At 43.6% G+C, this 57,890-nt stretch overlaps 1 protein-coding gene across 1 annotated transcript; it reads left to right on the top strand.

The window, feature by feature from the left end:
* Nucleotides 1–5,527: 5,527 nt before the first annotated feature.
* tmem165 (transmembrane protein 165) lies at nt 5,528–38,919 on the top strand. The gene is made up of 6 exons (XM_055636006.1): nt 5,528–5,736; nt 22,497–22,722; nt 26,219–26,394; nt 34,173–34,355; nt 38,135–38,240; nt 38,405–38,919. The coding sequence occupies exons 1-6, from the start codon at nt 5,617–5,619 to the stop codon at nt 38,479–38,481; spliced, it is 888 nt and encodes a 295-aa protein (XP_055491981.1). The 5' UTR covers nt 5,528–5,616; the 3' UTR covers nt 38,482–38,919.
* The last annotated feature ends 18,971 nt before the right edge of the window (nt 38,920–57,890 follow it).

The raw sequence follows: 57,890 nt of genomic DNA, 5'->3' as shown, positions 1-57,890 counted from the left end.
ATAATAACTGAAAATTTAATTCAGTTCTCTTAATTTTTAAGAAAGTTATGGGCTTTTGACTGCCCTTGATCACAGCTTTTGAGTTAAGTCAATGGAAAAGCAATAGGGAACAAGATGCTAATTTCCGAGTATGAAAATGGCCATAACGTTTTTAATACTGAAGATATGAAAGTGAATTTAGGTGTCAAATTAAAACTTTTTTTTTTTTTTTAATTTTTATTAGAAGCAATGTACATACATCTTAATCATAATATGCAACATATTACATTTCTTGTACAACTTTTTTTTTTTAAACTTTAAATAGAAAAATAAAATAAAAAAGAGAAAGAAGATAAGATTGTGGATAGTGGTGGAGAGTAGTCTGCAGTAGTTGGCGTTAAGTGAATGATAATGGTTAAGTAGACTGCGTGCTTGAAAATGAGAAAAGAAAAGAAGAAGAAAAAAGGTCCCACAGAAAAGGACGGCTTTAAGAAAAGGAAAAGAAAATAAGTAAGGAATCTAAAAAAGGTAAGGCTAAGCAAGAAGGAAAGGAAATGTGTCTAATTCATGACGATTCACACCCATCACCTAGTTCTAAAATAATTATTTTCCAGGGTTGTGTTGCACCATATTACACCTGTAACAAATCAATGAAAGGTGACCATATTCTTAAGAATTGCTCTTGTTTTCCTGCTAGAACAAGTCCCATTTCCTCAAGATGTAGTGTTTCCGACATATTTGTTATCCACATTTTAAACGTTGGGATAGGAGCGTCTTTCCAGAATTTAAGTGTTTTTTTGCCTTTATCAAACCGTAGTTTAATAAACATCTTTGAAATGTAGTTAGTTCGGAACAGGCTTTCATTGTTCCGAAAATAATTAATTCTGTATTTGGGTCCAGTCTTAATTTAAATATTTTTGAAAAGCTTTCAACATTTTCCTTCCAAAAATATCTGAAGTTTTGCACAGGAAACAAATGAATGTGCTATTGTTGCCTCTTTAGTTAGGCACATTTGGAATTTTTTTAATTTAATTTTGTTTTTGAGTAATATAATCTGTGTACAATTTTAAATTGGTTCAATATGTGTCTAACGTTGATCGAACATTCATGTATATATAACAAATAATTTTCCCATCTGTCCTTGGAGATTTCTATAGACAATTCTTGTTCCCATTCTTTCTTATACCTTCTGTCGAAGGTATGTCTATATTTAAAATAGTATTATAAAAATACGATGTTAAGTGATCCAATTCTGCCTGTCTATTCATGCTTTGTCCTAAAGTGTCCAGCTTCACATTTTGATAATCTTTTGAATGTTTTGTCAAATAATCTTGAGTTTGTAAATATCTAAAATATTGGTTACTTTCCAAATTGTATTTAAGCTGTAAATCTTGGAATGGTAAAACATTTCTAACCTTCCGCAGTAGGCTACCATGCAGAACCTTGTCGAATGCCTTACTGAAATCTATGTATACAACATCTGCAGTTCTGCCCTCATCGACCTTTTTGGTCATGTCTTCAAAAAATTCAATCAGATTTGTGAGACACGATGCTGACTATCCCTAATCAGCCCTTGCCCATCCAAATGCCCGCATAACCTATCCCTCAGAATACTTTCCAACTACAGATGTTAAGCTCACCAGCCTATAGTTCCCAGCATTTTCCCTGTAGCCCTTCTTGAATAGAGGCACAACATTTGCCAACCGCCAGTCTTCGGGCACCTCTCCTGTATTTAAGGACGACTCGTAAATTTCCTCTCTAGTCTCCCTCAATGTCGGATATATCTGATCAGGCCCTGGAGATTTCTCTACCTTCATACACGATATTACCTTCAGTACTTCTTTGACGGTAACACTGACTGCTCTCAAGACACTTCCATTGACTGCCCCAACTTCTTCTGTTCTTGTCTTTCTCCTCGGTAAATACAGCAGAGAAATACTCATTGGTGACCTTGCCCATCTCCTGTGGCTGCGCTCAGAGGTGACCACTTTGATTCTTGAGAGGTCCCACTCTCTCTCTAGTTACCCTTTTCCCCCTTATGTATTTACTAAACTAAGTGGGACCCATTGGGTCCCATGTTCAAACGGGAGAGCTGGTCCCCCTAACGCAATATTCCACCTCTCCACCAATTCCAATATTGGTGGCCAGTGGGAAGGGAGGGGGGGGGGGCTTTCTGGAGCGCTAGTATGGGTGTTATGGGCTGAAGGGACTGGTTTCCAGAGGGCGAGTATGGACATTGTGGGCCGAATGGATTCTTGGGCTGGCAGCTCAGTCATTCAAGCCTGGTGTGCTGGCAGCTCACTCACACACGGCTGGTGGGCTGACAGTTGACTCACGGCTATTCCTTAAAATTCCATTTCAAGCAGAGTGCAGGCCACCAAATCCAAATGCAGTTTCCTGCCATTTCAAGCAGGGAGCAAGGCCACCAAATTCAAATGCAGTTTCCTGCCATTTCAAGCAGGGTGCAAGACCACCAAATTCAAAAGCAGTTTCCTACCATTTCAAGCGGGGTGCAAGGCCACCAAATTCAAAAGCAGTTTCCTACCATTTCAAGCAGGGTGCAAGGCCACCAAGGTCTCCCTCCCTCATCTTGCAGAGACTGAGCCACGCCCACACTTTCAGGTTTTATAGTCCCTCCACCAGGGGCATGGCCTTCATGGCGGTGATTGACAGGAGAATCTCAAAAGATTTTAAACACTAGTAACTCTTTTATTTTTCATCGATGGGAAAAATCCTCTTGTCCTGCACAGCAGAGGGGGACTCTGAGTAAGATGGCCAAAAATCACAGCCGTAAGTGGTAGTGTTTTTTCTAAAATCAATATGCAGTGCAAACAGGAAGTGGACAAGATGAGACTTTTAATTATATAGATAAAGACTTTTGGGATTATCAATGCTATCCGCCACAGCTATCTCCTGGCCCCTTTCTGCCCTCTGATTTCTTTTTTCAGTTTACTCCTTAGTTCCCGAAACTCCTCCAAGGATGCATTTGATCCCAGCTGCCTACACCTGTCCCATGCATTCTTCTTGTTTATGAACAATGCCTGAATTTCCCTCATCAGCCAAGCTTCCTAACATTTGCCTGCTTTGCCCTTCACTCGAACTTGTTAAACAAATACTTTGGTTCTGTCTTCACTAAGGAAGACACAATCTCCCAAAAATACTAGGGGACCGAGGATCTAGCGTGACGGAGGAACTGAAGGGAATCCACATTAATCAGGAAATGGTGTTAGGTAAACTGTTGGGACTGAAGGCACATACAACCCAGGGCCTAGTGGCCTGCATCCCAGAGTACTCAAGGAGGTGGCCCTCGAAATTTTGGATGCATTGGTGGGCATTTTTTCAATATTTCTATAGACGCTGTGGACTAGAGGGTAGCTAATGTAATCCCACTTTTTAAGAAATGAGGGAGAGAGAAAACGGGGAATTATAGACCAGTTAGACTTACATCTGTAGTGAGGAAGATGCTTGAGTTGATTATTAAAGCAGCGCATTTGGAAAGCAGTGACAGGATTGGCCAAAGTCAGCATGGATTTATGAAGGGGAAATCATACTTGACTGGAATTTTTTGAGGATGTAACAAGTAGAATGGATAAGGGAGATCCTAGATGTGATTGATCTGGACTCAAGCCTTTGACAAGGCCCCGTACAAGAGATTAATGTGCAAAATTAGAGCACATGGTATTGGGGGTAGGGTATTGACGGATAGAGAACTGGTTGGCAGACAGGAAGCAAAGAGTAGGAATTAACGGGTCCTTTTCAGAATGGCAGGCAGTGGCTAGTGGGGTGCTGCAAGGATCAGTGCTGGGTCCCGTTATTTACAATATATATTAACGATTTAGACAAGTGAATTAAATGTAACATCTCCAAGTTTGCGGGTGACACAAAGCTGGTGGCAGTGTGAGCTGCGAGGAGGATGCTATGAGGCTGCATGGTGTCTTGGATTGAGTTGGGTGATGCATGGCAGATGTAGAATAATGTGGATAAATGTGAGGTTATCCACTTTGGTGGCAAGAACAAGAAGGCAGATTATTATGGGAAAAGTGTCAGATTAGGAAAAGGGGAGGAGCAATGAGACCTGGGAGTCACTGAAAGTAAGCATGCAGGTAGAACAGGCAGTGAAAAAAGCTGATAGCATGTAGACACAAAATGCTGGAGTAACTCAGCAGGACAGGCAGCATCATCTCTGGAGAGCTCAGGTATGGTGCTCCCCCTCCCGTTTCACCTTGTCCTGGGTGTGGGCGGCCCAGCGCAAATTAAAGATAGAATGTAGTCGGACATTGACAAATAGTATCCCCTCCCCTTCCCAGATCCCAAGTCTCCGACTACATTCTATCTCTGGAGAACAGTCTGAAAGGTCATGACCCGAAACGGAGATGGATTATAGAGAGGCAAAGCACTCCTTGGGCTAGTTGTGTGAAGTTAGAGATCATCAATGTGATATTCTGTCGTGAAAATGTTATTTTCTGTTTTCTCCCATTCCGCATTAGGGGTTTTTAAACTACCCAAGCAAAATATGAGGTGCATTAGGTTCCTGACCAGGAGATTTTTCGAGCTCAGATTGCGCTGGGCCTCACTCTGACAATGAAGGAGGCCCAGGACAGAAAGGTCAGATTGGGAATGGGAGGGGGAGCAAATGGGAGATCAGGTTGGTTAAGGTGGACTGAGCAGAGGTGTTCAGCGAAACGATTGCCGAGCCCTCCCCTGCCCACTTCTCCCACCAGTCTTACTGTCTCCGACCACAGTCTATTCCCGCCCACTCCAGTCTGAAGAAGGGACTCCCCCTCTCTTCCGAAACGTCACTTCCATCTCCTTCTCTCCAGAGATCTCTGCCTGTACCCGCTGAGAGTTACTCCAGCCTTGGGTTGTGTCTACCTTAGATTTTAAAACCAGCATCAGCATTTTTTTCTTCCACACAACAAATTGCTAATGATATTGTTGGCCCCTTCATGATTAACTTTAATCCCCTCTGCCAGGGTTCGGATGGGTTTTTTGATGTCGTTTATCTACTATTTCTTTTGATTGTTATTTTTGGTGTGTATTAACTTTTTGTCAATGATTAGTGATGTACAGCTCCTCCACAGAGAGGCTTAAAAGTAAAATCATAAATCCATGTTGACTTGGACTTTACTGCTATCCTGCCTCAGCCCCTGGGTAATAGAAACATAGAAATTAGGTGTCCAGCACTTGGTGTTGCCCTCCTCCACAGAAGCTGCATCAGCCCCTGGGTCGTCCAGCACTTGGTGTTGAGCTCATCATTGCAGCATCTGTGGCAATCACATCCTGTCCGCTTCACCGAGGGCGACTGCGCACGCGCAAACTCCTGCCTGTGGCAGCCGGACACGGCCCGTCTGAACGGCGCATGCGGAGAGAGCCGTTGGCACAAATTCGGACGAAGCGGTTGAGACGTCACAAAGGAGGTCACAACTGAACTTGATGGACGATTGGCAGCTCTTTCCTCCAATCGAGGGTGCGGACGTTGAGGGAGATGTGAAGGATGACGAATGGGCGAGTGGGGGCGGGGCGGAGAGGGAGGGGAGAGTTAGGTTGAGAGCGCTGGGGCATCGGCGGCTGCGCAATGGTCGCTCGAACTCGTTGACGCCGCTGTGCTCGGCCTCCACTCACCTGCCGCCGCCAGAGATGGCTCCCACATGCCGGTCGCTGGCAGCCAGTGTGGCCGCCGCCGTGCTCCTGCTCGGCTTCTGCTGTGGCGCGGCAACCGGCGTGCAAGATGAAGAGAAGGTCGATTCAGGAATTAAGGTAATGCCGTTGCCCGGGGTTGGAGTTGGGGGTTGGGGAGTTGTGTGGAAGCTCTGGCTCATGGAAGGGGGAGAGGGGAGGAGGAGGGGGGAGAGTGTGTGGGGAGAGGAGACCTCTGGTCCGACGGCCCGGTGTCTGGTGCCGGGCAAAGATCCTATAGCAAAGGATCTTTGGTGCCGGGTATAAGGTTCATACTGGGATCACATGGTCTGTGCCCGGCCCCTTCCAAGGAGTTGCTTCCAACCCCCATTCCGCTTCCTCATTGTACAATGATAAATGCCAGTCGATATCAGGTTCACCACAACCGAATTGTGACATACAGTGCATTGTTTAAAGGCGCAAGAAAAAACATGTACATGTTTACTGAAGGTAGGCAAAAGCGCCGGAGAAACTCAGCGGGTGCAGCAGCATCTATGGAGCGAAGGAGATGGGCAACGTTCCGGGCCGAAACTCGTCTTCAGACTGATGTAGGGAGGGGGAGGTTGGTTAAGCAGAGGTGCTCGGCAAAACGATCGCCAAGCCTATGCTTGATCTCACCGATGTAGATCAGCTGACATCTAGAGCAGAGGATGCAATAGATGAGGTTGGAGGAGGTGCAGATGATATGCGTGATATGCCATTTATTGTCACTATACATGTACAGTGAAAGTGAAAGCTGCTCGTACTCAGTGCATACATACAATTTAGCACAAAAAACAAGAAACAGAAAAAAAACAAAAAAGAAGGGAGAAGGGAGTGGGGGGGGGGGGGGGGGTGGGGGCGGGAATAGGTGCACAATTTCTGCGGCGCTACATACATATATACATATATACAGATGGAAGTCCGTGGTGTAGATGTCCATCAGGGAGGGGAGAGGGCAGCCAATGATCCTCTGCGCTGTCCTAGTTACCCTCTGAAGCCTCTCCCTGTCTGCCATGGTGCAGCTGCCATACCATGCTGTAATGCAGTATGTCAGCAGGCTCTCGATGGACGAGCGGTAGAAGGTCAGCAGCAGGTTAGAGTCCAGGTTGTGCTTCCTGAGGACCCTCAGGAAGTGCAGCCGCTGCTGAGCCTTCTTGATGACCGCTGTCGTGTTGCCCGTCCAGGAGATATCAGCAGCGATATGGACGCCGAGAAACCGGAAGGTGTTGACCCTCTCCACACACTCGCCGTTGATGTGTAGGGGGGCTAAGTCGGTGCTGTGCCTCCTGAAGTCGACAATGAGCTCTTTTGTTTTCCTGGTGTTCAGAGCCAGATTGTTTTCTGAGCACCAGGTTGTCAACTTCAGGACTTCCTCTCTGTAGGCTGCCTCGTCTCCCTTTGAAATAAGTCCGACCACAGTAGTGTCGTCAGCAAATTTGACGATGCGGTTGTTGTTGTGGGCCGGACTACAGTCGTAGGTGTAGAGACAGTATAAGAGGGGGCTTAGCACACAGCCCTGTGGGGAACCGGTACTCAACCTGCGAGTGGAGGAGAGGTGGGGGCCGAGTCTCACAGTCTGGGGCCGGTTGGTGAGGAAATCCTTTATCCAGGCACATGTGAGAGTGGGGAGGCCGAGAGTGACCAGTTTACCAATGAGAATGTCCGGAATGATTGTATTAAAGGCTGAACTAAAATCCACAAAGAGCATCCGGACGTAGCTCTGCCCCTGCTCCAGATGGCTCAGCACAGAGTGGAGAGCTACGGTAATGGCGTCTTCTGTGGATCTGTTTTGGCGATAGGCGAATTGGTGGGGGTCGAAGTCTGGTGGTAGATAGTCCTTGATGTGCTGGAGGACCAATCTCTCGAAGCACTTCGTGATTACCGGAGTGAGGGCCACAGGACGGTAGTCATTAAGGCTGGTGATGGGAGACTTCTTCGGCACAGGGACGATTGTGGCTGATTTTAGGCAGGACGGAATAACTGCCTGGTCCAGGGAGAGGTTGAAAATTCTGGTGAAGATGGCAGTGAGCTGGTGGGCGCACGCTTTGAGCACCTTACCAGGTACTCCATCTGGTAGCCTTCTTGGGGTTCACTGCCAGGAGCACCCGTCTGACATCGTGCTCCCTGACAGTGAGTGGAGTAGTACAGGAGCTAGGTGAGGGTGGAAACAGGGCTGTAGCAGGTGAGTGCTGCTGTTGTGATGTTTCAAAGCGGGAGAAGAAGCCATTTAGCTTTTCTGCCAGCGGCGCACTCAGGTCTTCTGACTTTGTGGCACAGCCTCTGTAGTTGGTAATGTCCTGTATGCCCCGCCATACCTCCCGTGTATTATTGCTGGACAAGTGGGACTCTATGCTCCTCTTATGGTCCGCCTTGGCTTTTTTAATACCACTTTTCAGATCGGCTCGAGCAGCCCTGTACAGAGCTCTGTCACCTGACCTGAAGGCAGCATCGCGGGCTCTGAGGAGTGTGCGGACCTGGCTGGACATCCAGGGTTTCTGGTTTGGGAAAACCCGTATGTTGGGAAAACCTGTATGTTTTGATGAACCGCATGAAGCAGATGAACCTCTGTTGCACCTGCAACGACTGCTTGGGTCCTTGAATGGAGTCAAAGGGGGAGTTAAAGTGACAAATGTAGTATCTCCTGCGGTTGCAAGGGAAAGTGCCCGGGGAGGGGGGGGGAAGGGTGGGAAGGGAAGAATTAACCAGGGAGTTACGGGAGGGAGCGGCCTTCGTGGAAAGCAGACGGGGGGGGGGGGGGGGGGGGGGGGGGGGGAAGGGGGGAAAGATGTGGCGAGTGGTGGGATCATGTTGGAGATGGCAAAAATGACGGAGGACTATTTGTTGTATGTGACGGCTAGTGGGGTGGAAGGTGAGGACCAGGGGGACTCTGCCCTTGTTACGAGTGGGGGGAATGGGGAGAGAGAGCAGTGTTGCGGGGTATTAAAGAGACGCTGGTGAGAGCCTCATCTATAGTTGGGGAGGGGGACCCCCATTCCCTGAAGAATTAGGACATTTCCGATGCCCTGGTGTGGAACGCCTCATCCTGGGAGCAGATGTGGCATAGACGGGGGAATTGGGAGTAGGGGACGGAGTCCTTACAGGAAGCAGGGTGAGAAGAAATGGAGTCTAGATAGTTATGGGAGTCGGTGGGTTTATAGTGGATGTCGGTCACAAGTCGGGCACCTGCGATGGAGATAGTGAGGTCAAGAAATGGTAGGGAAGTGTCGGAAATGGCTCAGGTGTATTTGAGTGCCGGATAGGTTAGTGGTGAAGTTGATGAAGTCAGCGAGTTGTGTGTGGGTGCAGGAGGTAGCACCAATGCAATCGTCGATGTAGCGGAGGTAGAAGTCGGGGATAGGGCCCTGGTACATCTCGAACATGGATTGAACCGGAGGGCTTTGCCCTCCCAAGCCTCCAACCTCATCGTTCCCCAGCTGCTAGGGTGCAGACTGCCCAAGTGGAATATGAGGAGCTGCTCCAATTTCCGGTGGTGCTCACTCTGGCCATGGAGGAGGCCCAGGACAGAGAGGTCGGATTCGGAATGGGAGGGTTGAAGCAGTTGAAGTGCGAGAGATCAGGTTGGTTAATGCGGACCGAGCGGAGGTGTTCGGTGAAACGATCGCCAAGCCTACGCGTGGTCTCACTGATGTTGATCAGCTGACATCTAGAGCAGTGGATGCAATAGATGAGGTTGGAGGAGATGCAGGTGAACCTCTGTCGCAGCTGGAGCGACTGCTTGGGTCCTTGAATGGAGTCGAGGGGGGAGGTAAATCGACAAGTGTAGCCCTCTTGCGGTTGCAAGGGAAAGTGCCCGGGGAGGGGGTGTTGTGGGAGGGAAGGGAAGAATTGACCAGGGAGTTACGAAGGGAGCGGTCTTCGCGGAAAGCAAGTTACAGAGGGAGCGGTTTTTGCGGAAAGCAAAGTTCACTGTTCACTGAAGTTATACTTTCCAATCTTTTGCCATCTCCAGCATTCCGTCCATCATATGAAAGTTAAGGCTCTGCAGCTACATATCCAAGTACCCTTTTTTTTTTAATCAACCCCATCCCCCTTGCACGAAAACCCTCTAATAAGTGAGTTCGGTATTCTGACTGCGCATGCCCAGGTCATAGGTCACTAGCAATAAAACAGTCTTGACAACGGTGGTGCTGCATGGTGTGCAGGCTTGCGTTTCATCCGTGATCGGGGTCGGCTCTCCGTCGTTGCGGGAGCAGTTGCTGTTGGGCCATCCCCGTCCCCTCCCCGGTGTCCCAATCCTGTCCGGAGGTGTCCACGGTGGCCCTGGGCTGGCAGGTTGGCCAGCAGCCCTCCACCTCCACCCCCCTCCCCTCAGTCCGACACCGAGATCCTGCTGAAGATGGGCAGCCGCCAGCCCTTCTCGAAGATGGTCGACTGTGAGCCGCTGCTGCTGAAGTCGTCCTGATCGGAGAGAGAGTCTACAGACGGGCTCCTGCCGGTCATGGAAAGCCGGGCGCTTGCTGGAGCTGCATTTACTGTTGGTGATGATGGTACTGGCAGCAGCAGCAACCTCCTCCCCCTCCCTTGCCCAGCCCCAAGCTCAGAGTCTGGGCCAGCTCCAACTCCAGGTCGGGGCCAAAGGCAGTCCGCAGCCCGGCCCAGTCTAGCGCCGGGCCGGAGGAGCCCGAGCCCAGGCTGGCGCTCCTCCTCAGACGAGGCCGGAGCCCTCGCTCCTCCTCAGGATTGGGGATGAGGTGGCAGTGGGTACCGTAGGGGCAGAAGCTGGTGGTGTGCAAGGGTACGGCTTGTACTTGGGGTAGCGGCTGAGGCTGCGGGCAAACTGGCACTTGTCGCCATAGCGGCCTATCAGGGAGCGGGTTCCTGTGGAGTTGGAGCGGGGTTGGGCTGGCGTTGGCTGTGGGTCTGGGGCCTCTGGTGTTGTCGGTTGGCTCGGCGAGAGAGGTGGAGATGAGCTGGGGTTGCCGCTTCTCCGCATTGGACCTGGGGGCTGGTGGGGGGAGGGGGGTAGGCCCGGGGACTGTCCAGTGGCGGTTTGGCAGTGCTGGTGCGTCTTGGTTGCTGCATTATGAAGTTAATTCAAAATCTTTTGAATTTTAATTGGTCATTTAAGCTGACTTACATTTTGATCAATTGAGAATTGTATAATTTATGCACTTAATGTATTTTAAATGTACAAAGTTTTTGTAAATGTGGAACACTTCATCTATACAACAACCTTAAACAGCAGTGAGGTGAAAGCTTTTTTTATCTATGAGATGTATGGGAAAACAATTTGATTAAGGGAACATTGCTAGTTTGAATCCTGAGAAAATGCTGGTCCTTGAATTGTAGTTTAGTTTATTGGCACATGTACTGAGGTACAGTGAAAAACTTTTGCTGCATGCTATCCAGTCAATGAAAAAAAAACTATACATGGTTACAATCAAGCTGTCCACACTGTACAGATAAAGGATAAAGTGATAAATAATCCCTAGTGCTAGTGAAAGTTTGATTAAAGATGATCTGAGATAGATGGTACGTCAGGACCATTCAGTCCAGTTGCCTGATAACAGCTGGGAAGAAACTGTCCTTGAATCTGGAGGTATGTATATTTACACTTTATCTCTTGGCCGATGGGAGAGGAGAGAAGAGGGAGTGTCTGGAGTCAGACTCATCCCAGATTATGCTGGTGGCTTTGCCGAGGCAGTGTGAAGTGTAGATGGAGTCAGTGAAAGGGAGGCTGGTTTGTGTGATGGTCTAGGCTGCGTCCACAATTCTCTGCAATTTCTTGCGGTCTTGGATGGCACTGTTCCCAAATCCTTTCCCTGGCTTTCCCTGGCGCCTATGTTGAAGTTTGTGAGAGTTGTTGGGGACATGCTGAATTTCCTAAGCCTTCTAAGAAGTAGAGGCATTAGTGTGTGGCCATTAGAAATAATTATCATTGTGTCCCTTTTATATGAACACAGCACATGTGTAGACTGAATAATTTGCAGCAGTTTATTGTTGACAATCATTTAAGCATATTCTGCGGATGATTACGTCAGGAATATGTGCTGAGGAGTTTTGTATAATTGGAGAGAAATTTCTCTCCAATTATACAAAACTCCTCAGCACATATTCCTGACGTAATCATCATATTCCTGACGTAATCATCACATATTCCTGACTCAGCACATATTCCTGACGTAATCATCCGCAGAATATGCTTAAATGATTGTCAACAATGAAGTAAATTTAAGACCTCTTCTGTGACCTGAAAGATTAACAATATTAAAAATGTACATTGAGTTTAACCAAGATCTTTGCAAGGTATGTCAGGATAACATTTTGCATATATTATGTTAATTCAAAATCTGATAAGGGTTTTTTGACAGCTGATATTTTTGCTCACAAGATTAAAAATAGATGTAGAGTTACTTAAATGATTGGCAGTCTCCCAGTCCAGATGGATGCATCTTGGGTTACTGAGAGAAGTAATGGTGGAAATTAAAGTCACTTACGCCCCAGACTTCTGACTACCCTTGGATATGGCTGAGATGGGAAATGACTTGTACAATTACACCTTTATTTCAGAAATGGGAAGGGGAAAGTGCAGGTCTGTCAGCCTAATATCAATTATTAGGAGTTTCAAAAATCTGAAATCAGATTTATTATTTAGAATAATTTGGGCTTATGTGAAAGCCAACATGAATAACAACATTTTTGTTTTGACCAATTTGAGTTATTTTGGTAATGTTAAGGATCATGAGGTGGATGTCTATTACTAATGGGTATTTGGGGATAAAATGCCACAATGTGTTAAAGTTGAATGCAATGACATTAAATAAAGTGGTGTGTATGTAAAATGACTAGATACAGAAATATAGTAGACAAGGGAACTCCTATATTGAAAACGTTTCCAGTGGTTTTCACTAGACTTTAGATTTATTTTTTGTTTGATAATTTTGGTTTGCAGATGACTTAAAAGTGTAGAAATGAGCTAAGAAAAGGAAAAGCAAAATACTTCAGAAAGGCACTGGTAGACTGGTGATATAATTCAGCCTGTTATTATATCGGAAGTACCAAATAAATGTACTATTTATTTATCGGAAGTATCAAATAAATGATCTATCTTAGTCTCCTCATGGGATTCCCACAGCATCACAAACTTGTCTTCACTCCATATGATATTAAAAAGGCATTGGAGCACTGGATACAGCAAAAGTTGTGGAACTAGACAACATCCCAGCTGAGTACTGGAGATGTCTATTCCTAACCAAGCTGCTCCTGTACAGTTAATATATCCACAATTTGGAATGGTCTTGGAAAAGTTCCAATGAAGTATAAGCACCATCGTAAACTGGTTGAGCAGTGCGGCATGTAATTTCTTGGACTGGCAATTCTGCGAAATTGGGACTGGAATTTTTTTATTTTCTTTGTTCATGCTTCTGTTTGGTTGCTTATGTAATTTCAGGTATAACAAAACTTAACTTCAGATAGGCACATGGAAGTGCAGGGAACAGAGGGATATGGATCATGTACCGGCAGATGAGATCAGTTTAACTAGGTATTATGTTTGGCACAAACATTGTGATCCAAAGGCCTGTTTCTGTGTTATACTGTTTTATTTTCTAAATTTAGATCTAAATTGAAATCTAAATTCACGTGCGTATAATTATCCTTTCAACATTACCATATGTGACTGGCTTTTCATACAACAATATTCATGAAATGTTTTTATATGCATGTATTGAAATGTGTCTAGATTTGGGGTTTGAGAAATTTTTAAATTGACAAATTGAAAAGCAATTTTTTATGTCAGAACTAAGCAACTGAGGCATTTTGGTACTGATGCTCTGATCCTCAGCAGAACCTCTGAAAATTCACAAATTTGTCTAGCAACAAGCAGCTTCAGTAAAAGAATATCAAAGGGATAGTGTCTGCTATTGTCAGTTTTGGTGCTCAGCCCATTTCTGGGAAATTGCGAAATAGGTAGTTTAAGCTCTGTTTGGATGAATCATTAATGCTGAATCACCTCAAAAGAAGCAGAACCTAAAACAAAAACTGCTTCTAAATTGAGTTTTTTTGTGGAAGTAACGAAGAACATTGAAGGTAGTAGAGAAGATGAGGTTTACATGGACTTCAGTAAAGCTTTTGATAAGTTTGCACATGGTAGACTGGCCTTGAAGTTAAAGCGCAAAGCTTCCAATACATACAGGCAAACTGGATGCAAAATGAACTTGGTGTTAGGAGGCAGTAGTTTGTTGAGTGCAACTGTTTTTCTAACTGGAAGTCTGTAACAAGTGGTGTACCGTAGGGATTGGTGCTGGGCCCTTTGTAATATCTATAAATAACTTGTTTGCAACTATCAATGATGTACGTTTGCAGACAAAAATATTGATGAAGTCTTGGATGGCAAAGAAGGTTGTCTAAGGATCACTTAAAGTTGGGCTGAGCAGGGACAGATGAAATGTAACCCAGACAAATTTGAAATGTACTTTGGTAAGTCAAATTCTAATAGATTATATAGAGTTAATGGCAGAGATCTTGCAGGTTTGGGGGGGTGATATACAGTGGTCATTGGGGTGCGAGTCGATAGCACACTGAAACATGGATAAGGTAGTTGAGAAGGCATTGGGTGTGCCTGTCTTCATGGACTAAGGTAGTGAGTTTGAGAATTGGGATGTTATGATATAGCTGTACAAACTTATTTGGTTAGACAGCACTTGAAGTATTGTGTACAGTTGTGATTGTCACACTACAGGAAACATACAGTAGCAATAGAGTGAGTGCAGAAGAGATTCACCAGGATGTTTTCTGGAAGGGGGCTGTAGTTTTAAAGATATATTATATTAAATGGGGTGTATTTATTACTGAAATGTAGGACCCTGAGGGGTGACCCGGTGGAGAGTTATAAAATTGAGGGGAATAGATACAGTGCCGTCCATAATGTTCTGGGCAGGCTCATAATTTATTTATTTGCCTCTGTACTCCACAATTTGAGATTTATAATAGAAAAATAAATCAAGTGGTTAAAGTGCACATTGTCAGTTTTTAATAAAGGCCATTTTTACAGCAGTGTTTATAAATAGTCCACCCCCATTTCAGGGCACCATAATGTTTGGGACGTAGCAATGTAACATAAATGAAAATAGTCATGTTTAGTATTTTGTTGCATATTCTTTGCATGCAATGACTGCTTGAATCTGATCATGGACATCATGGTGGCTTCTCTGGTAATGCTCTGCCAGGCCTGTAGTACAGCCATCTTTAGCTTATAACCATATAACTTATGCTTGTTTTGGGGGCTTCAATTTTCTTTTCAGCATATAAAAGGCATGCTCATTTGGGTTCAGAACGGGTGATTGACTTGGCCACTCAAGAATTGACCATTTTGTAGTTTTGAAAAACTCCTTTGTTGCTTTAGCAGTATGCTTGGAATAATTGTCTTGCTGTAGAATGGACCACTGGCCAATGAGTTTTGAGGCATTTGTTTGAACTTGAACAAACACAGATAGGATGTGTCTATACATTTCATAATTCATGATGCTACTACCATCAGCAGTTGTGTCATCAATGAAGATAAGTGAGCCAGTACCTTCAGCAGCCATACATGCCCAGGCCATAACACCCCCACCATCATGTTTTGCAGATGTAATGGTATGCTTTGGATCTTGGGCAGTTCCTTCGCTCCTCTATATTTTTCTCTTGCCATCACTCTGATATGTTAATCTTTGTCTCATTTGTCCACAAGACCTTTTTCCACAACTGTGGTTGCTCTTTTAAGTACTTCTTGGCAAACTAACCTGGCCATCCTATGTTTGCGGCTACCCAGAGATTTGCATCTTGCAGTGAAGCCTCTGTGTTTCTGTTCATGAAGTCTTCTGCGGACAGTGGTCATTGTCAAATCCACACCTGATTTGCTGAAGAGTGTTTCTGATCTGTCGGACAGCTGTTTGGGTTTTGTTCGTTATTATAGAGAGAGTTCTTCTGTCATCAGCTGTGGAGGTCTTCCTTGGCCTGCCAGTCCCTTTGCGATTAGTAAGCTCACCAGTGCTCTTTCTTCGTAATGATGTTCCAAACAATTGAGTTTGGTAAGCCTAAGGTTTGGCTGATGTCTCTATCAATGTTATTCTTGTTTCTCAGTCTCATAATGGCTTATTTGACTCATTGGTCCTCATGTTGATAAATATCAATAAAAATTTCCAAAGGTGATCGAAAGACTGGAGGAAAGTCTAGGTGCTGAGAGCTCTCTTATACGTGCATTAAGGAGGCAATTAAACACACCTGAGCAATTACAAACGCCTGTGAAGCCATGTGTCCCAAACACTATGGTGCCTTGAAATTGGGGGGACTATGTATAAACACAGCTGTAATCTCTACAGGGTGAAACCAAAATGTATAAAAATGACCTTTAATAAAATCTGACAATGTGCACATTAACCACATGTGATGTTTCTATTACAAATCTGAAATTGTGTACAGAGGCAAATAAATAAATGATGGGTCTTTGTCCCAAACATTATGAAAGGCACCGTAGTTGGAGTCTTTTTTCCAGGACAATGAAGTCAAGACTGTGAGTGGGGGGTCATTTAAAGGTGGTCCGTGAGGTATGTATTTCACACGGGGGCGGGGCATCTGGAACAATTACAATATTTTATAGGTATTTACACATGTACTTTGATAGGAAGGGCAAAGAAGTTTCATGTCTTGTGTGGACAAATAGGATCGGAGTTAAAGGGGATCACAGTCCTGTGCACTACCTAGATGTACAGCCATTTGTCCCAACCCCCCCCCCCCGCCCCCCCCCCTTCCAGCCATATTCTTTCCTCTGACCACATTTTGTGCCTCTTCTCTCCTTATCTAAAACATTGTCGTTTCATCTCCAACCATCTGCCAATCAAAAACCTCCCTTGCCTTTGACCCCCACTTGTCAGGTTTTGTCCCATCCCCCCACCCCCCCCCACCCCTCTTCTAGCGCTCTCCGCCTCCCCCCCCCCCCCATCCCCATCAGTCTCAAACAAACATCACCCATCTTTTGTTTAAGAAAGAACTGCAGATGCTGGAAAAATCGAAGGTAGACCAAAAATGCTGGAGAAACTCAATGGCTGAGGCAGCATCTATGGAGAGATGGAATTGCTGATGTTTTGGGTCGAGACCCTTCTTCAGCCATCTTTTGTTCTCCAGAGATGCTGCCAGACACACTGGGTTACTCCAGCATTTTTTGTCTTTTTTTTGTAAATACATAGCGGTTTTGATGATTAATTCTGGTTTAATAATCCTGAGTATTGGGTGGCATTAGAACTCTCCTAGTAACACGATAATAATTATTAAATGCTAACTGACGGGTTCCCATTGTGATGCCCCTGACCCCCCCCCCATCCCCCCCCCCCCATCATCCCCTCACCACCCCCCACTCTGCCCCTTGCCCTTCCCCCCCCCCCCCCCCCCCCCCACCCCACCCTCACTCACTCCATCCCCTGTGAACCCCCCCACCCCATCCACTCTTAGCGGCTCTCCGGGGGCGCAGCCATTCCCATCTATTGAGTTCCCATTGTGGCGTAGAACACGCAGGTAATCCTGCGCAGGCGCAGCTGACGGGCATGGGAAGTGGAAAATGGATTTATTACAGCTTAAAATGTGAATAAAATATGACACCAATTTAAACATTAAAGATGAGATTTATTGCGTCTCTTGTTGCGTTCTGCTGCTCATTGCGTCTCGTGTCTCTTTGCAGTTGATGAAAAAAAAGACACAATTTTGATATCGAGACATTATTGAGTGGTCAAACTTTAACTTGAAGAAAATCAGAGAATTTACCTCAGAAGTCATCGTTCAACCAAGCACGCGTTTAATGGCAACATTCTTGGTTGATGTTCCATCCTTCAGGAAAACGTTGATATTTTCCTTCACCTTTCCTCGGCTAAGAGCCACATATAGTTGTCCATGCTTCAATACCGGTTTCTCGAGGAATATCAACACTTTCTCCATTGTTTGTCCTTGCGCTTTATGGATCATCATAGCAAAAATTGACTGAATCGGGAATTGGCTCCGCCTTCTGTCAAATTGAGCGTTATCCTAGCAATGAGAACAATGTCATCTTTGAAGGCTCCCATGTTGATTCTTGCAATGATCAGATTATTGTGTAGCTCTTCTGCAATCATCCTCGTTCCATTACATGGTTTTGGGGGTTCCAAATTTCTCATTAACATGATCAGAGATCCCCTTTGCAACTCCAATTTGTGTAGTTGTAATCCAGAGATCTCGAGTGAATCGAGGAATTCTGTTGGGAAGTGAATAGCATTAGCTCCCTCAGTGACAGCATTGAAAGAAAAGTACTACTTAATGATTCCAGGGAACCGTCTGATACATGGCGAATTGACGCTTCTCATCGTATCGATGTGCGGAACCAAGATACAATTGTCGGAAAATAATTCTGCGGGATTGTCAAATGCGGGATGGATGAAATCAATACAATCCTCCAGTGTTTTTGCTGGTAGAACTATGTCTTCTGGCATTTCGATTTCATCGTCTTCATTCTTTAAAATCTTGTCTTCAACTTTCAACAAAAAATGAGAATAGCCACCTTCTCCCTCAATCGCATATTCGTCTGCAATTGGAACTTGGTGAAAAGTCTCTACAAGTAGGATTTCTTGATGCAGGATTCTTTTTCATCAGCATCATTTCCCCTTTTCACTACAGTTGTCAACAAATGGTAAGAATGCCACCAAAAGGCTTAGTGTTTGTACATACATCTTGAAATGGGTAACATTTCGGGCCGAAACCCTTCTTCAGACTGATAGGGGGTGGCAGGGAGAAGGAAGGAAAAAAGGAGGAGGAGCCCAAGGGCTGGGGGATGGGAGGAGACAGCTCGAGGGCTAAGGAAGGGGAGGAGACAGCAAGGGCTAATAAAATTGGGAGAATTCAATGTTCGTGCCCTCCGGATGCAGGCTCCCCAAGCGGAATATGAGGTGCTGTTCCTCCAATTTCCGGTGTTGCTCACTCTGGCAATGGAGGAGACCCAGGACAGAGAGGTCGGATTGGGAATGGGAGGGGGAGTTGAAGTGCTGAGCCACCGGGAGGTCAGGTAGGTTCTTGCGGACCGAACGGAGGTGTTCAGCGAAACGATCGCCCAACCTCCGCTTAGTCTCACCGATGTTAATCAGCTGACATCTAGAGCAGTGGATGCAGTAGATGAGGTTGGACGAGATTCAGGTGAACCTCTGTCGCATCTGGAACGACTGCTTGGGTCCTTGAATGGAATCGAGGGGGGAGGTAAAGGGACAGGTGTTGCATTTCTTGTGGTTGCAACGGAACGTGCCCGGAGAGGGGGTTGTAAGGGAGGGGAGGGAAAAATTGACAAGGGAGTTGCGGAGGGAGCGGTCTTTGCGGAAGGCAGACATTGGGGGGAGATGGGAAGATGTGGCGAGTGGTGGAGTCACGTTGGAGGTGGCGAAAATGACGTAGGATTATTTGTTGTATGTGACGGCTGGTGGGGTGAAAGGTGAGGACTAGGGGGACTCTGCCCTTGTTGCGAGAATGGAAGAGACCCTGGTGCGAGCCTCATCTATGGTGGAGGAGGGGAATCAGGGAACGGGGATTCCCCTCCTCCACCATAGATGAGGCTCGCACCAGGGTCTCGTCCATACCCCGCAACACTACTCTCTCTCCTCATCCCCGCACTCACAACAAGGGCAGTCCCCCCCCCCCTAGTCCTCGCCTTTCGCCCCACCAGCCGTCACATAGAACAAATAATCCTACGTCATTTTCGCCACCTCCAACGTGGGGAGCCTGCATCCGGGGGGCATGAACATTGAATTCTCCCAATTTTGTTAGCCCTTGCTGTCTCCTCCCCTTCCTTAGCCCTCAAACTGTCTCCTCCCATCCCCCAGCCCTCGGCTACACCCCTTTTTTTTCCTTCCTTCTCCCTGCCACCCCGATCAGTCTGAAGAAGGGTTTCGGCCCGAAACGTTACCTATTTCCTTCGCTCCATAGATGCTGCTGCACCCGCTGAGTTTCTCCATCATTTTTGTGTACCTATTAATTTCACTGTTATCGGCAACAGCCATATCGCCTTAACTTCTAACTTTGGAGAGGATCAAATTGGTGATAAATGCTTTTCCCGTTCCTCCTGGTGAATCAATTAATAACATTGAAGGAAGTTTCCTTTTCGAGCAGTTGCACACCTGGTCATACACTGCTTTCTGCTCAGCATTCAGCAGAGGCTCATTCTCCTCAACAAATTGCTGTTGTTCAGATCTATTGTATTGCAATTCTTGCAGCAATTCTGGATTGTCATCATCAAGGTGCATCCTTCCATTTTTTGGTCGTGGAAAATGAAAGCATTCCATTGTTTTGCTGTAATTCTTAAGCTTGTCTTGAATATACAACAGAGCCAAATCATAATGCTTCTCATCAATCACGATATTAGGATCACTCATTGTTCTCCATTCTTTGTACTTGAGGCAGGGGGCTGTCGGCGGTGGGGGGGGGGGGGGGAGGGGATCGTCCTGCAGCCGGGGGAGGGGGGCAGCTTCAGTCGGGGGTTGTCAGCGCTGGTGGGGGGGGAGCATCCTGCAACTGGGGGAAGGGGGTGTTTTCAGGCGGGGGGGCTGATAGGGGTCGATGGCGGGGGGGGGGGGGGGGGGAGGCATTACTGCAGCATGTGGGAGGGGGACGGCTTCAGGATGGAGCTGGTGGGGGTGGGAAGTGTCCTGCAGCCGGGGGGAAGGGGGGGGCTTCAGACGGGCTGTCGGGGGGCCAGTGGGCGGTGGGAGGGATGGAGAACTGCCATGGACTTTTTCCCTGCCATGGCCTACCGCTGCCGCTCCCCATTGGCTTCAGGCGGGGACCGGTGGGGGGGGGGGGCTTACTGCAGCCGGGTGCAGGGACGGCTTCAGGCAGGAGTGTCCTGTAACCGGCGGAGGGGAACGGCTTTAGGTGGGGGCTGGGAAGCATCCTGGAGCTGGGGAAGGGGATGGCTTCAGGTTGGGGCTGTCGGGGGCCTGTGGGGGGGGGGGGGAGTGTGTCCTGCAGCCGGCGGAAGCGGACGGCTTCAGGCTGGGGCTGTGGGGGGCAAGTGGGGGAAATGGAGCGCTGCCGTGTCCTACCGTTGCTGTGGCCTGCCGGCTTCGGGGGGGTTGACGTCACTTGAGGCGCGTGGAAGATGTGTGTGAGACGGCTCGGAGCAGACGCAGTGTGACGTTGTCAGCGAAAGCTGGTCATGTGTGTGTGACTTGGACTAGAATATCTAGCCCCCAGCCCTATCCACTCACACATAGCCCCCAACTACAGAGGGGAGGGGGTGTTAGAGAGGGAGGGAGAGAGGGAGGGATGCAGTAGAGAGGGAGGGGGAGGACAACTTGTTCTATTTGATCTTATTTGATTGTGCACGCCAGGTTGATTGCATTCTTGGAAACACGTGAAGGTTGCAATCTCCCACCCTGTCCCATTGTGATGTCATATGTAAATGAGATCCATTGTGATTGGACGTCTGTGAGATGGCACAGTGACACATCAATGGAAAGTGCTGCAAAGTTTATTTTTTGAAATAAACAATTAAAAAACCTCGGAAATATAGGTTGGAATGTGACGGGCAGATGTTTATCCTGTTGAGGGAAAAGATGTGAGTAGCATGTGTGAAAATGGGAAGGCTGAGGCCAAGCATTTTGGAAGATCATGACAATATCACTCCAGAATTACTAAATCCAGCCAAATTGTTTACTCAGCATTAACTTGGTTAAGTGAGTCATTGCAATGTGGAAATTGGTTATTAACAATAATTGTAGATGAGATAAATGTTTGTTTCAAAATGCTAATATAACACATTCATTTGTAGGATGTACAAAGTTGAATAAATTTTGGAGCGATATATTTGATATATTTACAAAGCTTTTCAAGTCAAGAATAGAACCTAATACGGAATGGATTATATTTGGAATAATAGTAGAAGATATCAATTTAAATAAAGACCAAAAAGTTTTTTTTAATTATGGGTTAATAATTGGAAAGAAATTGATACTTAAATTTTGGAAAAATACAGCTATACCAACTATTAAAATGTGGATTAGGAATATGATGGACATAGCACGAAGAAATGAGACTCCGACTAATAGATAAATATGACCAATTCTTAAGGAGTTGGTCCCCTTTCATCGAATTTTTGGAATCATGTGATGCAGCGGTACCATAAAGATTACTGATTTCAGGTCAGGTCGTGGATAGATTTACATCTCCGAATAAAGATTTGAAAATTTCTTTTTTAAGGGTCTTTCTCTCCTATTTCTACTTTCTACTCTTTCTTTTCTTAAATACACACTTCACGTTTTTCTATTTCCTCTTTTTCATTTTTTTTCCTTGTTTTTCTTACTTCCTTTTCAAAAACATAAAACTAGAGGTTGTACATAGAATGTATTACATTATGACATAGTTGGCACCTAAAATTAGGTACCACTGTATTTTGTATTGTATTAACTTCTAATAAAATAAAATAAATTAAAAAAACAATAATTGCGCTGCTGAGATTTTAGTGATCATCTTCTTTTGCAAAATATGTTATGTAGAATTCCCTGTCTGATTCAGTACTAACTTCTAAAGGGAAACTGGTATGCACTGGAAATTTTGTTTTTTAAACTGTTAAAGGTACTGATGTAATATTCACATATTAAAATTCAAATAATCTAGTATTCATTTGTTTGGAATGCCGATCTAATTTTTGACTGGAGCATCTAGCTCATTCATTAAACCAGAACAAGAGCTGGGTGTGCAGAGTGCACACGTGTATGAACTCTGAAGTGTGGGCTACAGGACAAGACTGTGCATGGGCTCTGCAGCTGTGGTTTTGAACACCGTCAGTCAGGTATGTGGGTTTAACTTTGGAACATTTTGTGTTTTGTTACTAATTCTGAACATTTTTATTACAGAAAATATCTTCACCACATCCGACGACTAATGCTGTTAGCGATCAATCTATTGCCAAAACAAATCTGGGTTTCATACATGCCTTTGTTGCATCCATATCGGTCATTATTGTTTCTGAGCTGGGTGACAAGACATTCTTCATTGCAGCAATTATGGCAATGCGATACAATCGTCTGACTGTACTTGCTGGAGCTATGTTGGCTTTGGGATTGATGACTTGTTTGTCTGGTAGGTAACTTTTTTCAAAATAAATAATGATGTATTATACTTGTTTTTTTCTTAAATTATGAATTAAGCCAATGTGTGGATTAATGGCTGGTGATATGAATTTCATAATTAAACAAATGTAATATTTTGACCAAACTTGTCCATGTGGCATTGCTCATGAACAATAAATTAAACTAGGATATATGTTAATGAAATTTGTCTCTTCCAATTTTGTCTAAGAAATTCCTGGGTTTTTTTTGTTGTTTTTTTTGTAGCTTGTCCTTTGCTTTTATCTCCCCATTTTTCGATTATTTACCATCACATTTTAGAGTATTTGTTGCTCTTCGCTTCCTTTTCCAGGTATGGTGACAGACTCTAAATCGGGGTTTCCCAACCTTTTACGTCCCGTTTACCCCTGGCAACTTTTTGAAAGTAAATTTACCCCCACCTTGTTGTTCAGTAATTTGAGTTTACACTTCTACCATAATAAAGCAACCGACAAAGGGGAAATTTAAAAATACTGTTTTTAACATTATTATTTTAAGTTCCAGAATCAACACATTTACTCCCTGGGGGTAAATTTGCCCGAGGTTGGGAACCCTTGCTCTAAATCCTGAAGAGTCATGATACTCTCAAAAACATTTGAAGTTAGAAGATGTCACTGTTTCTATCTCTGTTAGTATTTTCTACTCTTTAGAGATCCAACGTGGAAACGGGCTCTTCGACCCACCGAATCCGCGCCAACCAGTGATCACCCTGTGCACCGGGGTCTCCAAACAATGGCCCGCGGGCAACATCCGTCCCGCCATAAGATTGTATCCGGCCTGCAGCAAGCTCTGAGCTCTGGACTCCTCCGGGTCCTAAAGTCCGGCGACTCAGAGAATATATAATGTGGCCCTCATGCTGAAAAATTTGGAGGCCCATCCTGAACACTATCCTACACACTGGGGACAATTTACAGAAGCCAATCAACCTACAAACCTGGATAAATGTTTTTTTTCTCATTATTAAGGCATTATTTTTAACTCTCACCAGTACTGGGTGTCCAATCCTACCCAAGGAACTGACATGGGTGATTTCAGCGTGGGCTGTTTTAGGACGTAGCTGCTGCTCTCCTGATCTCCAATGAAGTCCAGCATTAGAGCAGTCAACCATGCTGGGGAAAAGTCACAGGTAGTGACATTTTTGCTGAAACCTATCTGCCCTGCAATTATCGCAAGGTGGAAAGCATGAAATGTGAATTGGGATACATAGGTACAAATATACAAGCTGAGATGCTTGCTCAGTTCTCAAGAAGGGTCTTTGACCCTAAATGTTAAATCTTCCTACCAGTCACAGAAATTGCATGACCTACTGAGTGTTCCAGCATTTCCATCATTTGAAATTCTTTCATTTTCATTACGCAATTTCTCCCACCTAGGTCTTGGTGGTATCTTGTGTGCCAATTTGTTAACCCCAGCCCCTGATATTCAACAAGTCTTTGCAAAGTACAAATTTGGTTGCTTATTTAGGCTATGATTTGAGCTTTTCGGATTTACAAAATATTAGTTTTTAATCAAAGCCAGGATGGCATTGAAATAATTATTTGGAAATGTGTATAAATTAAGCATGTATGACTGTTGCCCTTTAAGGTTAAAGATTTTCAATGACTTGAGTCCAGTCTTCAAACATCACGTAGAAAACATTGTGCTGATGCCAGGCAATTTGGTCACAACCCCTTTTAGTCCTGTATACCTTTAAAATGTGTTAACACATATGGGATTTACTTTCATTAACTTAATTATTTCACTTCTTGGTTCAATTTATCTTCAGTCCCTCATTATAGGAAACAGTCCTAGGACAATTGTTGAATTTTTTTTCTATTGGTCCACAACGTGCTGGTAAATTAATCTTCATTTGGGTAAATAAAATTGCTCATTAGTATAACTTGGTTTCAGGCATGTATAATTTTTCCATGTATTCTATCTTTTATCTCGTGCGCCTTTGAAAGATTCCAAGTAGAGTAACAGCTCCTTTTTTTTTTAAATTCAACATTTTAACTGATTTAGCAAATTTCAGCTTTTAAATATTGCGCTATAATACTTTTAAAAACATCTACATTGTCAAAACCAACTTGACTATATTTCTGCATCTTCTGTTCTAAGTATCACATGATTTTGTATGTGATTTAAGATGGCCCAAACATACATCAGACTGGTGAAGTAATTTGAAGAGTAAAAAGTCAGGAAATGTGGGTCATTAATCTTGAGTATCAACCCCATATTACTCTGTCCGAATGTTGCCTGATATGAATATTCCCAGCTCTATTGTTTTTATTACAAAAGGCAGAAAGATAATCAATTAGGGAGCAAAGGAAATGGGCAATGTTTCGGGCCGAAACCCTTCTTCAGAAGAAGGGTTTCGACCTGAAACGTTGCCTATTTCCTTCGCTCCATAGATGCTGCCTCACCCGCTGAGTTTCTCCAGCATTTTTGTCTACCTTCGATTTTCCAGCATCTGCAGTTCCTTCTTAAACAAGATAATCAATTAGATCGATCTTTATCATTTTGATTGGTCGTAACTTTAACAGCTGTACATTACATTAGTTACTGCGGAATTTCTAACCAGGTCTGCTGTAGATTGTTAAATCTTTCTTAATTCCCTTCTAGATGTAGCGACTGAATTTGCATCAAACCTTAATCAAACAGTATGTTTCAATTTGTTTAGCTCCAACCATGAATAGATCTCTAAGGTACCTTATCATAAAATTGACAATGTAATCTCTATCATTGAACTGGAAGAAGGATTACAGAAAACACTTGGGTTCTTTTCAGCTCTCTGAGAAAGATCATTTAAATAATGCAAAAATCTAAGTTCGAAGGATATTAATTGCAGGTATAATTTGAAATGAGCCCTGAGGAAGTAAGGTTTTGCACTTGTTTTCTGATGTGATTAAGATGATTCTAGTTCTTTAGCTGATTTAAAGCAACGAAGATAGGCATAGAATGCTGGAGTAACTCAGCAAGACAGGCAGTACCTCTGGAGAGATGGAATGGGTGACGTTTCGGATCGATGCCCTTCTTCCAACGGTTATTGCAGTTTACCATTTCCAGCTGTCTGTCCTCCACAGCCTCAAATCATATCGTTCCCCAGCCCTGCACAGCCTGGTTTTTCTTCTCCCCAAAATTCATAAACAGAACTGTTCTGCCAGAGATGTGGTTTTTGCCTGCTCCTGTCCCATTGAATTAATTTCCACGTTCCTCAACTCCATCCTTCTTACCCCCCTCCCCACACTAGTCCAATCCCTCCCGACCTATGTCCAAGATGCTTCAATTCACATGCCCTTCCCCTCTTCATTGACACGTTTTCCTGGTCCCCGCTCCCTCATCTTTACTAAAAACGTTTTGAGATGCAGCCTGGCCCGCTGAGTTACCCCAGCAAGTGTCTATCTTCGGTGTAAACCATCATTTGCATTTCCTTCCTACACATATAAAGCATCACTGAGTTTGGAGGGTCTTGTGTTTATTTCTTGATACAGTTCTCTTTGGCTATGCGACTACAATAATACCCCGGAAGTATACATACTATGTGTCAACTGCGCTATTTGCAATATTTGGCTTCCGGATGCTTTGGGAAGGCTTGAAGATGAGTCCCAATGAAGGTCAGGAGGAGCTGGAAGAAGTGCAAGCAGATATCAAAAAGAAAGATGAGGATGTAAGTATTATTGCTGATGTACAGTGCAGGGAATAGTGTCTAAAACTAAAGGCTTTTTGTAGGTTAATGATGAATCCACTGAGATTATTAATGAGGCAATAATTTAACTATGACTAATGGGCAAATGATTAAATGAAACCTTGAGGGACACAGAGTCATTAGTGTGTTTATTCTCTTATTAAAACTCTCATTACTTGCTTCATAGTCGTTCACCAAGAGATCATTATGTGAGTACAACTTACTTGTAACAATGCGAGAAGGTTATGGGAGTAATGCTGTATCTTACTAATTTTATTCATGCAGTGGAACTTCAAGAAGAATATTAACTTGAATGTGATTGCTCAATAATAGTCAACTACTGGATTTTGAGTCCTGATAACTGTTCAAAATATAATTGAAGATCTCCAATGTAAACTTAATCATTAACATGCCCAGCTAAAATGTGTTTTCGATCTAGCATTGTAAATATAATGTTCCATATTGAATATATTTACAAAGGGCAGTATTATTTGAAAATCATATGAGGTATCCAAACATACCACTATCCTATATTAACAAAGATCGATATATTTTCTGACTAACTTTGAATAAAGATTGCTTGGTCCTAAGAAATTCAGGTTGGACACTGTGCGCTGTGTTTGTAAGTTGCACATTCTGTAGACCATAGAAACATTGGTATATTCGCAAGCATGCTGCCAAGACAAAAATGATTAAAATGGGATTATTCTATTTTTACCTACATGAAGTGATTGTGGGAGTGGATGGAGGAGGTAGAATTTTTCACATGGTTACTTGATCCAGATTAAATGAGCACCTCGGGGTTCAAAGGGTACCGCAAACATGGTAGAACTGTTTATAGTAGTTCCTATATTAATGTATGTGTATTAAACTGAGTTTGAAGAATAGTTGGATGTTCTTACATCCATACCTTTGTCTAAGTATGGATAGTTGACAAACCAGAGCACTTCAATTTGTATGAACTTGCACTGAAATCTATTTGGCAAATTGTATGTAGAAACGGGACAAAAATGCAGCAGAATTTAGAAACAAATTTTAGGCTAAAAATAAATCGAAAAAGGTCCATAAGTTAGTTTAATTATCACTATTGCGTTTGTTTATTTTTAAACCTTGATCCTGCCTGTGTTCCTCTTTGCTCTTGCACATTATCTACACACTCAGTTATAGGTCTGCTGCATCTCTCTCCAACTATTAGACTACTCCTGATATGCTACTTCAGAAGCTGAATTTTCATTACAAAGACCACCATTGATTATTGCTGGTTTGAATCTGTCCAACCCTGTTCTCAAGTACAACTTGCCTACTATTCCTATGTTTACTGATGTATATTCTCCCAATTCTCACAATGAATCATTTATAGCTTAAGTCCTTTCCAAACTAATTGGCTCAAATTTCCTATGAACCTTAAGTATTAATATATATGGGAGGCGCAGCAGTAGAGTTGCTGCCTTGCAGCGCCAGAGATCCGGATTTGATCCTGACTATAGGTGCCGTTTGAACCGAGTGTGTACGTTCTCCCTTTGACCGTGTGGGGTTTCTCCGGGTGTTCCAGTTTCTGCCCACATTCCAAAGACATGCAGGTTTGCAGGTTAATTAGCTTCTATAAACTGTCCCTAGTGTAGGATACAACTAGTATATCGGTGATCATTGGACGGCATGGACTCTCGACTGTTTCCACACTACATCTCTATACTAAATTGCACTGCATCAGTTTGGGTTCATAGATTGAATTCCTGACTATTTGCAGCATCTGGTTGGACTCCTTTGCTAAATTACAAAGATTTTCTGCGTAGCTTGTTTTTATTTAGCCAAATGTGCATATTTCTTTGGTAGGTACATACAGTATGTGAGCATGAATGGTAGAGGTAGTGCTATTCTTCCACTTGCACTTTGCAGTAGTTCCAAATACTATACGATAGAACTTTATTTATCCCAGGAGGGAAATTCAAGGTTTCAAGGTCAGTTTATTGTCACGTGTACCAATTAAGGTACAGTGAAATTCGAATTGCCATACTAAAAAAAAAAGCAACAAGACACGCAACTACATAAAAGTTAACATAAACATCCACCACAGCAGATTCCCCACATTCCTCACTGTGATGGAAGGCAATAAGGTCCAAACTCCTTCCTCTTTATTCTCCCACGGTCGGGGCAAGTGAACCATCAGCAGTCGGGGAGGTCTCTAACCCGACCGCGGGCTCTGCAATGTTAAAGTCCAACAGGCTCCCACGGTTTGATGCAGTGCGGATGGAGATACGATATGGAAAAAATCGCATCTCTGTCGATGTAAGAGATTAGAAAAAGTTTCCCCCAACTCCCCCCCATAAAACAAGCTAAAGAACACTAAACAACATACATTTAACATACTTTCATTGCAAAAGGATTTGAGTATAGGAGCAGAGAGGTTCTACTGCAGTTGTACAGGGTCTTGGTGAGACCACACCTGGAGTATTGCGTACAGTTTTGGTCTCCAAATCTGAGGAAGGACATTATTGCCATAGAGGGAGTGCAGAGACGGTTCACCAGACTGATTCCTGGGATGTCAGGACTGTCTTATGAAGAAAGACTGGATAGACTTGGTTTATACTCTCTAGAATTTAGAAGATTGAGAGGGGATCTTATAGAAACTTACAAAATTCTTAAGGGGTTGGACAGGCTAGATGCAGGAAGATTGTTCCCGATGTTAGGGAAGTCCAGGACAAGGGGTCACAGCTTAAGGATAAAGGGGAAATCCTTTAAAACCGAGATGAGAATAACTTTTTTCACGCAGAGAGTGGTGAATCTCTGGAACTCTCTGCCACAGAGGGTAGTTGAGGCCACTTCATTGGCTCTATTTAAGAGGGAGTTAGATGTGGCCCTTGTGGCTAAGGGGATCAGGGGGTATGGAGAGAAGGCAGGTACGGGATACTGAGTTGGATGATCAGCCATGATCATATTGAATGGCGGTGCAGGCTCGAAGGGCCGAATGGCCTACTCCTGCACCTAATTTCTATGTTTCTATACAAAACAGACACAAAGAAGGAAAGGGCAGATAGACTGTTGACAAGGCAGCCATTGCTGGTGCCACCCGGTGGATACATCTATCTCAAGACGGAAATTGATCTGCCAGCAGTCCCATGGAAACACAAAATACATGAAACATGAAATGAAAGTGAAGTGGAAAGGCTTTGGGATGGCACTGGCTACCACCGATTGGTAGAACACCTGCAGCATCTTACTGCAAACGTTGAAAGAGCAGAGCCTTCTCAAAAAAGTACAGTCGGCTCTGTCCCTTCTTGGTATGTTAGCATTCATTGCAAAAGGATTTGAGTATAGGAGCAGGGAGGTTCTACTGCAGTTGTACAGGGTCTTGGTGAGACCACACCTGGAGTATTGCGTACAGTTTTGGTCTCCTAATCTGAGGAAAGACATTCTTGCCATAGAGGGAGTACAGAGAAGGTTCACCAGACTGATTCCTGGGATGTCAGGACTTTCATATGACGAATGACTGGATAGACTCGGCTTGTACTCGCTAGAATTTAGACGATTGAGGGGGGATCTTATAGAAACTTACACCATTTTTAAGGGGTTGGACAGGCTAGATGCAGGAAGATTGTTCCCGATGTTGAGGAAGTCCAGAACAAGAACAGTTTAAGGATAAGGGGGAAATCTTTTAGGACCGAGATGAGAAAAACATTTTTCACACAGAGAGTGGTGAATCTCTGGAATTCTCTGCCACATAATTGTAGTTGAGGCCAGTTCATTGGCTATATTTAAGAGGGAGTTAGATGTGGCCCTTGTGGCTAAAGGGATCAGGGGCTATGGAGAGAAGGCAGGTACAGGATACTGAGTTGGATGATCAGCCATGATCATATTGAATGGCGGTGCAGGCTCGAAGGGCCGATTGGCCTACTCCTGCACCTATTTTCTATGTTTACTTCCTGGTAAACTGCTCATCCACACCATTGATGGAAGCAGGGGACAGGTGTGTTCCTCTCCTAAAGTCCACCACCAACTCCTTATTCTTGTTGGTGTTGAGCTGCAGGTGATTCAGCCCACACCACTCAACAAATCGTTGACTACACTTCTGTATTCAGCTTCCCTCCCCTCACTGATACAGCCCACAATTGCAGTCATCGAAAACCTCTGCAGGTGGCAGGAGACCGAGTAATATCTAAAGTCTGAGGTGTAGATGGTGAACAGGAAGGGAGAGAGGACCATCCCCTGTGGGGCCTCTGTGTTGCTCACAACCATGTCAGAGACACAGTTCTGTAGCCTGACATATTGTGAATCAGAATCGCACTTTATTCACCAAGTATGTTTTGCAACACACGAGGAATTTCATTGGCCAGGTCAGTCATACAATTAAAAGCAACAGATCTCTATAAAAAACAAAACGTATTTTAACATCAACATCCACCACAGTGACTCCTACACGTTCCTCACTGTGATGGAAGACGAAATAAAGTTCAAATCCTTCCCATAGTTCTTCCTCAGTCGTGGGCCTTGAGCCCCCGTTGCCAGGACGATCTTGACTCCCGTAGCTGGTGGCGTTCGGGTGCTCCGAGGTGATCAAGCTCCCGCATCGGGGGGGGGGGGGGGGGGATGTCGTCTCCCCCGCGCTGGACGATCGAATCTCGCTTCAGGGCTGGTCGAACCTTCTGCAACGTTGGAGCTCCCGACTCGGCCTCACCGGAGACTACGAGCCCTTGATGTTGATGTTGCAGTGGGAGCGATCCCAGGCAAGATGTTGCGGTGGGGCTCACGACAGTCCGAGGAGGCTTCCAGCTCCATCGACGGTAGGCCGCAGAGCCCGGAGAATGTGATCCGAAAATTGATCACATCTCCGGGAAGCAAACCGAAGAACGTTTAAGGTTCGGGGTCCCCCCCCCCCCCCCCCCCCCCCCCCCCCGCCGGGGGGGGTGGGGGGGGGGGGGGGGCCGTGCGCGTGGGGTGGGGGGGGTTGTGGGGGGGGGGTCGGGGGGGTGGGGGCGGGGGGGGTCGGGGGGGGGGTGCTCGGGCGGGTTGGTGGGGCTGGGGTGGGTGCTGGGGTGGGGGGGGTGCGGGGGGGGGGGGGTGGGGGTGGGTGAGGGTGGGGGGGGGTGGGGGGTGGGGGGGTTGGGGGGGGGGGTCGGGGGGGGCGGTGGGGTTGGGGCTTGTGCGGGGGGGTGGCGGGGGGGTTGGTCCGGGTCTGGCTTGTGGGGGGTGGCGGCGTGGCCTGGGGGGGGGCGTTGGGGCGGGGGGGGGGTGTTGTGGTCTTGGGTTGGGGGGGCTGGGGGGGGGGGGGGGGGGGGGGTGGGTGGTTTGCGGGTGGGCGGGGGGGTGTGGGGGGGGGCGTTGGGGGGGGGTTGTGTTGGGGGGGGGGGGGTGGGGGGGGGGGGGGGGGGGGGGTGGGTGCTGGTCGGGGCGGTGGGGGTGGGGGGGGGCCAAAAACTTTTAAAAAACTAAAAAATAACAAGGTGAAAAGCCGAACAGACTGCCGGCAGGGCAGCCATCTCCCCGGTGCCCCTGGTGGTCCAGTCGGATAGTTGGTGATCCAGGATACCAAAGGAGCATCCACCCGCATCTTTGTCATTTTGCTCCCTAGTAGTGCCTAATGGTGTTAAAAGCACTGGAGAAGTAAAAAGAAAGACTCCCACAATGCTTCCTGGCTTATCCAGGTGAGCATAGGAATGATGGCGCAGGTAGATGATGGCGTCCTCAGTTGAGTGAGCACCTGCCTCTCCAGGAACTACAGGATGTGTGAAGTCAGCACCACCGTTCTGCAGTCGTTGGAGGAGCTGGGACGTGTCCTCTTTGGTACAGAAACCAGGCAGGATGTCTTCCATATTACAGGGGCCCCTCTCCTGGCTCAATTTGAAGATATGCTGGAGTACTCCGCACAACTGGATGGCACATACCTTGAGTACCCTAGGGCTGACACCATCGGGACCCGTGACTTTGCCTGGGCTGAGTTTGCTTAGCACCTTCCTCACCTGCCCAGCCTTGATGGTCAGGCACGACAAAGGGCAGAGGAAGTGGACCAAGGGGATTGAGGGGGAGCTGGGGGGAGGGTGGGCAGGCAGGCAGAGGGCCCAGCATCAAATCTATTTAAAAAAAAAAAAAAAAAGTTTTAGCCCAGTCCTGATTGGTTTCCCTCCCCAAGCCACTGGTCTTCTTGTAGCATGTAATGCTCTTCATACCGCTCCAATGCTACACCAGTAAAAGTAGCGAAAGATGAAGCTGAAAATGATAATTGTAATTTAAAATTGCTCAGCAATGTTTCTGTGATTTGGGGGGGGATAGCTTTGGGGTTATAGAGATTTCAGTTGTGTGGATTGAAACAAGTAAAATCAATCAAATCTGAAGAAAGGTTAAGTGTTAATGCATGTAAGGATCTGGTGAGCAAGAATTATAAGATTTAAAAATATATAGTTTCCTGGTGGTGTTTGAAGAACCTCTGTTTCATTAAATGAACAATTTGTTTAGGATTAGATTTGATCATATTTTATTTAATATTGTTTTCTTGGTATTTATTTGGAGAGTGATTCATAGTGTACGTTTTTCAAAAGAAAACTAATTTTAAAAGTAGCTTTTCTGACGTCTTTAAATGTATCCAGTTTCACACCACAGTGCCAATGGAAATAAGTTATAACATGTTGCCTTATTTCAACCTTCCAAAGAGCTTCTGAAGTAATAATGCTGGTTTAAACAAAAATCATATGATGTTGAAATAGCAAGCTGTAGTTTTACGGTACAACTAAAATTGATCTGAAATTTTGCATGGGAAAGTTCTTATCAGGAATATCCTCTTTAGAGCAAGATGTTCATGAAACTTAACTATCATTGCTGAAAGTTTAGTTTTAAGATACAGCATGGAACCAGGCTCTTCGTCCCACAGTCCACACCAATCATCAATCACCCGTTTGTACTAGATCTATGTTATCACACTGCTTACACACAAGGGGCAATTTACAGAGGCCAATTAACTTATAATTCCGCAGATTCTTGGGTTGTGCAAACTCTGCTCAGCCTGCACCAGAGGTCAGGATTGAACACAGGTACAGGTAGTGTGAGGCAGCAGCTCGACCAGCTGCACCATTGTCACCCAATTTAGAATTTGATATTTAGAATCCCAAAATATAGTAGTTCCAAATGTTCAATAGCTTGAAATTCCTAGCCAGCTTTGTTTTTTAAACTAGCGTCTTGCAATTACTTCTAATCTTCATTACATTTTAATTGATGCAATGTATCTTAATCTTGAAGAGTTGATGGAGAATCAGAATTGGTATATTGGTACATCATTTTTGTTGAAATGATAGTTATATTGGTCTGAATTCTAAATGACACAGAGAGTGGTGAATCTCTGGAATTTTCTGCCACAGAAGGTTGTTGAGGCCAGTTCATTGGCTATATTTTAGAGGGTGTTAGATGTGGCCCTTGTGGCTAAAGGGATCAGGGGGTATGGAGAGAAGGCAGGTACAGGATACTGAGTTGGATGATCAGCCATGATCGTATTGAATGGCGGTGCAGGCTCGAAAGGCCGAATGGCCTCCTCCTGCACCTATTTTCTATGTTTCTATGAATTGGAGAATATAACTGACTTTTCAATGAACAGTTACTTGTGAGTTACATTGATCATTTTCTCCTCTTTAATTTTGTAGTCTGAGAATGGAAAATAAAGCTCTACTATATGTTTGTCAAAATCAGCCCGGGATTCCTGGGCTTGCCTGTTCTATTAAAAAATTTCAGGACTTAAACTCTGCTAAATTGCCTTATTTTCTTTTTCTTAAAACATTTAGTTTCAACGATCAAAAGTGGCAAATGGTCCACGAGATATTGAGACTGGCTCAACGACACATCTGCCACAAAAGAGGCGATTGCATTGTATTTCTCCAATTTTTATTCAAGCATTTACACTCACGTTTCTGGCAGAGTGGGGAGATCGGTCCCAGTTAACTACTATTGTATTAGCTGCCCGGGAGGTAAGTTCTTCCGATTTTTAACATTTTAATTTATCGGAGCAATTTTTAGGAGGGAGAGAAACTGAATTCCTTTTTTTTAGTTTTTTTTTACTGCATGCTGAATAATATTACAATAGATTTACAATGCTGGTCTGACTATTTTAGAATAGAGTTCAAGTTAGGATGTGAGTAAAATCGATGTACCAATGTCCCACGTATTGCGTATGGTTTACTTCCTGCGAACCCTTGCATTAGTCAGATGTTATGTAAGAAGGAAACTGAAGTGCTATTGCGCACGCATAAATTTACTATTCGTACAGTGTAGTACCAATGGGAGACCACATGGTAGCATCCATGAGAACAGCTGACTGGCTTGCGGAAATGGCAGCATGTACAATAGCGCACTACTACCCGTTGACTATCAGAGGGGACTGTGTAGAGAGGGTGGCGGATTTCCGCTTCCTGGGAATCCATATCGAGGAGGACCTGACGTGGAGCGTGAACACCACTGCGCTGCTGAAAAAGGTCCAGCAGAGACTGCACTTCCTGAGGGTGCTCAGGAAGAACAACATCACTCAGAGACTGCTGCTGTCCTTTTATCGGTGCTCCATTGAGAGCATACTAACATACTGTGTATGCGTGTGGTACACCAGCTGCACAGCGGCTCGGAGGAAAGCGCTCCAGAGGGCCATTGACAACGCCCAGAGGATTGTCGGCTGCCCTCTCCTTACTTTGGAGGACTTACACAGTTCCCGCTGCACCAAAAAAACCCAGAATATCATAAAGGACATTTCCCACCCCGGACACTCCCTGTTTGAACTGTTGCCGTCAGGCAGACGGTACAGATCTACAAGGACAAGGACGAACAGACTAAAAAACAGTTTTTACCCCACTGCTATAAAAGCACTAAATGTAGCCGCCAAGGAACGCAGGGGCGATACAGACTAAGGGACTGTGGTAACTGTGAAATCGACAGAAGGATGGAGGGTTGGGTGTGTATGCGTGCTTTGTTCGTGATATTTATTTAGTTGTTTATCTTTATTATTTTACCGTGTATGTATCGTTAGCTTTTAGAAATGTTTGAATGCTGCACTGACTGGCTGACATTTTAAATTTTGTTGTACATGGTCCATGTTACAATGACAATAAAGAAACTATTCTATTCTACTGAGACGCTTAACTCTGAAATAAACCTGTAGGCTTAAAGAATTGCTTGTGTTAATGCGAGATTATGTAAATTGGGAAGTGCCTGTATAATCAATCTGTCTGCTTTGTCTCAAAAGTGAAATGCAATTTCCAAAATCTAAGACGCCCCCCCCCCCCCCCCCAATAGAGAATAATTTATCATTACCCCTAATTTTCCATAACTAAAAATAAGCTTTGAAGTGAGAGAACCAACACAATACTGATTTGCAGTGAGTTTGAAAAATACCATTAATCCCTCTTTAACGAGAGCTGAACAGAGAGTATTAGAACTTTGTTTGTCATTTGAGTAGGACATTCATTCTACTAATCTGCATTGCAGTTACTATTTGACTCACTGGAAAATATCCTGCAATTGAAAGTGGGCAAATCATATTTTGGTTAGCACTAGGGGTAATGTGCATACTTTTGAAGGATTGGAAGTGTTTTTTCTTTACTAGATTGCAAGTCTGCATTGCAGGTCCAACAGCCTACAGTATTTGGAGGTTGAGTAATTGGTTGAGAATGCAGCTGCCACCTGAGCACTTGTCTTCCGTTAGGCCAGATGTGAACCAGGCTCCAGGCACTGTATAGCCAAGGCTCAGCTCACCCTGGCAGTCGTTGATAGAAGAAAAAGCCGGAGCTGGTGTTTTACTTTGTGTAAAGACTTGTAATTGATTTCAGAATTTTCTTAATGTCTGTTAAATTAGGATGCTTACCAACTGTTAACAGCGATGTGCATTAAAAAAAAAAAAGATGCATGTGAAGGAAAATAGGATAACCATAATTTTAATTTATTATTGCTTTAAGATTTTAACTTCCTAATCCACAGGCCAACGATTCTCATTGATCCTGTCCTGGGGTTGACTTTGTCCAGCAGCATATTAGGCTGACACTTCGGTTATTGTCTGTCATTCAGTAAGGGCTCAAGTTTCAGACTTGTTTCTGTGCAGCCAGGAAGATTCATGAATTATATCGTGTTTAAGAAGGAACTGCAGATGCTGGAAAATTGAAGGTAGACAAAAGTGCTGGAGAAACTCAGCGGGTGCAGCAACATCTATGGAGCGAAGGAAATAGGCAACGTTTCAGGCCGAAACCCTTCTTCAGACTGATGTAGTCTGGATCGGTCTAAATCTACATCAGTCTGAAGAAGGGTTTCGGCCTGAAACGTTGCCTATTTCCTTCTCTTCAATACCCCGCAACACTGCCCTCTCTCCCCATCCCTCCCCCCACTCGAAAAAAGGGCGAGTCCCCTAGTCCTCACTTTCCACCCCACTAGCCGTCACATACAACAAATAGTCCTCCGTCATTTTCGCCACCTCCAACGTGACCCCATCACTCATCACATCTTCCCATCTCCCCCCCCCCCCCCCCCCCCCCCCCCCCCGTCTGCTTTCCGCAAAGACCGCCCGCTCCGTAACTCCCTGGTCAATTCTTCCCGCACCACCCCCTCCCCTGGCACTTGCCCTTGCAACCGCAGGAGATACTACACTTGTCGTTTTACTTCCCCCCTCGACTCCATTCAAGGACCCAAGCAGTCGTTCCAGGTGTGACAGAGGTTCACCTGCACCACCTCCAACCTCATCTATTGCGTCCGCTGCTCTAGGTGTCAGCTGCTCTACATTGGTGAGACCAAGCGTAGGCTTGGCGATCGTTTTGCCGAACACCACCGTTCGGTCCGCATTAACCAACCTGATCTCCCTGTGGCTCAGTACTTCAACTCCCCTTCCCATTCCGAATCTGACCTTTCTGTCCTGGGCCTCCTCCATGGCCAGAGTAAGCACCACCGGAAATTGGAGGAGCAGCACCTCATATTCCGCTTGGGCAGTCTGCACCCCAGCAGCTTGAACATTGACCTCCAATTTCCGGTAGCCCTTGCTGTCTCCTCCCCTGCCCAGCTCTCCCTCAGCCCTCTGGCTCCTCCTCTTCCTTTCTTTTTTTGACCCACCCTGCATCAGTCTGAAGAAGGTTTTCGGCCCAAAAACGTTGCCTATTTCATTCGCTCCATAGATGCTACCGCACCCACTGAGTTTCTCCAACACTTTTGTCTCCCTGGCATTTTGGTTAAAATTGTTTTGGGAACCACGCCCTTTCCATTAATAAACCATTTGAAATAGAAAATGAGCAGACACAAATGTTGACCTTACGAAACAAAAGGTCTACATCTCCACTACCATTTTAGCGCTGGCATCCAAGAGAGATTCCAGGTTGTGGCCTCTCCCGGTCAGTGCAGGTTTCTGAGACTGGGAAGGGCCTAGAACAGAGGCGCTTTGCAGTTGGCTGAGCTCTCTGCTCCGCCATGCTGCTCCACACAGTGTGAAGAGAAAAGTATCCACCGTGCAGCCCTCGTCGCTACATTGCTGTTTTTCTTCACAGCAATCGAACCCAGCACCCAGCCGCTCCACACACGCAACCTAACCCTGCACGCCGACAGTCCCTTCCCTCCCTCCCTCCCTCATCGGCCACAGCTGACTGCCCAGAGGGCGGTCCCCTCTCCTATTGGGCCAGCATTTAATTAAATCGGATAAACATGCTATGTGAGTTAGTAACCTAATTTTGGAATTTAATGAATTTGCACGTGCTCAATAGCTGATCTTATGATGCATTTCTTCTTGTAGGATCCCTTTGGTGTTGCTGTAGGTGGGACAGTGGGTCACTGCCTTTGTACTGGATTGGCAGTAATTGGAGGAAGAATGGTTGCTCAGAAAATCTCAGTTAGAACAGGTAACAATTCAGAAAAGTTTTGTTGAAGATCTTCAGTGTTCAACATAAGTTGAATGAAGCTTGTTCTAGTGCCGTGTTTTAAAACTTAATTTTAAAAATTGTATTGTGCTGAGCGATGCTTAATTTATAAAAAATGATTACATTCTCTTTTTCTTTGTTTTCAGTGACTATCATTGGTGGAATAGTTTTCTTGGCATTTGCACTTTCTGCCTTGTTCATCAGTCCCGCCAGTGGATTTTAACAGGATGTGTCCAGAAATGTTGAATTTGAAATCGTGATTTCTATTTTTGTAAAGGTACAGAATATCTGCAAATTGAAGAAAACTTGATGTAGACCTTTGCCTCCAGTACAGTTCACGTTTCAGCTACAGTTCGCGTTTCAGCTTTGAGTTTGATTTGAGCATCCTCTGTTTCCTGTATAGATATGTCAATAAGTAGATGCCTTGCTGCTCTCAGTGAACAGACTGAAATCTGTATTGGAATGTTACCTTGGGAAGAGGACACTTTTAAAATAATTTTTCATAAGGGGAATCTAAACCTAAGCAATGACGTAAATGTTACTACAATCCTTGCTCTCTGGAAAATGGTTGCACAGCTATTACTCAATATAAAGCACTCCTTTTGGTTACTTTGTCATGTACACTGTCTGTACTTGTTCACATAAAGTGTTGGTTTAAAACGACTTCTACCTCCCCCATTGGACAAAGGGCCTCCATTGCATTTTTTGAACGGTTTACTTCATCAAGCAGTTCATGGCTGGAAATCTATCGTCAAATGAATGGATTGTGTTGGGTCTGTCTAAACAAGTAACTAGTTCAAAAGTAGACTCTTGGAACATAATATTAATTGTTTGTGAAGTGCTTATTAATGCAATCAGCATTTTGTTTGTAACTATTGATCTTGCAAATAGTCCTATTTGATTTGTCAATATCTGATCTGCACAACTTTATAACGATTTTCCATTTCCAAAGTTTTCGATCAGACCACTCAGGTCATCAGCTAACCTTTTCAAAAAGTTTAAGACATGGCAATTGATCTTGGATGTTTGGTGCTGCAGTTTACTTTTAAAGCTTTTAAAGCAGTCCAAGGTAATTGGTGAAGCTTAGTCTTATTTGTTCATAGACGCAAAATGTTAGAGGAATTCAGCGGGTCAGGCAGCAGCTCTGGGAGAAAAAAGGAATGCGTGACGTTTCGGGTTGAACCTTCATCAGACTTTTCATTTCACAATTGGGGGATTTTGCAGTGGAGTCTAGTCTGTTCAGACTCTGACATGGAATGGGGTAAATGAATGCTTTGGTGCATAACCACTTTATTTGCTTTTAAGCATTGCTCTGCGAAGGGAGTTTTCTAATTCTGAAACGGCAGAGAAGCAAGAACAACCTTAAAGTGTGACAATTAAGCTGCAGCATTATAATTTTATTCCTTTGCAGCATTACTATTTGAATTAAACAAGCATTTTCATTTATGATTATTCAATGTAACAACTGTTAGTCTACCCTTTTTAAGACTAAATTCATCCATATCTTGTAAAAGTATGTGAACAGTAAAAGTAATCATGCAGCCCACTGAGGTACACAGTCAACAAGGACTCAAAACACACTGCTTTATAAATGTGCATCTTGAGCCTAGTGATGGTCTGGTTTGTTATGAAGATTTGGTGACTTTTGTATTCAGCTTTTTACAGAAATGTAAATAGTGTAAATCAGTATATTTAGGATGATTTCAATTGGAACAAAACTAGGATTGCTCTTTTGGAGTTCGGCCTTGGGAATCACTGGCCCATGACAAATTAAAATGTGTCTTGGCAGGTAACTAAGACAATTTTATAATGAGGGATAAAACGTTTGAAGAGTGTGTGTATGTGTGTGTGTGTATATACATAAAATCTTCAGTCCAGCGCATTGATTAGCAATACCCAGGAATTGGGAGTTAAAAGAGATTACCATAAGCTGCTAACAGAGCCATCTTGTCTATGTTCTTTAAAAGTAAATCATTATTTATAAATTGTGGTGTTTGGGAAAATGCTGCCCACCCCCACTGGTCACCTCTAAAGGTGGGGATGAGGAAGACGTCGAGAAGCTTGTGCATTGTTTGTGAGAAAATTTGTTTATTTTAATGAGCATTTTAGTGTTGGCAAATGAATCAATGACATTCTAATTACGTGTCGGGGAATTAGTACTGCAATATTGTTGCTAATCCTCCTATGCCACCTCTATCCTGGGAGAGAAAAATATAAATTTACCCTTGATCTACAATGATTAACTTTTAAGTTGTGATCCATGGCAGCACTCAACTCCTTCAGTGGAAGACAAACATTTTTTTTGCTAAAACTGGAACTTGAATTTCTAGTTGCTGTATTATTCTGGTGCAGCTATTGCAATTAATGGATAGGTATGAACTGTGTGGCACTGGATCTCAGCATGGTCACCACAATCTGAGATTTGTCTTGATCACAGTAACCCAATGCAATGAATAAAGATTGAGCCTTGGAGAATTCTTAGTTCTGTGGTCTTCCAATCTAGTGGGACCTCCACAGGTCACTGCATGTTTCATCATTTAGCGGACTTAAAAAGTACAAATGCTTACAAACTCTAAAATAATTTAAGAAACAGATCTTGTATAAAATGTGTTTGCTTAAAATGAGCTTGCATAATTGGTAGCATCTATCATTTGTTTTTATTCCCAGTGCAATACCTGTAGCTAGAAGTACAATTTATCTTCAGTTTAGTTTGTGTTCAAGGTTTTAACTATTTAAACACCCAACACTCACTTGGATCAGTTGGGAGTCTCAATATTTACTTGATTTGTATTATTGGAGTAGCACTTCCTAAACATTTTTTTTCATTAAAAGTTGTGAAGAAAGCTTTCTTCGTTAAAGTATAGATTTTAAGAAACTGCAGGCCTTGTGCTGATTAGAATTTTGCATTGCAATGTTACAAGAATCCTTTTTCATTTAATTAGTTTCTAAATTGAAAACAGTTTCAACTTTGTAATATTTACAATAGTGGACCATCATATTTGTACATTTCTTCTCTGCAATTTTGTTATTGGTTCGCTTCCACTTCCCACCCCGAAACTTTCTGTTAGAATTTGTACTTCAGTTTGAGTGACTGGGTGTATTGTAATGTACTTGCAAACTGGGTACAAACTTAATTTATGCAGATATATATTTGTCCTCGTGTGTGGAGTTTATTGGAAGTACAGTGTACAACTATTATAAATTAAGCACTTGAGACCAAGGTAGAACTTCTACCCAATTAATTATCTTGGCACCATGTGATTAAAGTAATCGTATGTAATAATGAGTTCACATCATCCTGAATTCATCTGAATTTATTTGCCAGTGTTGTATAATTGTACTTGTATGGTTAGCTTAGCTTTTGCATACTTAAATTTGGTTCATGGAATTTTTCTTGTATACAAACATGTATGCAATGGTACTGAGTCAAAAACTATGGGAAAATGTTGGATTAACTCAATATAACTATGCAGCAAAAACTTGATCATTTAATTTCACATTGTATTACTGGAAATTCAAATTTTCTGTAAAATAGCAAGAGGTGTGCACACTGAGCAGTATCGATGGGAAGTGAAGCTCTGCACATTTAGTGCAAGACCAGCAAGGTGTTTACGTTAAATGCAATTTAATAGTAAAATACTTTGAATTATTGATGCATTATTTCATTTGATTATTAAATTTAGTCCTTAAATGCCTTTCTTTGGGATTTGGTGTGATATGAAATGTCCCATAAACTGATATGATAAGACTAGATATCTGGTTAAGTGATTTTTGGATAAATATTTGTCAGAACACTGGAACATTTAGCACAAAAAATACACTTCCTTGACTAAAGGAGGCAGAAGTGCTAGATTTCATCTAGCCAATGTGCCTCCACCCTTCAGTGTCTGAATTTTCCGTGTTTAATACATTCCGCTTCAATGCATTGTGAATTGGCCCATGCTGTCAGCTCATCCTTCAGGTAAGTTTTTAATCTCAATAGATTTTTGGCACAATTCAGGGGACACATGCCCAACGTGCAACAGATTGATTGTTTAACTGATGGAAGGTAAAAAGGTTCCCTCTTCTGAATCACCACGGGCTAATGTTTTGAGATGGTGTGGATGGGATGTTACAAATCAAACGTGGGTATTTAACTCTTTACTGTTTTGGTTCATCAATACAGATTGAGAGTAGCTTCCTGTTAGAAATGTGGGGTGCTATTTCTGTTGAGAATGTTGCAAAATTACCACCTCACTTTTTCAATTTCCTGGGAAACGGAGGCAGTGATGGATAAGCAAGAAGATAGACACAAAGCTAGAGTAACTCAACGGGACAGGCAGCATCTCTGGACAGAAGTTGAATGTGCTGATGCTAATTAGTGGAGCACACCCTGTAATTGAATGGAGGAATAAACTAACCTATATGAAGGTAGACTACCCAGAAAGTGTGATGCTGCAGCTGGGGGGGAAAAAAAGAACTGGCCTGCCTCTTCCAATGTTGCAGTACCAGCTTCTGCATCCAATACATCATCCTCGTACATTTCCGTCACCTCCAATGTGATCCCACCACCAGTCACTTCTTCTCATCTCCACCCCTTTCTGCCCTCCGCAGAGACTGCTCTGCAACTCCTTGGTTCACTCATCACTTTACACACAAGTTACCCCCTCCCCAGGTATTTCCTCTGCAACCACAGGAGATGTAACATCTGTCCTGATGCCACCTCCCTCGCCTACATCCAAGGATCCAGCAAACCTTCCAGGAGAGACAGGTTCTTGTGCAACTCATCTATTTCATCTGGTGTACCTAATATGGCCTCCTGTTCATAGGCTTGACTAAACAGACTCGGTGACTATTTTGCCAAACACTTGCACTCTGTCCACGAAGGCTTACCAGATCTCCTGGTTGCTAACCATTTTAACTCTCCATCCCATTCTGACCTATCTGCCCTGGGCTTGCTCCATTGCCAGAGTGAGGCCACGTACAAACTGGAGGACCAACACCTTTATTCTGCTTGGGTAGCTTGCAACCCAACACAATGGGATAATTGAAATATTCAATTGTAGGTGACCCCTAACAACCCCGACCTCTCCTGTGCCCCACCTAGACTCACACCAATGGCTCCCCTCCACTAGCATTCCTTCCTTTGCCTTCACAAGTCACAACTTTCAGCCCCGTCACATCTTTTTTCACCTCTAGCCTTTATCCAACTAGCTGACCCCTCCCCCTTGCCTGTATTCATCTATTACTTGCCCCCCCCCCTCTTCCAGCTTTCCTCCCTCACCCCCTACAATCAGTCTGAAAGAGGTCTTCACCTGGATCACCATTCCATGTTCTCCAGGGATGCTGCCTGACCTGCTGAGTTACTCCAGTGCTTTCTCTTTATTTTTCCACCAATTGCTGGACAGTTCCAGCCCCACCCTTTCCCTCTTTCTACAGCTATTTCTCCTCTGAGATATGAAGGGTCCGTCCTTCACAGATGTTGCCTGACCCACTGAGTTCCTGCAGCAGTTCACTTTTCCTGGAGTCGAGGTAGCTGTGAGAGTCAGTGGGTTCATAGTAGAATTAATGGATGGTCCATCTCCTGAGAGTGAGAGATCAAGAAAGGGGAGATAGAAGTAGGGATCTGTCCGAGTGAATTTGAGGGCAGGTGGAAGTTAGTGGCACAGTTGATGAAATTGGCAAGTTTTGCTTGGGTAAGAGGGGGCAGAAATGCGGTTGTCAATGTAGGGGTTTTAAACAAAGACTGCTCAAGAAGCCCCTTTGCATCACATCTGCATTTTGTCTATAGTAGTTATCTGGATTTTCTATCCACTTGAGCACATAGCCCCCTTCAATTGTTGGTCGAGTGCCATGCATTTTGAATATATGGATCGAAAGATAGATGAAGGCATGGCTGAGGAGTTGGTGGAGGTGGGAGAGCTTTTGTTTTTAGGTTATTGGGCATCTGAAATAGAAATTCCCCAAATGAGGGGAACTGATAAGGTGAAGTGTAAGAAATGGTGTAGCTGGAAATGCCAAGTATCCTGATAGGCTTTGAGAGGATACTGTTAGCTGGAACCACACAGAGCTGCTGGGACCACAAAAGCCACAAAAACAAAGAAGAACCGTGAAAGTGGTCAGTGACTGACGTTGGGCAAGAGCTTAACTGAAGATAACTTGAAGATAAGATGTTTGGGAATCGCCATTTTGTAGAGGGACTATACAATGAGAAGGAAAAGATGAACAGACAACATAATTAACTCTAGCCCGTTAAAGAAATAGACCTTTCATTTATTTAGCCTTTGGATGACTAACAGTGTGAAATGATTTGACAGCAGTCATTAGCTTGGGTTTGAATAAATACTTTTAGAAGATGACGGGAAAAGTCAAAAGAATGGCATTCAGAGATATCAATAGCAGCAACCCAGGAACTACAATTGGAGAGCCTGGCATTTAAAGCTCTGAGAAGACTATCTGCTACCAGTAGAGTGAATTTGGCCAACTTATTCATAGGGTAGGAAAGAACTGCAGATACTGGTTTAAATTTAAGGTAGACACAAGATGCTGGAGTAACTGAGTGGGACAGGCAGCATCTCTGGAGAGAAGGAATGGGTGACGTTTTGGGTCGGGACCCTTCATCAGACTGAGTCCAAGCTGTGAGTATTGTGATTCAGTGTATGAAGTGATGAGTTCAAACAGTAAATCAAATGAGAAGTTATTAAAGTCTGTAGTTCGCAAACATGCTAAGGTCAGTCACAAGCTTGAAGAAGTTGTATTAAACCTTGGTTTAGTGTCATTTTGACTGACACATCACTTTAGTTTAGGTTAGAGATATAGCATGGAAACAGGCCATTCAGCCTACTGAGTCCGTGCCGATGAGAGATCCCCGCACACTGACGTTATCCTATACATACTAGGGACCATTTACAATCACACCAAGCCAATTAACCTACAAACCTGTACATCTTTGGAGTGTGGGAGGAAACCAGAAATCCCAGAACAAACCCACACAAGTCATGGGGAGAATTTACAAACTCCGTACAGACTGCACCCGTAGGCAGGATTTAACCTGGGTCTCTTGCACTGTGAGGCAGCAACTCTGGTGTTGTGCTGCCCAAGAGGTTGATGCCTTAAAGAGTTAATAGGGTCAACAATGGGATATGGTGGGTTCTGGATCTCGAGCATTTTGGGGAGTTGATAAAATAACAGGAAGCAAGCAGTAGCGCTGAAAATGGAGGAGCTCTTTTGGATATTGTATGTAGAGTAGGGGAATGCTTGTTAAAATATATATAAGAGTGAAAAGACGGGTTACAAGACATCGCTGTCAGATAAGATTAAAGAAAAACTTATTGCATTACATGCTGAAAGTAACAATGGAAATAATACCTTGAAAGCAGTAGAATTGCTGCCTCACAGCGAACGCAGTGGCGGAGACCCTGGTTCGATCCCGACTACGGGTGCTGTCTGTACAGAGTTTGTACGTTCTCCCCGTGACCTGCGTGGGTTTTCTACGAGATCTTTGATTTCCTCCCACACTTCAAAGACGTGCAGGTTTGTAGGTTAGTTGGCTTAGTAAATGTAAAAATTGTCCCTAGTGGGTGCAGGATAGTATCAATGTGCGGGGAATTGCTGTTCAGTGCGGACCCAGTGGGCTGAAGGGTCTGTTTCTGTGCTGCATTTCCAAATTAAAAATTAAAAATAAAATGCCTTGGAGCAATTTATGCGTGAAACCAGAGGATATGGGTAAAGTTCATCGACCTCTACCAAGGAGGAAGTCATTTTAGACAGTCGTACCAGCTGTGATAGCACATTCTAGGACGTTAAGATTGGGTGGCGAGGGGTATTGAATGTTCCACTTTGCTGGCTTTGCCTTGCACTAAACGTCATACCCTTATCATGTATCTATACTGTAAATGGGTCGATTGGAATCACATATTGTCTTTCTGCTGACTGGTTAGCATGCGACAAAAAGCGTCTCACTACCTCGGTACATGTGATAATAAACTAAACTGAACTGAGTACGCCTAAAAGTGAAAGCATTCCCAAGACCTGTTGAGGGACACCCCAAGCTGATAGTTCCCCAATCACAGGGGAGATTACTGGGGCCTTGACATGAATATTTATTCTGTCCTGGCCAGAGGTGAACTGCCAGATCTACAAGAAGCATCTTGCCCTGAAAATATAGTTTGTCCCATTTCCCTCCACAAATGATGCCTCAGTTGCTGAGCTCCAGCTACTCGTTTTTAAAATTATAAACATGGCCATTTTTGTGCAGTTCTAGTCCATGCAGAGGAGATTCAATAGGATATTACTTGGGATGGAATAAACATAGTACAGTACAGGAACAAGCCCTTCGGCCCACAGTGTTTGTGCGAAACATGATACCAAGTTAAACTATTCTCTGCCTGCAGGTGATCCATATCTACACGGCCATATGCCTATTTAAAAGTCTCATATGCATCTGTCTCCACCACCACCCATGGCAGTGGGGTGGGAGATTGCAACTTTCACGTGGTCCACCCTGTTTTGACATCAAAGAACATCAGAGGAAGATGACTGAACTTTGGTGCCTTCCCTCACAGTGGGAAACTTTGATTCTGCTGAGTGGGGATGTTTCATGTTGGAGTCTATCGTGTATTGTGTTATTTTATTTTATACATATGGCTGTATGGTGACTACACATTTCACTGTACCAATTGGTATATGTGACAAATGTATCTTGACTAATGCACTCAACCTGACACGCACAAACAAGATCAAATAGAACAAGTTGACCTACAACTTTAGACTATGCATGCCATATGCAAGGAAGACTGGGAGTTGGAAACAGGCTTGTTTTTACCTGGTGGGAAGTGATGGCATGCAAGCCCTGCAGCAGCTGCTGAACTAGTCTCCTCTTCCAGTTTGGACTGAGTGTCTCTTTTACACAGATACATAGACAATAGGTGCAGGAGTAGGCCAATCGGCTATTTGTGCCAGCACCGCCATTCAATGTGATCATGGCTGATCATCCACAATCAGTACCCAGTTCCTGCCATCTCCCCATACCTCTTGATTCCACCAGCCCCAAGAGCTCTATCTAACTCTCTTTTGAATGCATCCAATGAATTGGCCTCCACTGCGTTCTGGATTCCCCCAACATCGGGAACATGTTTCCTGCCTCTAGCTTGTCCAATCCCTTAATAATTTTATATGTCTCTATAATATTCCCTCTCATCCTTCTTTCATCATGACAGTCCCACCATCCCGGGAATTAACCTCATAAACCTACGTTGCACTCCCTCAATAGCAAGAATGTCCTACCTCAAATTAGGAGACCAACACTGCACACAATACTCCAGCTGTGGTCTCACCAAGGCCCTGTACAACTGCAGAAGACCCTCTTTGCTCCTATACTCAACCCCTCCCTTTATGAAGGCCAACATGCCATTAGCTTTCTTCACTGCCTGTTGCACAGTGACTGATGTACTAGGACACCCAGGTCTCGTTGTACTTCCCCTTTTCTTAACCTGATGCCATTCAGGTAATAATCTGCCTTTTCTGTTCTTGCCTCCAAAGTGAATAACCTCATATTTATCCACATTAAACTGCACCTGCTATGCATCTGCCCACTCACCTTAACCTGTCCAATTCACCCTGCATTCTCATAGCATCCTCTTCACAGTTCACATTGCCACACAGCTTTGTCATCTGCAAATTTGCTAATGTTACTTTTAATTCCTTCATCTAAATCATTAATGTATGTTGTAAATAGCTGTGGTCCCAGCACCAAGCCTTGCGGCACCCTACTAGTCACTGCCTGCCATTCTGAAAGGGACTCATTAATCCCTACTCTTTGTTTCCTGTCTGCCAACCAATTTTCTATCCATGTCAGCACCCTACCCTCAATACCATGTGCTCTAATTTTGCCCACTAATCTCCTGTATGGGACCATATGGCTTTCTCAAAGTCCAGGTACAGTACATCCTCTGGCACTCCTTTGTCCATTTTACTTGTTATATCCTCAAAAAATTCCTGAAGATTTCTCGCTTGATTTCCCTTTCGTAAATCCATGCTGATTTGGACCGATCTTGTTACTGCTATTCAAATGTGCCACTATTGCATCTTTGATAATCTACTACAGCATCTTCCCCACCACCGATGTCAGACTAACTGGTCTATAATTCCCTGCTTTCTCTCTCCCTCCTTTCTTGAAAAATGGGATAACATTAGCTACCCTCCAATCAACAGGAACTAATCCAGAATCTTTAGAATATTGGAAAATGATCAGCAATGAGTCCACGATTTCTAGAGCCACGTCTCGAGTACCGTGGGATGCAGACCATCAGGCCCTGGGTATTTATCAACCTTCAGACCCATCAATCTACCCAACACCAATTCCTGACTAATGTTGATTTCCTTCAGTTCCTCTGTCACCCTATGGCCTTGAAGGTTGTACCAGGTCTTCCTATATGATGTTTAAGAAGGAACTGCAGATGCTGGAGAATCGAAGGTACACAAAAAAGCTGGAGAAACTCAGCGGGTGCAGCAGCATCTATGGAGCGAAGGAAATAGGCAACGTTTCGGGCCGAAACCCTTCTTCAGACCCTTCCTATATGATCTTGTTTCTCCAGATTTAAATGCCTGAGATTTGGTCCTCAATGGATCGTGGACCTCCTAGTTCATCCAAGGCTTTGGGTTAGGGAATACCTGGGTGGTCTTGGTGGGAACGCACACCTCCACACATGGTAACAATGATGGTGTAATTGTTCAGGTCTCTGGCCAAGTCCTCAAACATTGCTGGTCTACTGACGCCAAGCAGTCACCTTAATATTTATTTATTAAGAGGTGTGTTCTTTCCAAATCTCTGGTACACATCTGCACTCTAATAATGTTACCACTCAGAAATATTTGTTTAGTCAAATAATAATATAAAACTGGGCAATGTATAAAAATGTTTCAGGAATATGGAAGTGTTTTTATACTTTTTTCAATCAGAACCATAAATTAAATAGATTTAAATTATTTATTTAAAACATAGCTAAATTTAAAGCTAGATTCAATTTTTATAAAGATCTTTATTATATTATATTGTACTCAGTAATTTCACACACATTATGCAAACAAGTAATATCTTATATACATACCATTTACATTAGGGAACATAACCAGTCTTAACCAATTCAGCCGTAACTAACAGGAATAGATATTGAACGAGAAAGGAATCATCAAATTTCAAGCAATTTCTGTTCAAGACACGATGAATAATTTGAAACATTGTTTTAAACATCTACTTGAGCACCATTTCAGTAGATCTGGTTGACAAATTTGATATAATTTAAACCCAATTTTAATCCCAAAGCAGCAAGGTAAACAAAGTGATATGTTAGCACTTAGAAAAATGAATGTCAATTTTCCCATGTATTTTGTGAATAAATTAAAATAACTAATAATTTGTACCTCTTTATGGAATAATAGTTTAAAATAAAAACCTACATAGATAACTTACATGCATCATAAAATAGATTAGTTGCCTTTTCCTGGTTATTTACACATTTTACAGAATCTATACAATAAAGGATGCAAACATAACTTTCTGAAAATGGACTGACTCTTAATTTTTATTTGACACCTTAATTACCTGCCAATTATACTTGTATCTGAAACAAACGGTATGCTGTAGAAATAGCATATTTTACAAGCTGGAGTGCAGCTTACATTGTTACCACAAAAGTTTAAAACCAAAGTTCCTAATCATTTGTACTTAATGCTTGGCAGTGCACCATTACAGAATGAAGGGTTAAGTACTGCTGATTACAAATCAACAAGAGGCGCTAGCACTTCTCAGCAATCCGTACACTCTTCTCCAGGATGGTTCTGTAACAATACACTGGAGTAGCCTGTAGCGAATGTGGTTAGAAGGATGAGAGGGAATCTTATTGAAACATAAGATTGTTAAGGGTTTGGACACTACAGAGGCAGGAAACATGTTCCTGATGTTGGGGGAGTCCAGAACTAGGGATCATAGTTTAAGAATAAGTGGTAAACCATTTAGAATGGAGACGAGGAAACATTTTTTCTCACAGAGAGTTGTGAGACTGTGGAATTCTCTGCCTCAGAGGGCAGTGTAGGCAGGTTCTCGGGATACTTTCAAGAGAGAGCTAGATAAGGCTCTTAAAGATAGTGGAGTCAGGGGATATATGGAGAAGGCAGGAACGGGGTACTGATTGGGGATAATCAGCCATGATCACATTGAATGGCGGTGCTGGCTCGCAGGGCCAAATGGCCTACTCCTGCACCTATTGTCTATTGTTATTTCCAAATCTTAAATAGCCCAGCTTTCTTCCAATATTAGCAGCTATCGTCAAAATAGTCCTTTCAATAATTAAAGTTGTAAATCTTATGTCGTACAAATCTTAATGCCGTTAGAGTTTGCTAATTTCAAAACAAGCAGACTACTGTGACTGCTTTTGAAGGCTCCCGTAAACTGTCAGTTCTATCCTGGGAGAGCTGCTGCTGACTGAACGTGTTCTGTTGCAGAGGGTAATCAGTTGACAGAAAATATGGGTTGATTAATCATCGTGAAGCAATGTTGGTGTCTAAATATAAAAAAAACAAGGATCATCTACCACATGGGCCAATAGATTAAAGAAATGCAATTTTAATGCCGAGCGCACAAACATTTTTATCTGTTAACCTGCTTAAACTGATAATTGTTCATAATTGATTGAAATTTTAAATATAATCGTGTACAGTTATTTAGTGCAGGAAATCGGTCAATAGATTTCTTCATACTTGAAATGTTTAAAATGACAAGCATGCTTTCTAGAAAGAGGAAATAGGAGAATAATTTCAACATACCAAAACATCCACAAAATTTGATATTTCAGTGCACCAGCCAAGAGTGACCTCTAGAGTCCAGCACTAGAACAACAATGGGCCATTATGGGCTCCACTCTTCCTGAGGTCATCGGTTGCCGGCCCTGATTTGTTCTGCCTTTTGTTAATTTGTTATTCTCTCTCTTCCCCAGCCCCCTACCCCCCACTCTACTTTCAGTCTGAAGAAGGGTTCTGACCTAAAACATCACCTGTTCGTTTTCTCCAGAAGCGGCAGAATTGCTGCCTTACAGTGCCAGAGACCAGGATTCGATCCTGACTGTGGGTGCAGTCTGTACGGGGTTTGTACGTACTCCCCTGCGTGTGTTTTCTCTGGGAGCTCCGGTTTCCTCCCACACTCCAAAGACGTACAGATTTGTAGGTTAATTGGCTTGGTAAAATCGTAAATTGCCCCTAGTGTGTAAGATAGTGTTCATGTGTGGGGATTACTTGTTGGCATGGATTTGTTGGGCCAAAAGGCCTGTTTCCGTGCTGGATCTCTAAACTAAACTAAACAGGGAGGTTGTCTGACCCGCTGAGTTATTCCAGCATTTTGTGTCTATCTTCAGTAAAATAGGTCAAATTGGCCAGCATTCGTCCTCTGGCTTGCTCCTGAATTGGCACTGATCCACACAGTACAGTTCTCTATACTACATCCCTGATTCAAACTCAGAGATTTACGGTAATAGCCGCTCGTAGGTACTCTGGGCTCTCGTGGACATTTTTCAACATGTTGTAAAATCTTCACGAGTCTTCCCGAGCTTACTGCATTTCCCGAGTACCTGCCGTTAGCGTTACGAGCCGCTAAGAGACGTCCCCGAGCTCCGACGTACCTGCTCCATACATTCTACGTGCTTCCACGAGTTCGATTTTTTTAAAACTCGGGAGAGCTCTTGAATGAACTCATACAGTGGGTCAGGGCTATAACTGTTCTGCTCATTGACACAAATCCACATCCCTAAAATTAGTGACCTATTTTCCTAAGCCGAGTAATCCTGTCTATTTACACTGTCTGACCTAACAGTAATTTGGTGCATCTTGATTACATCTTCCTTCAGCTGCCTCAGTTATATTCAAGCCAATCTTTATTAAAACACTAAAAACTCACTAGTCTTGGTAAATGTGCAAATAAATTCTCTATAACCTATGTTGTATTTTTGTATCCTTTAATTAATTTCATACCCAGCAAAATATGCCGAGGATAACTTGCTAATACTGTTCTGAGGAGCATGATCCCATTGAATGACGGTTCAGGCTCGAAGGGCCAAATGGCCTTCTCCTGCACCTATTTTCTATGTTTCTAAGAAGCTGTGCATGAATTATTTTAATGTGTGTGCCCACTGAATATCAGCTATCACATTAACCTGACAAGGCAAAGTCTTTGTCTAATGGTAGAGAGGCCCTAGCTGATTGGAAACCAGGCTCTGCTACAATAGTTACATGGAGTCAGACACACACATATTACGTATATACTCTTTGGTCGCATTCATCAACTTGTCCACACTATATTCCTCAGCCGCCCCTTTCTCACATCTCTGCCCTGATCATTTCTCTTCTTTACCCATCTTTCTCCCTGAATAATGTACCAATATTCTATCAACAGGTTCTATGACTATCCCATCCCATCCCATTCCTTAGCAAATATTTCAAATTTTATTGCATAATTTTGTACACACTTTCCATCAGTGTAATAACATGTAATTTTAAAAATGACCAGATTTAATTTGTCAGATTTTTTTTAACAGGCGAAAAGAATGTAATAATCTGCCAATATAATTATTATTCCATTAAGAGCTACAGATACATATAGAGATAGAATGGTATTCAAAAAATTATATTTTCTAACATATAGTCCTTCCACTCACTACCAAAAATAAATTAGTGACAGAAAAATACTGTACAGCATATAGGGCTGCACAGTGATGCAACTGATAAAGCTGCTGCCTTGCTTGATTTGATCCTGACCTCGGTGCTGTCTGTGTGGAGTTTGCATGTTCTCCCTGTCATCATGTAGGTTTCCAATGGGTGCTCCAGTTTCCTCCCACATCCCAAAGATGTGTGGGTTTGTAAATTAATGGGCCTCTGTAAATTTCTCCCAACTTGTAGTAGCAATGTTACAAAATTTTGTGATTTTAAAAATCATGTCTGCAATTTATCCCATCAGATAAAGCATAAAAAGAAGTTTAATTTGACACCTAATTCACTTTCATATTTTCAGTATTAAAAAAGTTATGGCCATTTTCATACTCGGAAATTAGCATCTTGTTCCCAATTGCTTTTCCATTGACTTAACACAAAAGCTGTTATCAAGGACAGTCAAAAGCCCATACGTTCTTAAAAATTAAGAGAACTGAATGAAAATGTCAGTTATTATAGATTGAAGCATTCTGAAACAAATATGAAACAATCTTACTTGGATGACCTGAAATTAAAGCATATAATTATTAGTTACCCAATTGTAGTTAATTACAAAATTCAATTACTAGATCTAAACATCTATCCATTTCTTAAGAAAAGGTTAACATTTTTAAATAGCCTAAGTGTCCAAATAATATTCACACAAGAATTCACAATATAACATGATTTTTAAATCTCATTGTCATGAATTTATAGGCCAAATGGAAGGAATTTAGTGTTTAATTCCTGTACATTAATGGGCATTTAAATCATCTTGCGAGTGGGATTTTGTGGAACGCACTGGTTTGGAACGTTGAGGTTGCAGTGAATTTAAACCCCATATCGGCAGGAAAAATACTGCCGGTTCGTATATTTAAATAATGACATTTTCGCAACGTGAAATTTTGATTAAAGGCATCCTAAGAAGCAAGTTTATATGAAAAAATAAACGGCATACCTTGCCTTGTCCCCTACGTGAGATCCGTCCCATTGTAGGCGTTGACAGCATTTGAAGATGATTTTAATTTTACTCCAACAATTAAATTATCCTGCGTTAATTGTAATAAACTTAATAAAACGGCAGTCAAAACAATTTTTCTTTAGCAACTAAACAGCCTGACAGAGATCGATTTGAATAGGCTGCAGAAAAATCGCATTTTAAACCCGCCCCCCCTCTCCAAGGCACCAAAGTCGCGCACATGGGCAGTGGCAGAACTGCAGCACCGCTGAAGGTAAGTTTTGTAACATATCTATATGTTTTCTTTTCTTTACTTCCTTCTCTAATTCCTTCCCTAAGGGGTTCTCTTCTCCCAACACTTTCCTGCACCTTCACGATTCTTGCTTACTTTCCTTAGTTCTTTTATTTCTATCTTTTTTAAAGCTCAAAAAATGAAGTGGTACAACATAATGTAATAAGATATGTGCGATGTATTAATGTGATTTACTGTACTGCTAATAAAAATAAAATAAAAAAAAATAAAAAAAAGTTTTGTAACATATCTATATGAAGAGAAGGAATGGGTACTGACAAAATGGGAAGGGTGTGTCTGAAAAAGGGTCTCGACCCAAATCGTCATCCATTCCTTCACTCCAGAGATGCTGTCTGTCCCGCTGAGTTACTCAAGCGTTACTCAAGCGTTTTGTGTCTATCTCTGGAGATAAGGAATGGGTGAAGTTTCGGGTCGAGACCCTCCTTCAGACTGAAAGACGATGATGTAGAGATATAGAACAATTAACAGGCCATTGTTAGCTGTACAGCAGAGGGTCAGCAATCAAACAAACGAGTGAAGTGGCAGTTGAAGTTGAATGGACTATTTTTTCCCCTCTTTGCGGAGGCGGTATTTATTGTCTTAAGTGTGGTTGAGAGCTCATTTACCCGTGAAGAGCCAATGTTGCTTAACCCCATTGCTGCGAATTGCGCAGCATTGTGGGGATTGACCTAGTTATTTTGTTTAAGAAAGAACTGCAGATGCTGGAAAATCGAAGGTAGACAAAAATGCTGGAGAAACTCAACGGATGAGGCAGCATCTATGGATCGAAGGAAATAGGCGACGTTTCGGGTCGAGACCCTTCTTCAGACCGGTCAGAAGGAACTGCAGTTGCTGGTTTACACCGAAGGGAGACGCAATATGCTGGAGTAACTCATCGGGACAGGTAGCATCCCTGGAGGGATGAATGGGGTGACATTTCGGAATACAGTTCCCATTCCTTCTCTCCAGGGATGCTCCAGGGCCAAGGACGCACAGTCTTTGTTCAGAACTGCTGTAGATTTGGGAGGAACAACAGCAGCAACAGATTAGCAAGAGATACGACTGATTGGCTCTAGCCCAAGTGGGAAGAGAGGTGAAAACAGTTGAAAACTGAGGAATTTGCTTTGTAAATTGGTAAATCAGGCAATTTATCAGTCAATTTAAACAGGACAGCTCTTTGCGAGCAGCAGTGAGTGAGCGGCCTAGTGAGGGAAGTGCCCTGTGAGTAAAGTGTGAGTCTTTGGCTCGAGAGTCTTCGGAGAGGAGACCATGCAATACGCTTGAGAGGGAGACGAAAGAAGGAGATGTCAGGCAAGCTGATTCAGTGCGATGCTTGCAGTATGTGGGAGGTCAAGGACACCGCTGGTGCCTCTGGCTGCTACAAATGTGAGAAGTGCATCCAGGTAGAGCTCCTGAAGGGCCGTGTTGGGGAACTGGAGAAGCAAGTGGATGACCTCCGGTTCGTACGAGAAACCGAGTCGTTCCTCGACAAGTCCTACAGTACGATTGTTACACCTAAGGTACTGGAAGAGAGAAGGTGGGAGACAGTGAGAAAGGGAGGGAAGCATGGAATGCCAACGTCCCCGGGTGGTGTACCTATTGTAAACAGGTTCATCCGCTTAGAAGCTGTTGGGACAGAAGACGTGAGCGGCGGACTGGCCTGTGATGCGAATAGGGCTGTTGAGCCAAAACCAAAAAGGCCTAAGGCAGGCAAGGCCATTGTAGTGGGAGACTCCATTGTGAGAGGTACGGACAGGGGTTTCTGCGGCAACAGACGGGATGCGAGGATGGTGTGCTGCCTTCCCGGTGCCAGGATCCAGGATGTCACGGACAGAGTGCAGAAAATCCTCAAGGGCGAAGCTGAACATCCGGAAGTGGCAGTGCATGTCGGCACAAACGATGTCGGAAAGAAGGGGATGAATATTCTGCAGCGTGACTTTAGAGAGCTCGGAAAAATGTTGAAAAGCAGGACCTCCAGGGTTGTTATCTCCGGTTTGCTTCCAGTTCCCCGTGCTGGCGAGAGCAGGAACAGGGAGATACGGGACCTGAACGTGTGGCTGAGGAACTGGTGCACAGGGCAGGGATTTAGATTCTTAGATCACTGGGATCTGTTTTGGGGTAAGGGGGAACTGTACAAAAGGGACGGATTGCATCTTAACAGGTGTGGGACCAGCATTCTGGCAGGCAGGTTTGCCACTGCTACACGGGTGGCTTTAAACTGAATAAGGGGGGTGGGGTGTTGAATGGGACAGTGGAGGATGGAGTTAAAGGGAAAGGGTTTCTTAAATGTGTGAGCGTAGAGACCAAAGGGTGTAAAATGAGGGTAGAAGAAATAGGTAGCAAGGTGAAAAGTAAAAGTGGCAGGCAGACAAAACCAGGGCAAAAATCAAAAAGGGACACTTTTCAACATAATTGTATAAGGGGTAAGAGTGTTGTAAAAACAAGCCTGAAGGCTTTGTGTCTCAATGCAAGGAGCATTCGGAATAAGGTGGATGAGTTGAATGTGCAGATAGCTATTAATGACTGATATAGTTGGGATCACGGAGACATGGCTCCAGGGTGACCAAGGCTGGGAGCTGAACATCCAGGGATATTCAATATTCAGGAGGGATAGACAGAAAGGAAAAGGAGGTGGGGTAGCGTTACTGATTAGAGAGGGGATTAATGCAATGGAAAGGAAGGACATTAGTTTGGAGGATGTGGAATCGGTATGGGTAGAGCTGCAAAACACTAAGGGGCAGAAAACGCTGGTGGGTGTTGTGTACAGGCCACCTAACAGTAGTAGTGAAGTTGGAGATGGTATCAAACAGGAAATTAGAAATGCGTGCGACAAAGGCAAAACGGTTATAATGGGTGACTTCAATCTACATATTGTGTAGAATCAAATTGGCAGGGGTGCTGAGGAAGAGGATTTCTTGGAATGTATGCGGGATAGTTATCTAAATCAACATGTAGAGGAACCAACGAGAGAGCAGGCTATTTTAGACTGGGTATTGAGTAATGAGGAAGGGTTAGTTAGCAATCTTGTTGTACGTTACCCCTTGGGCAAGAGTGACCATAATATGGTTGAGTTCTTCATTAGGATGGAGAGTGACATTGTTAATTCAGAAACAATGGTTCTGAACTTAAAGAAAGGTAACTTTGAGGGTATGAGACGCGAATTGGCCAAGATTGACTGGCAATTAATTCTAAAAGGGTTGACGGTGGATATGCAATGGAAGACATTTAAAGACTGCATGGATGAACTACAAAAATTGTTCATCCCAGTTTGGGCAAAAGAATAAATCAGGGTAGGTAGTACATCCATGGATAACAAGGGAAATCAGGGATAGTATCAAAGCAAAGGATGATGCGTACAAATTAGCCAGAAAAAGCAGCATACCGGAGGACTGGGAGAAATTCAAAGACCAGCACAGGAGGACAAAGGGCTTAATTAGGAAAGGAAAAATAGATTATGAAAGAAAACTGGCAGGGAACATAAAAACTGACTGCAAAAGTTTTTATAGATATGTGAAAAGAAAGAGATTAGTTAAAACAAATGTAGGTCCCTTGCAGTCAGAAACAGGGGAGTTGATCATGGGGAACAAGGATATGGCGGACCAATTGAATAACTACTTTGGTTCCGTCTTCACTAAGGAAGACATAAATAATTTGCCGGAAATAGCAGGGG

This window comes from Leucoraja erinacea, chromosome 1, assembly GCF_028641065.1.
Source record: "Leucoraja erinacea ecotype New England chromosome 1, Leri_hhj_1, whole genome shotgun sequence".
Classification (NCBI taxonomy): domain Eukaryota; kingdom Metazoa; phylum Chordata; class Chondrichthyes; order Rajiformes; family Rajidae; genus Leucoraja; species Leucoraja erinaceus.
This window is presented reverse-complemented; position numbering and strand designations above follow the sequence as displayed.

What these genes read in the sequence shown, in the direction of transcription:
- tmem165 (XM_055636006.1), top strand. Translation starts at nt 5,617, where the DNA reads ATGGCTCCCACATGCCGGTCGCTGGCAGCCAGTGTGGCCGCCGCCGTG. An exon ending in ATTGATGACTTGTTTGTCTG is followed by an intron (nt 22,723 to 26,218) that starts GTAGGTAACTTT and finishes TTCTTGATACAG; the next exon opens with TTCTCTTTGGCTATGCGACT. An exon ending in TCAAAAAGAAAGATGAGGAT is followed by an intron (nt 26,395 to 34,172) that starts GTAAGTATTATT and finishes TAAAACATTTAG; the next exon opens with TTTCAACGATCAAAAGTGGC.